Source organism: Heptranchias perlo, chromosome 13 (assembly GCF_035084215.1).
Source record: "Heptranchias perlo isolate sHepPer1 chromosome 13, sHepPer1.hap1, whole genome shotgun sequence".
Lineage (NCBI taxonomy): Eukaryota > Metazoa > Chordata > Chondrichthyes > Hexanchiformes > Hexanchidae > Heptranchias > Heptranchias perlo.
Genome location: NC_090337.1, coordinates 4,129,059 through 4,201,147, shown reverse-complemented (window position 1 = coordinate 4,201,147; position 72,089 = coordinate 4,129,059). Strand labels below are relative to the sequence as shown.

At 43.2% G+C, this 72,089-nt stretch overlaps 1 protein-coding gene and 1 long non-coding RNA gene across 2 annotated transcripts; both read right to left on the bottom strand.

Moving 5' to 3' along the window:
* Window positions 1-30,898: 30,898 nt before the first annotated feature.
* On the bottom strand, window positions 30,899-34,143 carry LOC137331224 (uncharacterized). Its single transcript, XR_010965404.1, has 4 exons — window positions 34,088-34,143; window positions 33,011-33,097; window positions 32,832-32,921; window positions 30,899-31,230 (listed from the first exon to the last, which is right to left on the bottom strand). It is a non-coding gene; the product is annotated as an uncharacterized lncRNA (long non-coding RNA).
* A 3,177-nt stretch (window positions 34,144-37,320) lies between these two features.
* LOC137331727 (scavenger receptor cysteine-rich type 1 protein M130-like) lies at window positions 37,321-41,487 on the bottom strand. The gene is made up of 3 exons (XM_067995714.1): window positions 41,382-41,487; window positions 39,670-39,984; window positions 37,321-37,682 (listed from the first exon to the last, which is right to left on the bottom strand). Exons 1-3 carry the CDS (start codon window positions 41,485-41,487, stop codon window positions 37,321-37,323), a joined length of 783 nt encoding a protein of 260 aa, XP_067851815.1.
* Between the last annotated feature and the right edge of the window lie 30,602 nt (window positions 41,488-72,089).

The following is a 72,089-nucleotide window of genomic DNA, read 5'->3' as shown; positions in this document are numbered from 1 at the left end:
TCAAGTGCTCTTTCTGTTGGGGTCAAAGTGGATTCGAATCGAATTAAATTATGTTTCCAAAGCGGCGGTGGGGGGGGTCTTCACTGACAAGAGACTGAAGCAGGTGAGAACATTGCACATTACACAAGCCCTAACTATAATCTTTGAAAGTTCCATCGGTTCAGGAACCGTTCATTTCGATTGGAAAATTGCATATGTCACTCCACTATTTAAGATAGGTGAAAGGGGGAAACTCGGGAATTAAAAAGCAGTTAGCCTAATCTCCGTTGTTGGGAAATTACTAGAGTCGATAATGGAGTGACTGAACACCTTGAAAATTTTCAGCGGAACAGAACGAGCCAGCATGGATTTGTAAAGTGTAGGTCATGCCTGACGAACCTGACTTAATTTTTTGATGAGGTGACTAAAGTAGTGGACAGGGGAATGTCTATGGATGTTGTAAATATGGACATCCAGAAGTCATTTGCTAAAGTTCCTCTAAGAGGTTGTTCGGTAAAGTTGAAGCTTATGGAATTGAAGAAAAATTATTGACCTGGTTAGGAAATTGGCTGAGCGATAGGAGACAGCGAGTAGGGATAATGGGCAGGCACTCAAATTGGCAGGATGTGACTAGTGGTGTCCCACAGGGATCTGTGTTGGGGCCTCAACTATACATTTTATTTATTAACAACTTCGATGACGGGATAGAAAGCCACATATCCAAGTTTGCGAAAGACACGAATAGAGGTAGCATTTTAGATGGAAGCATAAAATGACAGAGAGATATTAATAGATTAAGTGAATGGGCAAAGCTGTGGCAAATGGATTGCAATGTAAGCAAGTGTGACGTCATCCATTTTGGACCTAGAAAGGATGGATCAGAGTAATTTCTAAATGGTGAACGGTTCAAAACGGTGAAGGTCCAAAGAGACTTGGGTGTCCACATACATAGATCATTAAAATATCATGGACAGATAGAGAAAATAATCAAACGGCTAATGGAATGCTGGCCTTTGTATCGAGAGGACCAGAATACGAGGGGGTAGAAGTTATGCTACAACTATACAAAACCCTGGTTAGACCACACCTGGCGTGCTGTGTTCTGTTTTGGGCACGGCACCTTCGGAAGCATATATTACTCTTGGAGGGAATGCAGCGTAGATTTACTAGAATTGTAACTGGACTCCAAGGGTTAAATTAGGATGAGAGATTACACAATCTAGCGTCGTACTCCCTTGAATTTAGCAGGTTGTGGGGCGATATGATCGAAGTTTTCAAGATATTAAGGGGACCTGATAGGGTCGATGGAGAGAAACTATTTCCATTGGTTGGGGAGTCTCGGACAAGGGGACATAGCCTAAATTTCAGAACCAGGACTTTCAGGAGTGAAGTTAGGAAACACTTCGATACGCAAAGGGTGGGATAAGTTTGGAACTCTCTTCCGTAAGTTGATGCTTGCTCATTTGTTAATGTCAAATTCGAAACGAATAGATTTTTGATAACCAAAGGTATTAAGGAATAAGGGGCTAAGGCAGGTATATGGCGTTCGGTCACACATCAGCCATGATCTCATTGAATGGAGGAACAGGTTCGAGTGGCTAAATGGCCGACTCCTGTTCCTAAGTTCCTATGAAACTTAAAACCTGCTGATCTCTTTCCAAAGAAACCATTTCACTGATATTTATCTCTGTTACCTTCAATAAGTTAAAATATTCAATTTGGAGATCTAATTATGAAATCATAAAACCACACTCACAATGACCATGAATTACATTGGTTTAAAATGTAGTTTTCAATGCAAATACATTCAATATATTATAGAAAATGATCTGGAATCAAGAACCCTAATTTCAAATCAAATGTAAATCTGTTTGGAGGAAATCACTCCTGCAGAACGTTACAAACCGTCAGATAGAAAACGCAGGGAAAAGTGGGAGCGCAATATTCAAACATTGAATTCAAAGAACTAATCAACTGTGTGATGGAATTAAAGGGACGGGATTCGCTAAGCGAAAAAAAGGGAAGAGTATTTTTAAAATTCTCTCATTTCACATCAACTTAATTCAAAAGATTATAACCAAACCACCATAAGTACATCATTAAAAATATAATTATTGAACTGTACATCAGCTCAGAAAGCAGATTATCCCCCCACCCCCCGCAATTTCCCGCTGATATGGTTCTGTGTTTAAATAAAGTACACTCTCCAATTTACATTTAAAGCAGATGTCGTCAAATTCCATTTCAACCGACGGGTATCTGGAAACCTGTCCCTGTTCACTGCACAGCATAAGAAAGGAGCAAAATCACCCCCTGCAGAAACGTTCAGTGGTGAATGGGGACTTCCCTATCCCTGTGTCCCTGGACAGCGGGAAGCTGGGAATTTACAGTCGGGTCGCAGTTAACAACAAAGAGACTCACAAAAGAACGGACAGAATTAACAAAAGGAAAATAATTCAAAAAAATGCCGATGGTGCATCTGCTGTGCCCATGGGTTCTGTGTGGTTGATTGCGATATACAGAAACACTCCGAGATGGACACCTTTTCCACATAGTAGATTTAGGAAATTTGTACACTTCAGGGAAAGCGGATTACAGATATACTTACACGTTGAAACTTGCAGAACCAGCGCGAGTGTCCCCAACCCTTGCATTTCACGGTGAGCGTATTTACAGAGACATGAAGCAGAACCTGATGGATGGAACTGCCGAGAAACTGCAGCTCAGTGGGAAAAGCAACTCGTCCACTTCAGACAGCGGTTCTATTCATTCACCGGAAGCGGGTTCTTCAAGCCTTGACTGCCAATGAGTTCTGACGTATTTGCGGCAAACAGCGAATTGGAATCGATTCACTAAGAACAGATATTATTACCATTTTAGGCAAAAAGTCGGTAATGGGGGTCGGGGCATGGTTTATAGAATCTCGAGATTGTCCGACAGGTATCAGATTTGGTTTAAAACTTGGAAACGTGCTGAGGGTTGGATCCAATAACGGCCAGTTTTATTAACGGCGATTGGAATGTTCTTCTGTAGATACAGTTACATGCAAAACAGAAATAACCAGCAGATGCAAAATCTGACGAAGTATTAAATCATCCGCTGCCAGTCAGAGACAAGTGCTGTTCCACCTTGGGGGAAAGAGTAACTTCAGACCAGAAGGTTCCCAGTCTGCTCTACCGTCCAGTTGTTGATAGATAGCTAGATAGAGTAGAATGGGCCTATATTTCTGGATTTTAGAAGAATGAGAGGTGATCTCATTGAAACGTATAAGATTCTGAAGGGGCTTGAGAGGGTAGATGATGAGAGGCTGTTTCTCCTGGCTGGAGAGTCTAGAACTAGTGGTCATTGCCTCAAGTTAATGGGTCGGCCCTTTAGGATCGAGATGAGGTCAAATTTCTTTGCTCGGAGTGTTGTGAATCTTTGGTATTCTCAACCCCAGATTTTTGGACAGTAAGGGAATCGATTGATATGGGGATTGGGCAGGAAAGTGGAGTTGAGGTGGAACATCAGCCATGACCTCATTGAATGGGGGAGCAGGCTCGAGGGGCCGGATGCTCTACTCCGGCTCCTATTTCTTATGTTCTTATGTCCTTATAGAGATAGATAGATGTGGGTAGATGAATCGCTGGATAGAGAGATAGATAGATACACAGACAGATAGATAGATAGATATAGATAGATACAAAAGGCAGCCATACAAAAAGGATTAGAGACAGACACAGTAGAAAAAATAAATAGAGTTGAGATATATATAGGAACATAGGAATATAGAAACAGGAGTAGGCCATTCAGCCCATCGTGCCTGCTCCGTCATTTGATAAGATCATGGCTGATCTGTGATCTAACTTCTGCCTTTGGCCCATCTCCCTTAATACCTTTGGTTGCCAAAAAGCTATCTATCTCATATTTAACTTTAGCAACTGAGCTAGCATCAATTGCTGTTTGCTGAGGAGAGTTCCAAACTCCTTTCCCCCTTTGTGTGTAGAAATGTTTTCTAATTTCACTCCTGAAAGGTCTGGCTCTAATTTTTTAGACTCTGCCCTCAACTCCTAGAATCCCCAACCAGAGGAAATAGATTCTCTCTATCCAACCTATCTGTTCCCCTTAAAATCTTATAAACTTCGATCAGATCACCCCTTGACCTTTTTAAATTCTGAGAATATAACCCCAATTTGTGTAATCTCTCCTCGTAACTTTTTAACCTTTGAAGTCCGGCTATCATCCGAGTAAACCTACGCTGCACTCCCTCCAAGGCCAATATGTCCTTCCGAAGGTGCGGTGCCCAGAACTGCTCACAGTACTCCAGGTACCATCTAACCAGGGTTTTGTATAGCTGCAGCATAACTTCTGCCCCCTTGTACTCTTGTCCTCTAGATATAAAGTCCAGCATTCCATTAGCCTTATTGGTTATTTTCTGCACCTGTTCATGACACTTCAATGATCTATGTACTTGAACCCCTAAGACCCTTTGGACATCCACAGTTTTTAACTTTTTACCATTTAGAAAGTACCCTGTTCTATCCTTTTTTGATCCAAAGTGGATGACCTCATATTTGCCTACATTGAATTACATTTGCCACAGTTTTGCCAATTCACCTAATCTATCAATATCCCTTTGTAATTATATGTTTTCATCTGCACTGCTCACAATGCCACCAATCTTTGTGTCATCGGCAAACTTTGATGTGAGACTTTGTATGCCTTCATCTAATCGTTAATAAATATTGTGAATAATTGAGGCCCCAAGACAGATCCGTGCGGGACTCCACTAGTCACATCCTGCCAATGTGAATACTTACCCATTATCCCTACACTCTGTCGCCTTTTGCTCAGCCAACTTCCTAACCAAGTCCGTACTTTTCCCTCGATTTCACGGGCTTCTATGTTAGCTAACAGTCTCTTATGTGGGACTTTATCAAATGCCATCTGGAAGTCCATATAAATAACATCCATTGACAGTCCCCTGTCCACTACTTTAGTCACCACTTCAAAAAAATCAATCAAGTTTGTCAAGCACGACCTACCTTTCACAATTGCATGCTGGCTCTCACTGATTAACTGAAAATTCTCGAGGTGTTCAGACACCCTGTCCTTAATGATAGACTCCAGCATTTTCCCCACAACAGATATTAGGCTAACTGGTCTATAATTCCCCGGTTTCCCTCTCTCCTTTCTTAAAAAAGCGGAGTGACATGTGCAATTTTCCAATCTGGAGGGACAGTTCCTGAATCTAGAGAACTTTGAAAGATTATAGTGAGGGCATCTGCAATCTGCTCACCCACTTCCTTTAATACCCTGGGATGGAAACCATCTTGTCCTGGGGATTTGTCACTTTTTAGTGCTATTATTTTCTTCATTACTGTTGTTTTATTTATATTAGTTTTATAGAGTCCCTGTCCCCGATTCAATATTAGTTTTCTTGGGATTTCCGGCATGCTACGCTCTTTTTCTACTCTAAATACTGACGCAAAGTAATTATTCAACATGTCCGCGATTTCCCCATTGTCAATGACAATATCCCCACTTTCAGTTTTTAAGGGGCCAACACTGCTCCTGACCACCCACTTTTTCCTAATCTAACTATATAACAAAAATTCTTTGTAAATGGAAAGGACATACTGCTGTAGAAAACGATCCCGGACACATTCAAGAAATTCGCTACCTTTCTGACAGTTCCTTGTCTGCTTTTCCCAATCTATGACCACTATGCTTTTGTTACTCGCTTGTCTAATCTCTGCATTTATACAATGTAGCACTTCAGAGCTGCTGCCAGGGGTCCTATACACAACTCCCACGATAATCTTCGATCATTTCCTTATTTCCATATAGAGAGAGTGTTCGGAAGAGGGGCAGCATTAGTGAGATAGATACATACAGGAAAAAAAAAGAACGACTCATCGAATGGCTTTCACATCCTCGGAGCTGTCTGTTTCGGATTTTTCTGTCTCTCACCCTGTTTTGTTGTTTGCCTCTCCTTCTGTCCCTGTGTCTGTATTTCTCTTTCTGTCTCGGGCACGGCTTCTTTCCCTCTCCGTACTATCGTGTAGTGCTTATGTTAGTTGACTAGTAATTTAGATATCTGGATTAATAATCCAGAGAACCTGAGTTCAAATACTAGCATAGCACTTTTGGAATTTGAAGTCATTTTGAAAAGCAGGCATCAGTAAAAGTGAACATGAAGCTGTCGGATAGTGGTAAAAACCCAATAGGTTCAGTAATGTCCTTTAGGGAAGGAAACCTGCTGTCCTTACCCGGTCTGGTCTATATGTGACTCCAGTCCCACACCAACGTGTTTGTTTCTTAAGTTCCCTCTAAAGTAGTCTGAGAAGCTACTCAATTCAGAGCAAGGAGGGATGCCATTAAATGCCGATCTTGCCACATCCTGAAAATGAAATAAAAAACATAATTTAGAAATTGTTTTGTCCTAGCCTACCAGTGTAAATTTGGCACATTGATCGATCCCCACACCAAACGGGTAGGCCCGAGGCCCATCGATTTTGGGCCTGGGACCTCATTTACATCATAACTGCAAGTTACAGTTGCGGACCGGGAGTCACCAGGCAGCTTGACGGTGAGGACCATTTCAATTTTGGAGTGCTGTGCGACTGTGGCTCTCAGGTAGAACTTGATAGAGCGGGGTAAGCAATTGAGAGGGTGGGGGTCGAACAGTAGAGGGGCGAGGTTGAAATCAGGAGTGGGAGGAGGTCGACTGGGAAGGGGGTGCAGGCAGCGATCCGGACGTGTTAGTGGTGGCCAGCAGCAGCTCATGCTTTTAATGTGCAGCCCGGAGGAGCACTCCTGCAGCTCCCGGCTCCATATTTAAAACTTTTCTTTATGATTACACTCTGCAGTGGCAATGTATGGGCCGCTGATTGAGACTCGTCCAGACCTGGTTTTGCTGAATGCAGCCAGCCTGGCTTAATTAATTTGGTAAAGGGGGCCTCAAACAGGCATTAGACCCCTTATTTGGATATGCAAGAATCTAACGCCTGTTCCAGGTTCCGGCCTCGGTCACCTCTTTGATGCCTACACCAATTTCCGGGGTGCAGAATGTCCTGCTCAGAATGTGCGCGCAAACCACCCGCCATGTTGGATGGTTTTGCACCTTTTCACGTCTGTAAAACTGATGCAGCATCATCGAATTTCTAGGCCCATGTCTGTCTTTATTTGTGCTTTTTATTCCACATATTCTCTCTCTCTGACCCGGATTCTTTGTCTGTTTCTACCTGCCTCGGCATCTGGCTATAGCTGGACCATTTTCTTTTCGGTGCCGATCTGTTTGTCCCTCTCACTGACAACATTTATTTGGCTTTCTCGACCTGTCCCTCTGTGTATCTCATTCTTTTGGACTTGTTTATTTACCTATCTCTCTCATGGCCCTGCTTCATTATGTGTCTGTTTCATTTTCCGGTTGTTTGTCAAAGTTAATGCTGTGTATAAATGAAGACCCCCCGAGACACTGAACAATTCTCCTTCAGTAATATTTTACAGTTTTTGTTTTACTCTCCTTGACCTTTCTCACAACTGTTTATACGAACCCAGGTGTCAGTCTGGAATTCCCCCCTTGTGTATGAGTGCTGTTGCCGATCTTTACCCAAATATCTGAACTGATTGCGCAGCCGTTGCCACGAGTAACTAGTTATCTGAATATCTTTGGTTGGAGACTGACGCACAATCGATTGCTCAGATCTCTTTGAAGCGAAGTTTGCAGCAGCAGTACAAGTTGCAGTGAGAGGGAGCTGGGTGCAGGGCAATCTGTTGAGTTACAGTGCAGAGTCTTATCTGATTGATACTTGGGCTTTCAATAATAGTGCAATGTAAAAAAACAAGAAATTGAAATATCCTCAGCAAAACCACAATCAATCTCATTTTACAACTGCAAATTTTTTTTAAAGCATAAAAAGCGATTACTTTTTTTATTCGTTCACGGGATGTGGGCGTCGTTGGCAAGGCCAGCATTTATTGCCCATCCCTAATTGCCCTCGAGAAGGTGGTGGTGAGCCGCCTTCTTGAACCGCTGCAGTCCGTGTGGTGACTGTTCTCCCACAGTGCTGTTAGGAAGGGAGTTCCAGGATTTTGACCCAGCGACAATGAAGGAACGGCGATATATTTCCAATTCAGGATGGTGTGTGACTTGGAGGGGAACGTGCAGGTGGTGTCGTTCCCATGTGCCTGCTGCTCTTGTCATTCTAGGTGGTAGAGGTCGCGGGTTTGGGAGGTGCTGTCGAAGAAGCCTTGGCGAGTTGCTGCAGTGCGTCCTGTGGATGGTACACACTGCAGCCACAGTGCGCCGGTGGTGAAGGGAGTGAATATTTAGGGTGGTGGATGGGGTGCCAATCAAGCGGGCTGCTTTATCTTGGATGGTGTCGAGCTTCTTGAGTGTTGTTGGAGCTGCACTCATCCAGGCAAGTGGAGAGTATTCCATCACACTCCTGACTTGTGCCTTGTAGATGGTGGAAAGGCTTTGGGGAGTCAGGAGGTGAGTCACTCGCCGCAGAATACCCAGCCTCTGACCTGCTCTTGTAGCCACGGTATTTATATGGCTGGTCCAGTTAAGTTTCTGGTCAATGGTGACCCCCAGGATGTTGATGGTGGGGGATTCGGCGATGGTAATGCCGTTGAATGTCAAGGGGAGGTGGTTAGACTCTCTCTTGTTGGAGATGGTCATTGCCTGGCACTTATCTGGCGCGAATGTTACTTGCCACTTATGAGCCCAAGCCTGGATGTTGTCCAGGTCTTGCTGCATGCGGGTTCGGACTGCTTCATTATTTGAGGGGTTGCGAATGGAACTGAACACTGTGCAATCATCAGCGAACATCCCCATTCCTGACCTTATGATGGAGGGAAGGTCATTGATGAAGCAGCTGAAGATGGTTGGGCCTCGTAAACTGCCCTGAGGAACTCCTGCAGCAATGTCCTGGGGCTGAGATAATTGGCCTCCAACAACCACTACCATCTTCCTTTGTGCTAGGTATGACTCCAGCCACTGGAGAGTTTTCCCCCTGATTCCCATTGACTTAAATTTTACTAGGGCTCATTGGTGCCACACTCGGTCAAATGCTGCCTTGATGTCAAGGGCAGTCACTCTCACCTCACCTCTGGAATTCAGCTCTTTTGTCCATGTTTGGACCAAGGCTGTAATGAGGTCTGGAGCCGAGTGGTCATGGCGGAACCCAAACTGAGCATCGGTGAGCAGGTTATTGGTGAGTAAGTGCCGCTTGATAGCACTGTTGATGACAGCCTCCATCACTTTGCTGATGATTGAGAGTAGACTGATGGGGCGGTAATTGGCTGGATTGGATTTGTCCTGCTTTTTGTGGACAGGACATACCTGGGCAATTTTCCACATTGTCGGGTAGATGCCAGTGTTGTAGCTGCACTGGAACAGCTTGGCTAGAGGCGCAGCTAGTTCTGGAGCACAAGTCTTCAGCACTACAGCTGGGATGTTGTCGGGGCCCATAGCCTTTGCTGTATCCAGTGCACTCAGCCGTTTCTTGATATCACGTGGAGTGAATCTCTTATCCTGTATCAAACGATGGCTCCATTATTACAGGGATATTGGGACGGAGTGGCAACACGGTGCAGATGGGAGCTCGAAACAGTTCAAGAATTCATCCTGCTGTGTGTTCCCGGCACAGAAAAAGCCGAAACATTTGCCATGCATCCCAAACGCATACCTTGTTAGAGAATCATTGAATCATATAGAAGGAGGTCATTCGGCCCATCGCGCCCATGCCGGCTCTCTGAAAGAGCTACCAATTATTCCCACTCCCCTGCTCTTTCCAAATAGGTCTGCATTTTTTCCTTTTTAAACATATATTCAATTCCCTTTTGAAAATTACCATTTAATCTCCTTCCACCAGCCTTTCAGGCAACGAATTCCAGATCATAACAACTCGTTGAGTAAAAATAATTCTCCTCAATTTCCCAAAGGCTTTTTGCCAATTTTTCAATTCCCTTACAAAACCGCCCCGCCTCTCTACCTGTTTCTTTGACCAAGCTTTTGGTCACCTGTCCTAATATCTCATTAAGCGGCACGGTGTCGATTTTGTTTGATAATCATTCACGTGAAGCGGCTTATGACGTTTTACTAGGTTGAAGGCGCGAAATACATGCACGTTGTTGTTGTTGTTTTAAATCTGGTTTATGGCCCTCCTGCCAAAGGAAACAGTTTCTGTCTATCTACTCTATCAAGACCAAGCGTAATTTTGAACATCTCTATTAAATTATCCCATAAATTATCCCACAGCTCTCTGTTAGAGAGAACAATCCTAACTTCAGCAGTCTCTCCAGATAACAGAACCCCGTATCCCAGGTACCATTCTAATAAATCCACTTTGCATCCTCTTCAAGGCCTTGACATACTTCCTAAAATGTGATGCCCAGATTTGGACACAATACTCTATCTGAGGCCTAACCAGTGATTCATAAAGGTTTAGCAAAACGTCATTGCTTTTGTACTCAATGCCTGTATTTAAAAAGCCAATGACCCCGTATGTTTTGTTAACAACTTTATCAACTTATTCTGCCAACGTCCAAGATTTGTGTGTGCGCACCCCCAGGTCTCTCTTTTCCTGCACTCCCTTTAAATTTGTACCATTAAGTTTATACTGCCCCACGTCATTTTTCCTGCCAAAATGCATCACTTCACAATTCTCTGTATTACATTTCAGTTGCCATATTAACCATTTGATTTATTTTACTTTTCATCTTTTGCATTGCATCTATTATTTCCTTCACTGATATCACTGGATTTAGTACTTCACACATCAGGTCACCGCATTGAGAGTTCATACCTTTCAGCAGCCCTTTCAGCTCTTTCCGCGTTGCCTCGTCATGCTTCCATAATGATTCAATGTCTACTCAGTTCTCATCTGTAGTTCCTACCATGGCCCATACATCTAACCTTTCGACCAAATCTCTCTTATTTCCTTTTGCATTCAAAATTGGAGGCCATAATTCATTGAAATCTCTACCTGCATTCCACTGATAATAATCATGCACAATTTCCGCGATCACCGCGGAATAATCAGTACGACGATTGACCAGGAATGCTTCCTGTTAATTTATAAACCCTACTGCAATCAATTTGGTGTAAAATAAAGTTACATAAAGATCTTAAAAACAAAATTCGCAGGCATGATTTACCCAACCATGTGCATAAGCATTCTACCAAAACGATTTCAGCCCAAATGGATCTAGGCTGCTCATCTTTAATTTAGAATCAATAAGGCAAATTTCCAGACACTGTTAGTGAAGACACAAAGGTTTTCCCATTTTCTCATATTGCCAACTTAGGTGATGGAGTCACAGGTACGCTGTATGCTAATATAAGCAAATGGGTTCGAAAATAGAAGAACTCACCTCCTTAGGAAATATAAATCTGTTCACACAAGCAGAAACTATTCGCTAATTATCTACATTATCACTATTACTACTCTTCATATATCTGTAATTCTGTGTAATTGAATCCTGATAGGGAAGAAGGAATTTTAGATTGATCATCTTATTTAAAATGATTGCTGTTCTTTCCTAACCCTGTCTCATGCACAAAAAAGGCTGTGAGACAAAGCAGGCCCACCTTAAATCTCCCAAGATTTGGGGGTTAACATGTTAAGTTGAAATTAATTCTCCAAAAGCACAATATTATTAAAAACTTGTACTTCATCTCGGCTTTATTAGATATCAACTATATTCACATTGTGCGAGACCTAACATAACAACTCCAGTTACCTTAATGACACTCAACAGTCACGACTGATTTTCTCTGAATTACAGCTTAAATATATTGACTCCCTGTTATGCGTGATGGACTCGGAAGTGCCAGTGGTTTTATGTCTGTCCCATGTCGTGAAACATATTTACGTAATTTACTTAATTAATTATCTAAACACAGAAAACCAGGATTCATGACATTTGATCGGACTCTCGGGTCTGTACATTCAAGTTATTTAGCATCAATTACTCGAATTCAGTTCAAACCCAAGACAAAGGGAGTTAATATCTCAAAATAACATTTATATATATATATATATAGGTAACCATAGTTAGGATCCCCAGTAATTCACGGATTATCTTCTTCTTTCTTGGACATTCCATGCTGATAAGCTATAAATCCACTGACTATAAGCGATTAAAAACAGCTCTGGCATGATCAAATATTGAAATATTTGTAACAATCTAAATGTTAATTAAGCTCAGGTCTACATGAGTTAAACGCTGCAGCCTGAGCAGGGCGGAGCCACCCACAGCGCCAAAGCACTAATTTAAAGAGGCAGTACACTGAAAAGTAACACAATCCTGTAGCCGGTCATACTCGAAAAGCGATATTTTCCCGCTCCTTCTTTTCCCGTCTGAGGTTATCCCTTTTCTCTCGATTGAATTGTTTCTTTCAATCTCTGATTCAGTTTGCTACTTAACCCGATTTGATAATGATTTGAAATCTTATTCAGATGTAAGAATGACTCCTCCCCAGGCTTGTAGCGAGAGAGGAAAAAGAGCAGGGGAATGGGACTAATTGGATAGCTTTTTCAAAAAGCCAGCAAAGGGACGATGGGCCGAATGGCCTCATTCTGTGCCGTACTAACTATGATACTGTAATATTATGACAAGGGAACTGCCCATATTTGTTCAAGGTGACATTTTGAAGCCCACGCTGAAGGAGAAAACCCATTTTTCCAAACGAATATCTACACCGAAGAACGGGCCGACTTCTCGGTGTGCAGCCCAGGCTGATCTCCAGCACTTGCAACTTTTTTAGCCATTCTGTACACATTGACATCTGTGCCTTCGTTTCTGTAAACAAGATCAAAGTAAAAGTGCTGAGACAGAGTCTGGTAACCGGAATTGGCCACTGTGCGGCAGTTCAACATTGTGGAGGCGAGATAAATGATGGTCCTTTCATTGCTGAGGTGTTGAAGTCATAGAGTCATAGAGTCATAGAGTTATACAGCACGGATAGAGGCCCTTCGGCCCATCGTGTCCGCGCCGGCCATCAGCCCTGTCTACTCTAATCCCATATTCCAGCATTTGGTCCGTAGCCTTGTATGCTATGGCATTTCAAGTGCTCATCCAAATGCTTCTTGAATGTTGTGAGGGTTCCTGCCTCCACAACCCTTTCAGGCAGTGAGTTCCAGACTTCAACCACCCTCTGGGTGAAAAAGTTCTTTCTCAAATCCCCTCTAAACCTCCCGCCTTTTACCTTGAATCTATGTCCCCTTGTTATAGTACCCTCAATGAAGGGAAAAAGCTCCTTAGTATCCATCCTATCTGTGCCCCTCATAATTTTGTACACCTCAATCATGTCCCCCCTCAGCCTCCTCTGCTCCAAGGAAAACAAACCCAATCTTCCCAGTCACTCTTCATAGCTGAAGCGCTCCAGCCCTGGTAACATCCTGGTGAATCTCCTCTGCACCCTCTCCAAAGCGAACACATCCTTCCTGTAGTGTGGCGACCAGAACTGCACACAGTACTCCAGCTGTGGCCTAACCAGTGTTTTATACAGCTCCATCATAACCTCCTTGCTCTTATATTCTATGCCTCGGCTAATAAAGGCAAGTATCCCATATGCCTTCTTTACCACCTTATCTACCTGTTCCGCCGCCTTCAGGGATCTGTGAACTTGCACACCAAGATCCCTCTGACCCTCTGTCTTTAGAATTAAAGGAACGCTTGCACGAGAATACATGATATCACCACGCAGGATGAAGTCGTAGTCTGAGGGAAAGAGAGTGTGATCATCACCCCAGGAAAGGGCACAGACTTTGGCCCGAGGACTGCAGGATGAAGGCATGTTGACAAAGACGTTTCGTTCTATCTGCTTTGCTTCTGTAAAGGTCACGTCTCCACCTGAAAGAAGAAACAGAACGACCAGTCTCCGTTATTGGTATCGCCGGGAAAAGCAGCCACATCCGATATTCTGGCCCCAGGGAGCAAAATATATCGCATTCTCGGGAGGAGAAGGGCAATGTACCGGCCGGTAAAATGGCATTTAGAAGGTGACCCGTAAGGGGTGATTCCTGGGTCGTGCACCTCCGGGTGTAGAAACGTGCTAACTGGGAGCGATGGACACAAAATCGTCCATTTAAATTAACCTATGGAAAATCCAGCACGTGAGTGCAAAAGACAATGCTGAAGCATTTGCAACCAATTCGATTCAATCCACGCGATATCAAGAAACGGCTGATTGCACTGGATACAACAAAGGCTAAAAAATTCACGATTAACTTACATTAATAACCTAGTTAACAGCAGTCGGCGTAGATTCAGAAGGGGAAAATTCTGCCTGACCGGCCTGCTCAATACCTTTGATGAAGTGACAACAGCCTAAGTGGACTGTGTTAAACCCAATGATGCAATGTATCACAATTTCCAAAAAGGCTTTTAATAAACTTCAACACCAAAGGCTATTAATTAAATTCAAAGCTGTGGAGATTCAATGTAAACCAAATGACTGAATTAGAAACTGGATAAAGGCTAGGAAAGAACAAGAGGATTTACATCGGAGTCGGATGGAGTACTGAGGGGAGTAGCTGTGCACTCAGTACTGGGACAACTGCTATTTCTAATTTACATAAATGACCTGAATTCAGAAACTCAATGCAAAGTGTCACATTTTCAAATGATACCAAACAAAGAGAGAAAGTAGAATTGGGAGAGGCAGCTCAGAAATTAAAGAATGAGTTGGACGCAATATGCAAGTGGGAGGAACAATGGCAGATGGGATTTAGCAGGGACAGAGGAAAAGTAGATGACATGCATACTCCATGAATGGCGTTGAAATAGCTAAGGATGAAACTGAAAGAGACCCAGGAGTCTTCATGGAATCAACACGAAACATGGCCAACTAATGCGAAATAACAAAGCCAATAGGATGCTGAACAACATACCCAAATCAGAGGACGTAATGGTTAAACTGTATTTTACTCCAATCAGAACTTAAATAATTTTGCACAATCACCCGAGACCAGTGTGCCTAAACTGTGACAAGTTGCTGAGCTGAATGTTTTTAAAAAGAAGAAATGAAGTTTCCAAACGTTCCAAATCACGATTTTCAAAAAATTGTTTTTATATAGCCGGCGACAAGTGAAGATCCAAGTAGGCCGACCAGAGATTTACTGGGATCTACCAGAGATTTACCGGGATCTACCAGAGAGCTACCGAAGATCAAGGGGCATCCAGTTGAATTTGAGAGAGGAAGATGACAACCCTGCTGAGAAAAAGATCTACTCGTATTGTCCAAGGCGTCGATGATTTCACTCACAAATATTTCTACTACATCGGCTTCACACCGTTTTAGAAATCGGTGTGAAGCCGATGTCTAAGCTCGGGTTTGGAACTATGGTCTGGGATGCTGTAAGTTCATGTCCGTTTGCTCTTGTCATATAGAACCATAGAAAAGATACAGCACAGAAGGAGGCCATTTGGCCTATTGTGTCGGCGCCAGCTCGAAGAACAACCAGGTGTCCATTCTAATCCCACCTTCCAGCACCCGGTCCGTAGCCCTGCAGCTTACAGCACTTTAGGCGCAGGTCCAGGTACTTATTTAAAAGAGTTGAGGGTCCCAGCCTCTACCACCAATTCGGGCAGCGAATTCCATACACCCACCAAACTCTGAGTAAAAAAGTTTTTCCTCAGTCTCCTCTAATCCTTCTGCCAATCAGCTTAAATCGAAGTTTTCTAGTTCTTGAACTCTCCACTAGGGGAAACACATACTCCCTGTCCACGCAATCTCGGCCCCTCATAATTTTGTGCACCTCAATCAAGTCTCCCCTCAGCCTCTTCTGCTCCATGGAAAACAACCCCAGCATATCCAATCTCTCATCGGAGCTGCAATTTTCAAGCCCTGGCAACATTCTTATAAATCTTCTCTGCACTCTCTCCAGAGCATGTGAGGGTTCAGCAGGAGTAAGCTGGGTGCATTGATAATGTTACTTCATTTGTGCTGGCAAATTTATACCATCACAGAGTGCTACTTAGGTTTGCTTTGAAACTCAGTCAATCACCAGCATTTGCTGATGGTCTAAAGTGCCTCCACTGGAGGAAGCATGTAATTACAATGCGACAAATTTACACACGGAGATTCCATTATAAATGTGTTCATTATAGGGAATTCATAATGGAAAAATGATGTAATGTTTTAATATAGTATTGATATATAGCTATATATATTCGTCCTCTTGGTAACAGTGTGACGCTCCCACGATATCGTTATAATTGCAACTGGAATGGCAATGGTAATTCCTGCAGTTCTTAGATCCTCCACATGATGACACATTAACCTCCAAAGAGCTGGACGGGAAGAATGCCTGTTGACAAGATCATTAAATATGAGGAAAGCCAATATAGTTGATTCTCAATCCTCTCTGAAATGGCGAAGCAAGCCACTCAGTTGTACAATTTTGCTACAAAAGGTCATAATAAGAATAAAACTGGACGGATGACACAGCATCGGACGTCTCGGCACACGACAAAGGTAAACCAAGCCCAGTCGACTCTGCAAGGTCCTCCTCACTAACATCTGGGGACTTGTGCCTAAATTGGGAGAGCTGCCCCACAGACTCGTCAAGCAACAGCCTGACATAGCCATACTCACAGAATCATACTTTTTAGCCAACGTCCCACACTCTTCCATCACCATCCCTGGGTATATCCTGTCCTACCGGCAGGACTGACCCAGCAGAGGAGGTGGTACAATGATACAGGTGGTCAGGAGGGAGTGGCCCTGGGAGTCCTCAACATGTGACTCCGGACCACATGAAATCTCATGGCATCAGGTCAAACATGGGCAAGGAAACCTTCTGCTGATTACCAAATACCGCCCTCCCTCAGCTGATGAATCAGTCCTCCTCCATGTTCAGTGACACTTGGAGGAAGCACTGAGGGTAGCAAGGGCATAGAATGTACTCTGGGTGGGCGACTTCAATGTCCATCACTAAGAGTGGCTGAGTTGCACCACTACTGACCGAGCTGGCCGAGTCCTGAAGGACATAACTGCCAGACTGGGCCTGAGGCTGGTGGTGAGCGAGCCAGCACGAGGGAAAAAGTTACTTGACCTCGTCCTCACCAATCTACCTGTCGCAGATGAATCGTTCCATGACAGTATTGGTAGGAGTGACCACCGCACAATCCTTGTGGAGACAAAGTCCCGTCTTCACACTGAGGACACCATCCAACGTGTTGTGTGGCACGACCACCGTGCTGAATGGGATAGATTCAGAACAGATCTAGCAGCTCAAATCTGGGCATCCTTGAGGCGCTGTGGGCCATCAGCAGCAGCAGAATTGTATTCCAGCACAATCTGAAACCTCATGGCCTAGCATATTCCTCACTCTACCATTACCAACAAGCCAGGGATCAACCCTGGTTCAATGAGGAGAGTAGAAGAGCATGTCAGGAGCAGCACAGTCGTACCGTAAAATGAAGTGCCAACCTGGTGAAACTTCAACTCAGGACTACATGCATGCTGAACACGGGAAGCAACATGCCCTCGACAGAGCTAAGCGATTCCACAACCAACGGATCAGATCAAAACTCTGCAGCCCTGCCATATCCAGTCGTGAATGGTGGTGGACAATTAAACAACTAACGGGAGGAGGAGGCTTTGTGAACATCCCCATCCTTAATGATGGCAGATTCCAGCACGTGATTGCAGAAGACAAGGCCGAAGTATTTGCAACCATCTTCAGCCAGAAGTGTCGAGTAGATGATCCAATTCGGCCTCCTCCCGATATCCCCACCATCGCAGAAGCCAGTCTTCAGCCAATTCGAGTCACTCCATGTGATATCAAGAAACGGCTGAGTGCACTTAAGACAATAAAGGCTATGGGCCCCGACAACATCCCAGCAGTTCTGCTGAAGGCTTGTGCTCCAGAACTACCTGCGCCTCTAGCCAAACTGTTCGAGTACAGCTACAACACTGGGATTTATCCGACAAAGTGGAAAATTGCCCAAGTTTGTCCTCTCCACAAAAAGCAGGACAAATCCAATCCGGCGTATTACCGCTCCATGAGTCCACTCTCAATCATCAGCAAAGTGATGGAAGGTGTCGTCGATGGTGCTATCAAGTGGCACTTACTCATCAGTAACCTGCTCACTGATGCTCAGTTTGCGTTCCACCAGGACCGCTTGGCTCCAGACCTCATTACAGCCTTGGTCCAAACATGGATAACATTCCAGAGGTGAGGTGAAAGAGACTGGCCTTGACATCAAGGCGGCATTTGAACGAGTGTGGCACCAAGAAGCCCTAGTAAAATTGAAGTCAATGGGAATCAGGGGGAAATTTCTCCAGTTGCTGGTGTCATACCTAGTAAAAGGAAGATGGCAGTGGTCATTGGAGGCCAATCATCTCAGCCCCAGGACATCACTGCAGGAGTTCCTCAGGGCAGTGTCCTAGGCCCAACCATCTTCAGCTGCTTCATCAATGACATTCCCTCCATCATAATGTCATAAATGGGGATGTTCGCTGATGATTGCACAGTGTTCAGTGCCATTCGCAACCCCTCAGTTAATGAAGCATTCCATGCCCGCATGCAGCAAGACTTGTCAACATCCAGGCTTGGGCGGATACGTGGCAAATAACTTTCACGCCAGATAAGTGCCAGGCAATGACCATCTCCAACAAGAGAGAGTTTAACCGCCCCCTCCCCTTGACATTCAACAGCATTACCATTGCCAAATCCCCCACCATCAACATCCTGGGGGTCTCCATTAATCAGAAACTTAACTGGACCAGCCACATAAATACTGTGGCTATAAGAGCAGGTCAAAGGCTGGGTATTCTGCGGCGAGTGACTCACCTCCTGACTCCCCAAAGCCTTTTCACCATCTACAAGGCACAAGTCAGGAGTGTGATGGAATACTCTCCACTTGCCTGGATGAGTGCAGCTCCAACAACACTCAAGATATTCGACAACATCCAGGACAAAGCAGCCCGATTGATTGGCACCCCATCCACCACCCTAAACATTCACTCCCTTCACCATTGGCGCACCGTGGCTACAGGATGCACTGCAGCAGATCGCCAATAATTTTTCGACAGCACCTAGAAGAACAAGGGCACAGGCACATTGGAACAACAGCAGCTGCACGTTCCCCTCCAAGTCACACACAATCCCGACTTGGAAGTATATGGCTGTTCCTTCATCGTCGCTGGGTCAAAATCCTCGAACTCCGTTCCTAACAGCACTGTGGGAGAACCTTCACCACACGGACTGCAGCGATGCAATTAGGCGTGGGCGATAAATGCTGGCCTTGCCAGCGACCCCCACAACCCATGAACGAATAAAAAAGAATTCCTGCATTTCTTATTTCCTCCACATGATAACACTTCAACCTCCAAAAAGCAGGGCGGGAAGAATGCCTATGGACAAGATCATTAAATTTGAGGACGGCCATTCGGCCCATCTTAATTCATCCATCTACAAAGGTCCTAATTTAACCCATTGAGATGTCCAATCGCTTCTGAAATGCTTCCATTTATTTCTTAAACATTTTGCCTCCACTACTATATCTGCAAGTTTATTTCCATTGTTGATCACTTTTTTTGTCAAGAACAATTTCATTATATTCGTCTTAAAATTACATTTCCTGGTGTCAACCTGTGTCTCCTTTTTCTACTCTCACAATTTACATCCAAGCAATATTCTCAGTTAACTTTTTCACCCACTCAACATCCTACAAATCTCTATAAAATCAACTTTAAGACACGTCCATTCCGAACTCAATAGCGCAAGTAAATCCAAACGTTCCGAGTAACTGAAACCATAACAGTGAGGATCAGCCTCTTGGCTCCTCTGTGCACTGTCTCCAACAATGAATGTCTCCGTTGTTTTTTTGTCGACCAGAACAGGATGCAGTAGAGTTTGATCACAACTTCCGCCGATTTATACCCTATTGTTTTGGCGAAGTCGTTCAACAGGGAATTGGCTTTTCTGATTGCTGTTCTGCATTGGTTGGACATTTTACCGCAGTCTACTAAGACTCATACGTTTTCTTCAGATTCATCCCTAGCTATCTCTGCGTCATTCGTGGACTATGCATTCTGCCTATCTTTCTTTCCGTTGTGTACCACTTAATGATTGCCTGCAATAAATTTCACCAGCTGCTGTTCTGCCAACCTGCATACTTTTCCAAGTTATTCTGTGCTTTCTGAGCTGCCTCCTTCAATTCCACTTCTGCTCTTAGCTTGCAAATTTGACCATTTTGCATTGATTTTCTGAATCCACGTCATTTACATAAATTAGGAATAGTAGTTGATCAAGCTCTGAGCCTTGAGTCATTCTATTCAGTACCTACGCCCAATCTCACATAAGTCCTCTAACTAGTAAGCAATATTTCCTTCAGTCAGTTTCTTACGCTTTCCGAGTTCACCCTGAATCTCACAGATTTGAGTTTAGTTAATAATCTTTCATGTTGAACCTTGGAAGTCAAGGTCCATCATGCCACAGAGTGTTCCACAGTCCATTTGCGTTGTCACTTTCTTTAAGAAATTGAGGAGTCTGGTCAGACAGGGTCTCCCCTTCTGAATCCATTTCACTACTGTTAGCTATTATTGCTATTGACTCCACCGGTGCTTGCTGTAAGAAGATGGCTGCCGCCCAGCTGCTTGGAATGTTTGGCTACTCGCTGCTAACTTTTTGGTGCTCTTGCTGGGGCCTGGAACAGCCGCTCTCTGAGGGGGTGAGTGCGGGACACTTGCTGATTCTTTCTGAGGTGCCTGCTCCGCCGATCTTTGAACGCTGGACTCTGGGGCCTCAAAGGCGGGACCAGTATCCAGCGTTTAATCGTGGGTAACAGGTTAGAGGCCATGTTTCCTTATTGAAATCCAATTTGCATATCCTCGTCCACATGTGGATGAGCGCATTTGAGGCCGCTGGTCCTGCCCACTGGGAAATGGGGGGAGATAGCGATGCACTGGAGTGCACCCTCGAGAAATATGTGGGGGCCGATCTAGCCCATAAATTGTACTGATTAACCAGGTGCAACATTGTAGGAGATTCACTCATTCATTGAAACCTGTTCGCAGGTCTGAACCAGCAATTGAGTGGTCATAGGGAAAGTGCCCCCCACAACTGTCTCTGTGTGACTTTATCTGCAGGGAGGTGTCTGAACTATCGGTGCCAATGCTTATCGATGCTCTTCTGGGACTAGTTTAATTGAACCAAACAAGGGTAGCACAGGTCCTAGTTGACGATAAATTGAAGCTAATTGGAGCAACAATGCTCGGTGGCAGTGAATAAAGCAAATAAGAACTTGGGACATGTTACAAGGTCAATATTTGGCCGAAATGTTGAGGTAATCCTGCCACTTTACAAATCATTGCTGCAACCGCACTTGGAATACTGTGTACATTTCTGGTCGCCACTGCACTGAAAGGATGTTGCAGTTATTGAAAGGATACCGAAGAGAGGATCCAGAACAATTGAGGGGATGGAGCGATTGGATTATGAGGAGCGATTATAAAAATTGCGCACGCTCTCACTTGAAGAGAGGTTGAGAGGTGATATGGTTCTGTATTTAGGATTTTAAAGGGACTGGATAGTATAGACCATGACACGCTATTTCACCATGTCCAGAACACTACAATCAGAGGACACAACCTGCGCTTGAAAGGGGCAAATTCAAAACTAATCTACAGAAACAACATTTCAGTGAGCGAGTGGTCAATCTGTGGAATAGGTTCCTCATGAATTATTATTGATTAATTTAAACGTAAATTAGATGCCTTGCTTTCAGAAAATAACATTTTGGGATATTGTATCTGAGCAATATGAGACATGACATGTGTTAAGTGTAAAAGGCTTGGGACGAACAGCTGATTTTGGACCCATGGTTCCCAAAGCTCTCCACCACTGGGGTTTCGCTCAACTATGTCTGGGTCTGTTGTAGACTCATTGATAGAGATTGGTTGCTATGATTGTCAACAACTCCATTATCGTTACACCATGTGACTACCAGGATGGTAGAAGGTGCACAATGTGGACCATGGTCTTTTTTCGTCAATCAATTCCTATTTTCCCAAGACACTGCTCTACAAGTACTTCCACATGAGAAGGTCGCCACTAATAAATCACAAACATTTCAATTAAAATCAAGGATGCTCAAAATAAACTGACCTTAAATCACTGTACTATTTTTGTTGCAGTAAATGCCCTGTAGTGCCCATCGGCCGCGGGAACCCTCAAGCGTCCAGTGGACACCCAGTGATCCCTCTCCAAGGCCACCAGGTACGAACAGGACATTTTCAGAGAGGCCGACAGTCTGACCGACCTTTCACCGCGTATGCCACAAGTCCTGGACCCGTGGATAGCAACTTTGACCAGGCCTAGGAGCAGACCCACGAGAAAGTTCACCGACTGCCCATCTTTCCCACTCCACCACCCCCACCGCAACAAAACATAGCAGGTGGCCAAAGATCAGGCGCCTTAGGCTAAAGTGAAGCTGAGGAAGAGGAGTTGAGGAACAGTTCCTATAACCTGAAACCTCTCAAATTGTAAATATATGTGAAAAACGGGTTCCTCCAGGCTGTCGATATTACACGGGGCCTGGGTACCCGTGAAATGGTTGAAAATGGCGTTTTACGCCATTGCTCTGTGCAGCACTCTCGAACCCAGGGATGCAGGGGAGGGAGGATTGATGCTGTTTCGTTGCTGCATTTCTTGCCAGGACAATCCGTGTGCAGCATTTGTAACATCGGTGTGTTGTTTATTTTCAAGGCTCTTGTTTTGTGTCAATACTTTGATGAACAGAAGATGAATTTCTCGCAGAAAAAAGTGATTGAACTGGGTGCAGACACTGGAATCTTGGGTATTCTAACCGTCCTTCTAGGTGAGTAAAAGGGACCCGGTCTACCAACAGGATCAGCAAGGCATCACTTTCTGATGTGACAGGAACATTGGAACTAATGAACAGCTAATGGGGGTAATTTATGACTTGGGGGATATTGTATAATGGACGATATCGGATCATCCTCCCGTTCGACAACTTTCCCGATTTTTAATGCCAATGAAGTCACTGGGAGAGATGTATAATATGCAGCTGATCCGATATCGCCGTTTTACACTATCGCACTAATTCAACATTATCCACATTTTATCATAAATCAGGCCAGATGGATTTTTCCCGATTAGACTCTATCTCAGTATTTTGACTGATCTGGTTTAGAAAGACGTCAACGTGTACAGAATGACTAAAAAAAACTCCTAGTGGTGGAGATCGCGTCGTGCCGTCGAATGAGAAGTCGGTTTGCCTTTCAATGGGATGGATAACGGGTTATCAATAAGAATATTAGCTTCAAATAGCCGATTTGCCAAATATTTATCATGGCTTATATTTTTAAATTACTTTTACTGTTCTCCTATTCTATCCACAACCATGATAGTAAATGGCAACAAGAATTGGACGATTCAGTAATTAGACTTCACAATCAAACACCATTGGAAGGACGACTAACTGTCGACGATGTCTTTAGCTGTCCAACTTTGGACACCAAAATCAACCATAGCACCCTTAAAAGAGCAATCTTTGCTCACAGGTAACACTCTTGTCTCTGAGTCGGACGGTCCTGTGTTGAAGCCCCAGTCCAGGATTCCTGCACTTAACGAGGCTAAAACTTAAGGGCGGTGCAAAGGGAGTGCTGCATTGTTGGAAGTAAGGATTGTTGTACAAGACGTCAAAAGGGGATCATATAATGTCTGGTCAAATGGAGGAAAAGCTCCCATGGCACCGTTGGAGAAAGATGAGCGTGATTACCCGTTGTCCTGGCCAGCATGTATTCATCAACCAGTTCCACCAAAAATAGATTATCTGATGATTTATATGATTGCTGTTTGTGGGATCTTGCTGTGCAGAAATTTTCCGGCTGATTTGCAAACCCAACAACAGTGACAAGACTTCAAAAGTAGTTAATTGGCTGTAAAGTGCTTTGGGACGTTCTGAGTTCGTGAAAGGCGCTATATGAATGCAAGTCACTACTTGATCTCTTGTAGCACCAACTGCGATTAGTAGACAGGCCGGGGTAAAACCTGCCATCTACCTGTCCCGCAGGGTTCAGCTTTGCACCTTGTGTCAACCGACGAGAGCTTCATTTTACACCTTTTTTGTCATGTTTCAAAAAACATTTTACAGCTATGTTTTTTTGTGAACAGTATCAAAGATATTATCAGTACATCGGACAAAAAGATTGCGCACTATATAACTAGGCCTATTTAACTCATTCTGCGATGTATTCTCATTTTGCAACACGTTTATGTTTCAAGTTCAAATTGTACCGTTTACTTTTTTTATTCAAAACCCTGTAACCAGGTGGGGAAAAGTGTACTCCACAGTCGAATATGAAGCAGTTTATTTAACCATTTGGTATTACTATTCCGGAGATTGATCAAATTTTATCTCATGTTTTAGTTGGAAACTTAACTCCGACCGTACGTTGTCAATCGCCACTGGTAGAGGGGGAGTTCTCACTTATAATTTATTCCTCAAATCAATAAGGTTCTTAAACATTGAATATAAGGTATCACAGATTTATTAAGCTTACAGTAGATGTAATAGTACTTAAACATAAACTTAAAAGGCAATATTTACAACGGAACCTTGCAGGTTTATTTGAGAGACTCAATCGTGTTACAGTTCTGAGCTCAGCATTTTAGGCCTTTTCGAATGCAAATAGTCATTAAAAACGGACAGCTTTACATATTTCTCTCAGTGCCTCCACAATCCAAACAATTTTGCATTACATAGAATCATAATTATATAAAAGTTAAATTACAGCTCCATACAGGAAGAATTTAATGGACTTGTCCCTTATCAGTATATTTAGTTCTCTTTGTAAGCTCTCTTTCCCATAGACTTGTACAAATCCCTTACTTTGTTATCTTTGGGATTTGGGGTTAAGCTGGATAGTTCTTCTCCAGCTGGCACGGACACAATGGGCCGAATGGTCTCCTTCTGTGCCGTAACTTTCTATGATTCTATGATTATCGTTAGTTTTAATCTTGTTGCATGCAGTTGCCATTCCCCCGAGTGAAACTTTAATTACAAGTCTGTCTTTGACTCAGTACCATTCGGTGCCAGTCAACATTCTGCTTCTACAGAAACCCCAATTAACTAGGATGATATCTACCCAGATGTTTTCCTTTTCAGAACTAACTATTTTTACTGCACTGGTTAATAAGTGATCAAAGCTCTCTGAAATATGTGAATCGGTATGCACCAACATGTCTTTAAATTCCGTTTACTGAAGTGACTAAGTGGACCATTGCTTTAAGATCAGTTTTAGTTCAACAATTCAGTGGTCAGCAAACTTGGATACATTACACTCGGTTCCCTCATCTAAGTCATCAATATAGATTATAAATAATGGAGGCCCAAGCTCTGGCCCTTGCAGCGCCCCACTAGTTATAACCTGCCAACCTGAAAATGGCTTTTTTATTCCTACTCCTTATTTTCTGTCCGTTAACCAATCCTCTATCCATGCTAATATATTACCCCAACCCCATGAGCCCCTATCTTGTGTAACAACCTTTTGAGTGGCAGATTATCGAATGCCTTTTGAAAATCCAAATATATTACATCCACAGGTTCCCTTGGTCGATCCTGTTCGTAACATCCTCAAAAAACTCGAATAAATTTGTCAAACACGATTTCCCTTTCATAATACGATGTTGACTCTGCCTAATCATATTATGATTTTCAATGCGCCATCGGCACGTCCTTCATAATAGATTCCATCATTTTGCTGTTTACTGATGTCAGGCGAACTGGTCTGTAGTTCCATGTTTTCTCTCTCCCTCCTTTGTTGAATAGTGGTGTTACATTTACGACCTTGCAATCCACTGGGACTGCTCTAGAATCTAGGGAATTTTGAAAGATCACAACCAATGCATCCACTTTTTCCACAGCCACCTCTTTTAGAAACCTAGAATGTAGGTCATATGTTCATCCCTGCTTAACAATCAAAGGCTATAGGTTAGCATTACTACAACATCAAGATAAATCAATAGTAGTGTAAAATTAACAGACTTCGTGCATAGTTTGATTATCCCTTTCCTTACAACAGCAATCTGAGGAATCAATCTGAAAATAGTTGCCACGTGTCAATGCATCCCAGATGAGTTTATTGATCAAAATTATGAGGTGTTTTGTTAGAGGAAATGAGCAGCAACTGTTTCCATTGGCAGGAGGGTCAGTAATCAGAGAACACAGATTTAGGAAAAGAACCAGAGGGAGATGCAGAGAATTTTTTTTCAGACAGCATGTTGTTATGATCTGGAATGCACTGCCTGAAAGGGCGATGGAAGCAGATTCAATAATAACTTTCAAAAGAGAATTGGATAAATATTTGTAAAGGAAAATTTTGTAGGGCAATAGGGTAAGAGCTGAGGAGTGGAATTAATTGCATAGCTCTTTCAAAGAACCGGCACAGGTATGATGGGCTAAATGGCCTCCTTCTGAGCTGTAAGATTCCATGACTAATGCTTTGTGTCATTGATGGAAAAGTCCTAAATCACAAAACTAAGATTGTTCCGTATCAGCAAACTGAGAAAGGAATATAAGAACATAAGAAATAGGAGCAGGATTAGGCCATCCGGCCCCTCGTGACTCCTCCGCCATTCAACAAGATCATGGCTGATCTTCGGCCTCAACGCCATTTTCCTGCACTATCCCCATATCCCTTGATGCCTTTAATATCTAGAAATCTATTGATCTCTGTTTTGAATGTACTCAATGACTGAGCCTTCACTGCCCTCTGGAGTAGAGAATTCCAAAGATTCACCACCCTATGAGGGAAGAAATTTCTCCTCATCTCAGTTCCAAATGGCCGATCTCTTATTCTGAGACTGTGACCTCTGGTTCTAGACTCACCAGCCAGGGGAAACATCCACCCTGCATCTACCCTGTCGAGCTCTGTAAGAATTTTGTTTCTTTCAATGAAATCACCTCTCATTCTTCTGAACTCCAGAGAATACAGGCTTAGTCTACTCCATCTCTCCTCATACGACAATCCCACCACCCCAGGAATCAGTCTGGTGAAGTTTCGTTGCACTCCCTCCATGGCAATTATATCCTTTCTTAGGTAAGGGGACCAAAATTGTACACAATACACCAGGTGCGGTCTCACCAAGGCCCTATATTATTGCAGTAAGACATCTTTATTCCTTTACTTAAATCCTCTTGTAAAAAAGGCCAGCATTCCATTTGCCTTCCTAATTGCTTGCTGCACCTGCATGTTAGCTTTCAGTGAATCATGTGCAAGGACACCCAGGTCCCTTTGAACATCAACATTTCCCGTCTCTCACCATTTAAAAAAAATACTCTGCATTTCTGTTTTTCCTACTAAAGTGGATAACTTCATAATTTTCCACGTTATTATTCCATCTGTCATGTTCTTGCCCACTAACTTAGCCTAACTATTTCCCCTTGACACCACTTTGCATCCTCCTCACAACTCACATTCCCTTCTACCTTTGTGTCATCAGCAAACTTGGAAATATTACATTTGGTCGCCTCATCCAAATCATTGGTAAATATTGTGAATAGCTGGGGCCCAAGCACCAATTCCTGCTGTACCCACTAGTCACAGTCTGCTAACCTGAAAAAGACTCGTTGATTCCAACTCTCTGTTTTTTGACTGTGAACCAATTCTCAATCCATGCCAGTATATTACCCACAATTCCATGTGCTCTAACTTTGTTCGCCAACCTCCTGTGTGGGACCTTATCGAAAGCCTTCTGAAAATCCAAATACACCACATCCATTGGTTCCCCTTATCTATTCTACTAGATAAGGGGAACCAATGGATGTTACATCCTCAAAGAACTTCAATAGGTTTGTCAAACATGTTTTCCTTTTCATAAATCCATGTTGGCTCCGCTAAATCCTTTTATTATTTTCTAAATATCCTGTTATCACATCCTTTATAATAGATTCTTGCATTTTCCCTACTACTGATGTCAGGCTAAAAGGTTTGAAGTTCATTGTTTTCCCTCTCCCTCCTTTCTTAAATAGTGGGGTTACATTTGCTACCCTCCAATCTGCAGGAGCCATTTCAGAATCTATAGAATTTTGGAAGATGACAACCAGTGCATCCACTATCTCTATAACCACCTCGTTCAAAACTCTGGGATGTAGATCATCAGCTCCATGGGATTTATCGATTTGCAGTCCCATTAATTTCTCTGGTACTATTTTTTTTACTAATACTAATTTCGTTCAGTTCCTCATTCTCGCCAAACCGTGGCTTCTCGAGTATTTCTGGGAGGTTTTTTGTGTCTTCTTCCATGAAGACAGACACAAGGTATTTGTTTAATTTCTCTGCCATTTGCCATCTGCAGATTGAGATGGGCAGGGATTCAAACTTGTCATTTGGCCGCGAGGCTCCATTATAGGCAGTTGTGTGGTCCACTGCTCACATCGATCAGGTCAGGAGGGCGGAGTCATGACAGCACGTTCAGTTGATAGAGACAAGCGATGCATGACAGCAAGTTCCTCTCAGGCTGGTATTCGATTGGGAAAAATTATGAAAATAATAATTCAACTTATCAACAGAGATATTTAAATTAAATCCGAATTAATGATAACTCAATTTAAAGATTCCTTTTCCAAGACTCTCTCGCTAGGACTGTGCGGCGTGATGGCTGCTCCCAACGAGACCTAAGCTTTTGAAACCGCTCCATTCGGCGGCCAATTCCTCATTCACACGTTATTTACTCCCGTTACGGCCCGCGCTCCCGCCACGAGTCCTCACCTCGAAGGATTAATTTTAACCCCCAGCGGCTTTCCAGTGGGCGGAACGCACTCGCTGGTTTAAGATTGAGACTCTGGATACGTTAAGTCCAAGGCTTCACCTACATGCCACTGGTCAGCAGTTCGCCCCAAACATCTGGAAAGCAGCTGATGGGTGGTCGGCGGAAAAGGAAATTCACGCGGCTGGAGGTCCTGCTTTTTGCTTCCTCTCTAGCTCCTGGAACACTCACTGGAGGTCGTCAACCCTATGCTTTCCTATGGAATTGGTTCCCACATGGACCATGACTTCTGGGCGTTCGCCTTCCCCCTCGAAATGTTCTCCACCCCATCAGTGGTTTCCTTTACCCTGTTACCAGGGAGGCAACACATCACACAGGAGTCACTTTGGCAGTTGCAGAAATGCGTGTTCATCCCCCTGACTATCCTTTCACCGATAACAACTGCATTTCTTGGTGCCCCCTGTGCAGTGGAGTCTCCGACATGCCGTGGATTTTCTCCTGACTGCACTCCCCCGATGTGTTAAAACCCCCACCGGTATTCAACGCTGAATACCGATTTGTGAGGTGCCACTTTCCCACGAACTCCTGCACCGCCTGTCTGTTGCTCCTGGTCTATCTGGTGGTCACCCACTCCCTCTTCGACTGACCTCTCTGTAGCTGCGTGGTGATCACCTCCTGAAAGGCGTTGTCCAAGAAGCGCTCAGCTTCCCATATGCACTCTGGTGACGCCAGTCGCCCTCAAGCTTCGCAGCTCTGAGCTCGAGCAGTTGGCGGCACTTCCTGCACATGCGGTTTTCCCGGATACAAAAGTGTTCTGGTGCTCCCACATGACATGGGATGTGCATCTGACGTGCCCCAGCTGTCCTGTGATGATAGTTAACATTTAATTAAACTGTTTGATTAGCTTTAAGGCAATTTACTGTTTATCCAACAAGAAAACACTAACCTCTAAAATGCACTAACCAACCACTAAAAACATGAACTATTAAGAACAATAACCACTAAAAACACTAACCGGAACACTAGTAATGTTTACCTTTAGACTCTGACTGTTATGCAGGGAAGTATAAGTCAGTTTAAAGTATTACTGTGCTATTGGGCCAGGGCTGACTCTGCAGCAAAGGTCAGTTTCAGAATTTCGTAATAAGAGGCTAAATTGAAGACTTGCCATTCCATAATCAATCATTTGGTTAGTGTTGGAAAAACAGTTAGTTTGAAAGAGGAAAACATCTGAGCATCCATTATCCTTTTTAATTGATACAAAGGATACATAAACAAATGCAGACTTAAAATTAAAGGTTTCAATTGGTAGAATAGCGATTGCATGGAACATGCGTGCAACTATCGGTAAGATAACAAAGTAAGGGGCTTGTACCGGTATATGGCAAAAATAGCTAGTTACGTAAGGAAACTAAAGTTATTGATAATGGATAAGTAAATTAAATTTTCGTTATATGGAGTTGTATTTTAGCTTTTATATAATTATGTAATGCGGAATGGTGTGGATTGTCATGAGTATTTGGACTCGTAAAGGCCTAAGGTACAGAGCTCAGAATTGTAACACATTTGAATCGCCAAACCAACCATCAGGTTTGTTGTAAGCACTGCCCTTTAAGAGCATGTTTGAGTATTATTGCATGTACTGTACACATTTGTGACACCTGAATTTCAATGTTTAGAAACTTATTGATTTGAAGAGTAAATCGCAAATAAGAACCCTTCCTTTAATAGTCAGAGTTCATGTTCCATATCTGATTCCCAAGCCAACGATGTAAATGTTGACAAGTCTGTAACTAAAGAGAGGGCGAGATCTCTACAGTGCACAACGGGGATAGTCATGGCCTACTCGGCACTGAGCATCACATCTAATTCATCGGTTCATTGGTAAAGCTATTTCAAATCTGTCTGTACTTATAAAGTCACTGGCTGCCTATCAGACAGTTTGTCCTCTGTCGATGAAACAACATTAGGATCATCACTTTGATGAAAACCAGAACCTAAGGATGAGGAACAATATCTGACCAAGCGTAGTTCCTCAAAGCACGCAGGTGTAAAAACTAATAAGAAAACTTCCAGCCATTTATGAATGCATCTTTAAAAAGCAAATGGTCAGGACAGGAGCTGTGTAAAGTACAAGGTAATTACTAAAAACAAATCAAATCCAAACTAAACTCATTTTAGATTTCAAACCGGGGATTGGGTCCATGCAAATTGTAAACTCCCATTCTGCGCACAACAAATGATGGTCCTGTTTTATTGCAGGCATCTTCCCACTGGAAATTCCCCATCAGTGACGATGGGGATCTGCTGGTTGCTATTTTCGAATTCCAATATCGGGATCTGAATCAAATCAAATTCAAAACGTAATTCACAAATGGCAGGGGTGTCTGTAATTCTCCGAACTGCAGCGTGAGTAACTCAAGCGAAGGTGGTCCTCACAACTCCATTTCAAATTATTGAACATCATCATATTCTCCTCCGAATTCTGCATCAAAGAGAGTAAAGGAACCTAAAAAAGAGACATACATATTGAGCTGATTATAGACAACGTAGTAACCAAAATAATTGGTGGAGCCATCGCATAATCTGTTTGTGAGTCAATCCAACTACCAATTGGTTTGCTATCAGTCCATCTCATCAATCTAGATATCCATTTTGCTGTCGCTCACTCGACACAATGGTTCAAATTCATTTAATTGAGAGAACTGTGTCTTATTTTCTGTTGACGCACTAAAACGCCACTAAAGGTTGATGAAATAAGTCGCTTTGTAACTAAAGTGGGTTAAATTTACAGGAAGGGAAGGTGTGAGGTTAAAATTGTTTTGTATAGCTCGCCGATGCGGAATTGTTTTGTTTACATTTGAGTGCTGAAGCCATGAATGTAAATGGAAGCCGAAAGCCCAGGAATGCGCCCTGCCAAAACGTTAGGAATTCCCTTACAAAGTTCCCAGGTGGACCAAGTGGCTTTCCACAGGACTTGAGTTATACCGCAGTGGATGGCGGGTGAGGCCGCTTTCATTGTCTCTGATTTTATGGGCCAGGAGAGAAACAGCGACAGTTCCGGTACAGCGGTGTGACAGCGTGTGTGAAGGATTCAACGGCCGGAGGGTCTGCGGTACAACTTTCCGAAGCGGGCCGCTTATTACTGCGATAATCTAATTCTGTAGTTATTGTTCCTGTAATTTCTCTGTGGCGTGACTAGAAATTATCGCAGAATGTTTAAGTTCATAAAAATCTAACGGAACGGCCAACAATAGACAGAAATTTGAGCGTAAATGTCCACGGAGACGGATTTATTTTCAGGAAATGTGATTCTCACTCAAGGCCGTGGGTAAGGTTTGCAAATTCGCATCAGTAACAGCACAGAAATGTTATATTCGCGGCTGATATTAGGCCGGAACTGCGATTGGGAACAAACTCCTGGCAATAATCCCTAACTTGGAAAATAAATAGAGGAAAATTTTGGGTTAAAACAGATTGTACCCATTCCACAGGCATCTGTCTGACACTGATGTTCTGCCTTTTTTATAAGGTGCAGTACTAACACCATTAAAGTGAAGGGTGTGCAGATGCAGGGTTTCTGTACGGCCCAGTTACTATGAGGCCCGTGTCCTTTCGAACCGAGTAACACAAGAGTGATGGAGTCTCATTACTAATACCGACAGAGTGTTATATCTCTAGGTTTCATACGACGCAAAAAATCTACACGATGTTTCCAAATCCCTTTAGCTGCAGGAGTTCCAGAGTAACATCTCTTTATTCCAAGAATAACCAATTATCAGGCATCTGTCAGTGAACGTATCGGCCTTCGATCCCAATGCATGCAGATTTCTGGGTAAATTACTGCAAATGACTTCTTCCGCGCCACAGTTAAAGAGAGGACCATCCTTCGGCTGATGTATCCAGTGTGTTTGAGTTGGTGGATACGGGCAGTGTTTAACATACACATTTTAAATAGAGTCCGTGTTAATGAAATAAGTCCGCACTAAAATAGTCTATCGTTAGATGGCTATGTTTCTCAAGTGTCTGAGAGTGACTGTGAGTGGCTGGTTGAGTTATGTCGCTCTGTGTCGAGGGGTCGCCGTGGGACAGACTCTCCAATTGTCCTACCTTCCACATTTGGATCTTCTCCGTCACTTTCATGTAAATCACTGTCTATATAATATTCCAGCTTGTCCACTGAACTGAGAGAGGGTGAATCTGTTAATGAAACACATTGTAATTTTAAAATACAAAGATGATCATTTAACTTGAAACGAAATATTTACATAAATCTTAAAGATAATTACCGAGTCCTGCCCCAGGCTCCTGAATCTCGATCTCCTCATAAACCGGCTCAGCAAATCCAGTCGGAGAATGTTTTTTGTTTCTGCCGCCTGCAATTCCAAGAACGGGAGAATATCGGGTTACCAAGATTCGAGAGTTATTCCTCTCTCTATTTTCCTCTTTCCATTTCTCATTATCGCTTTCCGGCAATTATCGATTATTTTGATTCTGATATATTGGCGAAATTCCCCTTCCTCCCGTCCCTGAAGAGCGCTACGCCCGTCAAGAACTCTCAGCGTCCTATTTTGCTGGTTGGGGTCAATAGAACAACCTCGGCGCATTCCCGGCACAGGACCAACTCCTGGCACGACCTTGCGGCAGGAACTACGGTTGTAACAGGAAACGGCTCAACAAGACTGCCGTTCCGCTCCGGGCTGCGGGACTCGAGGCTCTCTGGTTGCTGCTGGCCTGGCAAACGCATGAATATCCTGCTAAGGTAATGAAAAATACTGGCCTATCATCTGCGATGCTCCGATTGGCCTGCTCCCGGGCACCCCTCGAACCCTCCAGCTCTGAGGAGGGTCCTTGCACTTCCACCACTGCCAACTTCTTGAGACGTCCGGGAGCGCCATGGGCGTATTTCGAGGTGATCGAGACCGAAAGGCCTTACCCGAACAAATGGACACGCGCCTATTGCAGATGCAGATCCAGGTCCCGCCCATTTACAAAATCCCAAGGCATGGGAGAGAGGCCGAAACATAGCGCATCTTTGCCCCTTTTACATTCACAGCAACTGGGAACTTAACATTTCCTCAGGCGCAACGAAGAGGGAAACCAGCCCTTCCGTGTTGAAGGAAATCGGCTCTCGCTCAGGCTGCCCGTATGATTGATTTTCTAAGGGGACATTTGATTCGTTTGGTTGATTTAAGCACAAGGAGAATCAGTGCTGAGCACATTACCCTCAGATGATTTTCTGGATTTATTGGTCTTTCTGTTGATTCTCCGCCCATTCCAATAACATTTAACAATGGCTGGAAAAGATGAGCAGCAGGAGGACACAACATTTATTTGCCAGGAGTTTTCCCGACTCAGTCACCAACCTTTTTGGAAGCTTCTCTGCAGTTCTGAGGCCAAAGCAAGTGAAACGGCAACGAAAAGGGCCCCTAAAATGCCGGGGATGATGAAAATGGAGAGTCTCTGCTGTTTGGGCGGCTCTGTATACTGCTGATGGGCTGTAACAAAAAGTACTGAATGTGAATAAAGGGCAAATCGGTTCCAATTATTTCATTAAGTCACGGATACAGAAACCGGTTCGCACTGAAATATTCATGGGTGATATTGGGGATGAGTCCCATCACATGACAGTAGTTCTGTTGTCGCGTTTACGGTTATCCTTACGCTCCACAAAACTAATTCTAACCCAGTTAAGAAATCTCAGTATCAATCTAAATCTTACATCCTTTGTCTTGTCCACAGCTCTCGATCTGAAGCTGCCGCTAACGATTAATTGCATCGTTTGAAAGAAAGAAAATAAAGATTTGCAGTTATATAGCGCCTTTCACCTGCTTCGGGCGTCCAAAAATTCTTTATAACTAATGAAGTACGTTTGAAATATCGTCACTGTTGTAATGTCGGAAGTGCGGCAGCCAAATTGCACACAGCAAGGCCCCACGAACAACAACGTGATAATGACCAGATTTTTTTAATGATGTTTGTTGAGGGATAAATATTGGCCAGAACACCGGGAAGAAGTCTTCTGCTCTTCTTTGAATAGTGCCATGGGATCATTTACATCCACCTGAGAGGGCAGACGGGGTCCAGACAGGGTTTAACCTCTCATCTCAAAGACAGCGCTCCCTCAGTGCTGCACTGGAGTGTCAGCTTGGATTATGTGCTCAAGTCTCTGGAGTGGGGCTTGAAGCCACAACTGTCTGACTCAGGGCTGCGGGTGCTATCAGTGTAGTAAAGGATCAGTTCAAGACAGACATTGGGCCGCAGGTCAAACGGGTCGATAATTTAATCCTGAGGTGCCGTGCATCCAAGTTTGCTGACGACACCAAGTTAGGTGGCACAGTAAATAGTAAATAGTGAATAGGATATACTTGCCTTGGAGGTGGTGCAACGAAGGATCACTAGATTGATTCCTAGGATGAGAGGTTTGTCCCATTGAGATTTAGTAGAATGGGCCTATAGGCTCTGGAGTTTAAAAGAATGTGAGGTGATCTGATTGAAGCAGAAAAGATTCAAAGGCGACTTGACAGGATAGGTGCTGAGAGGTTGCTTCCGCTGGCTGGAAAGTCTCGGACGAGGGCGTATAGTCTCAGGATAAGAGGTCGGCCATTTAAGAATGATTAATTGAGTGGGCAAAACTGAGGAAAATGGAATTCAACGTGGGGAGGTGAGAGGCAATCCACGTTGGAAGAAAGATCACAATATTTTCTAACTGGTGAGAAGCTAGGCACTATGTAGGAGAAGAGAGATTTTGCGGTCCCAGTACAAAAATCACCAAAATCTAGTGGACAGGTGCAAAAAATAATGAATAGCAGAACAGTCCCAAGGGGAATGGCCTACTCCTGTTCCCATGTTCCTAACACGTGGAACGGTTTTCAGAGTGGACTGTGTGTCAAATGTGCACTTTGTACCTGTGCAGTAACATCTGGCTTTTGTTCGCCATGTGACATTTGGAGCAAGAATAGACGTTTCTGAATGTTACCCCTTTCAGTAAAAACACTCGTAGCAGATTGACGTCGTTACAAAGCAAATAAAATAATTTTATAGAACATCTGGATGAGGACGGGAAATATGTGGCTGTTCAGTTTAACTAGTGGGAGATGCTTCGTTATTCCAGCATAAAACTGAAACGAATCCTATTGTTGTCCCTGGAGAGTATTGTCTACCTCTGGAGTCCAATCACAATAACAAGAACTTCATTCATTTAGCGCCTATTACGTAATAAAATATCCCAAGGCGCTTCACAAGAGAGACAGAATTGGACACCGAGCCACATAAAGAGATATGAGGATGGGTGACTGGAATCTTGGTCAAAGAAATAGGTTTTCAGGAGCGTCTTAAATGAGAGGGAGAGAAGTGGAGAGGCTCTCGGAGAGAATACCAGATCTTCGGGCCAAGGCACAGCCGCCAATGGTGGAGTGATGAAAATCGGGGATACGGAAGAGGCCAGAATTGGCGGAACACAGAGATCTCGGAGGGTTGTAGGGCTGGAGGAGGTTACAGAGATAGGGAGGGGCGAGGCCATGGAGGGATTTGAAAACAAGGATGAGAGTTTTAAAATCGAGACTTTAAAAAAAACACGTACCGGAACATATCACACCGACGTCTTCTTTATGCTCACAGTCATGGCGGCCCGTTGCTGAAAATTGGCAGTCCCACAGGAATAGCTCACTTCCCTTACATTTAATCTCGTCCATCCAAATGGTGCCGTTTCCTTGCCCGAAGAGCGTCTCTTCAGGAGCCCAGACTGGGTCGCCGCAGTTTAATTGTCCACAGACAACAGCTGCATCGTGTCGATCCCACGAATCATCGCACACTGTTCCCCATGTACCACTGAAGGATATTTCAACTCTTCCGGAGCAATTGTTGAATCCTGCAACCAGCCGCAGTTCTGCACCAAAAGGTACACGATAAGTACCTGAGAACTTTAACTTGCACTTGGATACATTCACTTTCCTTTATTTGTCCTGTCCGAGTCCCAACCCACTGTGCCACAGTCTGGCGGGACGCAGATTAACTAGATGGCGAACGTGTACAGCGGAAAATAACTGCTCACAGTCAGGATTGCTGATGTTTAATGAAAGACGTCAGAAAATGTGAGTGGAACGAATTTTATTAAACCCAGTCTGGCCTCAGTTAACTGAGATCCTTACATAGATCGGCGAGCGAGAGTTACGCACAACCCACAATGCCAGAATTTAGAATAGAAACGTTGAATGTTCCCCGCCAAGAGGCAATGGGACAATCCACAGTGTCGAATATAGAGCTGGTGCCGCCTGTGTGACAACTGACCCATCCACTGACCGTGTCTGACTCAAAGAATGTCCCTTTACTTTCCCTTATTTTACAAGAATCAATGAGGTGTTGGACAGACTGAAGCCACCTGGGATTGTAAATAAACAAAAATGCATGGACACACACACATTAAAAATAAACCAATGGGAAAGAAATCCCAGGTCACATATCCCACGATCCTTATTAATATCCATATCAGTAATTACCGGCATCTTCGGGAACTGGTCCCCTTTTCGCTTTCTTCGTATCGGCCTCATCGTCGTTCATCTTCGGATTTATTTCTGTAAAACAATTCCCATCCATTACTTTAGTGAAACGTTCCACAAGAAACGGGTTCCATTTGCAGTTTGTTACCTGAACAAATGACTCCGACATCTTCCAGGTGGCTACAGTCATGTTGACCCCACGGTGACGATGGGCATTGCCATAAGAGAGAATCGTGAGAACGGCATTTCACGTCATCGAGCCAGATCGGCCCAGAACTCTTTCCAAATGTGGCATCGTGGTGCACAGATCGGGCGGAACCGCAACCTTGCTGGTTACATATCACTTCTGCTTCCTCCAGGCCAAAAGAATCAGAACAAACACTGCCCCAAGTCCCGTTATAGAAAACTTCAACTCTGCCCTGGCAGCGACTGGGTCCATTCTCCAGCCTTATCGCCATGTGCTCTGCAGGACAAAGAGCGTGCTTTAATATTCGCTTTCGCTCTAACTCCTTGTTTAAAAAGGGAGATAGAGATGGACAGATTAATTGTAGTCCAGTCAGTCTAACCGTGGTGGTGGGCAAATTATTGAAATCAATTCTGAGGGACAGCATAAATCGTCTTTTAGAAAGGCACGGATTAATCGAGTTAATCTAGAAAAGATTAATTCGCCGATTAATCAGCATGGATTTGTTAAGGGAAGGTCGTGCCTGACTAACTTGTTTGAATTTTTTGAGCAGATAACTAGGAGCATCGATGAGGGTAACGCGTTTGATGTGGTGTACATGGATTTTAGCAAGGCTTTTGATAAGGTCCCACATGGCAGACTGATCAAAAAAGTAAAAGCCTATGGGATCCAAGGGTATGTGGCAAGTTGGATCAAAATTGGGTCGGTGGCAGGAAGCAAAGTATAATGGATGACAGGTGTTTTTGCAATTGGAAGGCTGTTTCCAGTGGGGTCCCGCAAGGCTCAGTACAAGGTCCCTTGCTTTTTGTGGTATATATTAATGAATTTGACTTGAATGTAGGGGCCTTCATCAAGAAGTTTGCAAATGATACAAAAATTGGCCGTGTGGTTGATCGTGAGGACGAAAGCTGTGGACTGCAGGAAGATATTAATAGACTGGTCAGGTGGGCAGAAAAGTGGCAAATGGAATTCATCCCAGAGAAGTGTGAGGTAATGCATTTGGGGAGGGCAAACAAGGTAACGGAATATACAATAAAGGGGAGGATCCTGAGAGGTGCAGAGGAACAAAGAGACCTTGGAGTGCATGTCCACGCATCCCTGAAGGTAGCAGGACAGGTAGATCAGGTGGTTAAAAAAGCATACGTGATACTTTCGTTTATTAACTTAGGCACAGAATATAAGAGCAGGGAGGTTATGCTAGAACTGTATAAAACAATGGTTAGGCCACAGCTTGAGTATTGTGTACAGTACTGGTCACCATATTACAGGAAAGATGTGATTGCACTTGAGTGGGTACAGAGGAGATTTACGAGGATGTTCCCAGTACTGGATAATTTTAGCTATGAGAAAAGATTGGATAGGCTGGTTTGTTTTCTTTCGAACAATGGAGGCAGATGGGAGATTAAATTGCAGTACATAAAATTATGACGGGACCAGATAGAGTGGATATGGAGGATCTCTATCCCTTAGCAGAGGGGTTCGTGACCAGGGGGCATAGATTCAAAGTATATGGTCGAAGGATTAGAGGGGAGCTGAGGAGAAATGTTTTTACCCAGAGGGTGGTGGGGGTCTGGAACCCACTGCCTGAAAGGGTGGTAGAGGCAGAAAGCTTCAAATGTACCTGGATGTGCACTTGAAGTGCCGTAACCTACAGGGCTACAGACCAAGTGCTGGAAAGTGAGATTCAGCTGGATAACTCTTTTTCAGCTGCCACGGACACGATGGGCCGAATAGCCACTTCTATGACATAACTTTGTCTGATTCCATGAACTCGCCTCAGTAAATGTAGAAACAAAAGATCAGCCTCTTTCTGTGCAATAACTACGTCACTGTTAACAGGTTGCTTATCTCAGAAGTGGCAAAATGACAATTATTTAACAGATAAATACACGAATGGGATTAAATTTGCAGGGCTATGTGGAAAAGAGTTGAGATGTGCGACTAATTGAATAGCTCTTTCAAAGAGCCGGCGTAGGCACCATGGGCCGAACGGGCTCCTTCTGTGCTGTATCATTCTCTGATTCTATTATTTCAGCTGAGGTATTTTGGAACATATTGGGCTGTCTCTTACAGACATATTCTACATTTGTGAATTGGTTTCAGTAGATCGGCGAGCATTCCTATTGGTTATGTAAATCACGAGGCCGTAAAGTTTAAAATTCCGTGATTACTATGGTTACAAATCAGTTGTTCTCAGGTCATATTTGTTAAGGAATCGGACTTTAACTCGAGTGCAAAGTTGCGCATATTTTAAAATACATCTTACCCGAGCAGATCACTCCAGCATCTTCTTTATGAATGCAGTCGCTGTCGCCCCACGGCCCCCTCCGACATTCCCACAGAGCCGAATCATTCGCTGAACAGTTCAAATTGTCCAACCAGATAATCCCCGATCCTGGGCCAAACCAACCGGAAACTGTTGCATTTACAGCCTGTCCACACTTCAGCTGTTTACAGGCAACTTGGGCGACTGTTAAATCCCAGGAATCATCACACACAGTTCCCCAGGTTTCGTTGTAGTAAACCTCTACCCTTCCAGCACAGCGACTTTCACCATCCACCAACCTTATCGGAATATGATCTACAACACATGAAAATCATATTGAACTGTATCCGGAACAGGAAGCAGTTTCTGCACGGCTCCCAGTCGATCCATTGCAAACTGATGCATTGTTATACTGTTTCTAATTACTTTTGTAACAACGATTAGTCTGTCAAAATTTTCTGCCAAATGTTTGCCATTATAAATTCCTATGCCCACATTTATAATGGAAACTATCTACGCAAACTTGTTAATTGCTGCCTCCCCCAATGTAGGTGCTGCAGTGCTACCAGTGAAGGGAGGGAATAAAATAAGAACATAAAAATAAGGTCCGAATCTATGATTTTAAAATTGGATCTGAATTCCTTATGAAGATGCTTCTCCTGAATTCAATACATTTTTTTTGGTCGTCAATGGCAAGACTGGAATTTATTGCCTATTCCTAGTTGCCCTTGAGCAGGAGGTGATACAAATTAGGGGCTTGCTATGTTACTTCACAGAGCAGTTAAGAGTCAACCATGTTTGTGCAGGACTCGAGTCACATATAGACCAGATCGGGTAAGGACAGCAAGTTCTTTTCCCTAAAGGACATTAATGAACCAGTTCGGTTATGACAATCCGACAGCTTCACGGTCACTTTTACTGATATCATCCTTTAATTTCCCGATTTTTATTTTGAACTGTTTTCAAATTTTAAGGATGCCATGGTAAGAATTGAACTCACATTGTCTGGATTATGAGCCCAGGCTTCTCGATTACTAGTCCAGTAACATTAACACTGTACCCATGACGTGTGTGCAATGCCACAGAGATCAACTAGTATTTTATTAATATTCTGCCCATATTCTGCGCATTAACTGTCTAAATTCCGATTTGCGCTGGACACTCTTCTCTAAACTTGTCAAACTATAATTGGATCCTCCCACCAGTGGTGATGCTGTATCTCCTCAGTTGTATTTTTCCCATTGCTCAATCGATGTTGCGGAGAAACTCCTCTGGTCCAATCAACTCTCATTCTTTGCTTCCCAAATTGAACTAAGATTCCCTATTTAACTGTAAATAAAAATATATATTCAAAGTATTCTTAAAGTAATAAGAACAGAATGTACTGCTTTAACATGGGACCGAATGACGCCGGTTTCCCGGATTCATCTTTCCTCAACATGTTACACTGCGTCAAGTGAAAACTGAACTTGAGCTGCAGACCCCGTGTGAACCCTCAGGGGACATCGACTAGTACTGTGTCAAAAGCCTTGTGTACAGTTTGCGTTTCCTGTAAGTGTCATGCTTAACTTCCTCTTAACGCTTTCCCTCCATACTTTCCCCATCACACTCGCCCCACTTGCCGTGAGCAAGGCCACGGGAAATTCACGATTATTCATATTATAACACGATATTCTGGATGTACATTTTTAGCTATGTAAATACGTTCTTACCAGAGCAAACCACACCCACGTCATCAGCGGTAGAAAACGGGTTCGCTTGTGTAAAACTACAGTTCCACAGATTGGGTTCACTTCCATTGCATCTGACATTGATCATCCACACCGGCCCGGTGCCTGGTCCAAATTTCCATTGGTTGTAAACACTTACAGTAGAGCCACAGTTCAGCTGTCTGCACACTACATCTGCATCATTGAAACTCCACAGACTGTCAATCACTCTCCCCCAAACACCGCCATAATAAACCTCCACTCGGCCGTCACAACCGCTCTCTCCATTGGCCAGCCTCAGCTGCCAACCTTCAGCTGTAAGATTACAATTCAGACGTCAATGTTCGTTTGAAATAAGTGTTCACAAGATCATACTGTGGACATGAAATATACAAGTTTATATTTTTGTGTGGTTTCACTTTGACGAAGTTTAATAAAAAGAGAAAATGTTGCAAATGCACAACAATGTCGTCAGTATCTACAAGAGAGAGACAGGTCAATGTTTCAAGGGAAGGCTCGGTCAGAAATGCTGTGTTCAGGAGGACAAGTCCTTTACAGACTGGCCAGAAGAAAGAAGGGAGGGATACCATCAAGTGAAGGTCAAGGGTATAGTTACTGTAACGACCTTCACAAATGTGTTAATAACCTACTCAAAGCGATACCGAATGTGCTTAGTAACCTGTAAGTGGGGATTGAACTTGACGTAAATAAGCTGATATTTGGCTCAATATCTTGGACTGCAGCGGTTCAAGGAGTAGGGCCACATTCACCTTCTCAGGACATCTATGATGTGGAAATGCCGGTGATGGACTGCACACTGATTGCCTTGGCAACGGGCAGTTGAAAAAACTGTCTGTAATCACCAAGCATTGTTCTGTGAATTATAAATGCTATTTCATTTCGAGGATTTCATTTTCACATCGTTCACCTGACGAAGGAGGAAGCCTCCGAAAGCTTGTGAATTTAAAATAAAATTGCTGGACTATAACTTGGTGTTGTAAAATTCAGGACATCTAGGGAGAGGCAGTAAATTGCGGCCTTGTGAGTATCGCCCAACCCGACAACAAATTAAGAAATGGATTGTTGCTCAATGAAAATGCAGAGGGTTGGAGAGTGACTGGACATTCATTGTGTATAGAAGAAAACTTGCAATTAACTAAGAGGAGGGAAACAGCAGAGAATTCATACAGGTAGTTAGGTAAAAACTGGTTATAAGAGCCGTCTCTTTACAATTATATTGTATTCCTGGTCTGCAGTGCTTTTAATTCTCGGTCAGCCCTTATTAAATATTTGCACTTATTAATGATTGTTGCGTATCATTAACGATCAATGCTGATTATTAATCATTCTTGTTAATGTTTGTTTTTAATGCTTCGTATGTATTAATAATGATTGCTGCTTGTTTTCAATTATTGATTCTTCTTATCAATAATTGGTGCATAATTTTTTGGTGAATCTTATGAATCATTAGTGTTCATCACTAATTATTTATGTTTATTATTAATGATCGGTCCTTATCAATAATCGGTACTTATCAATAATCGGTGCTTGGTATAAAATACCATGCACACTCTTATTGATTGCTGTTCAGTATTAGTGATCGATTATTGTTGTTAATGAAAGTATTGTCACAAACTCAGCTCTGGTATTTGAATACTGAATATAAAGTCTAAATGGTGCAGAAGAATAAATTGCACAATGCTTATTCGGGCTCCTCGTTAATTCAATTCAATACTGAGATCTGAAGGAGATTTTTTTTACATTTATCGAAAATCTCTAATAATTTCTGATTACAGCATTGGGAACAATTTTTTGAAAATGGTTAAACTGGTTGTTTGATTTATATCTCTAATTATTTGCTACGATAATATATTTTAGTCTGTACGATCTTCCAACTTTTAACCTTTATTCGTAAGTCCCAATTCCCAACACACGTCAATTCTACAAGAGCACTGGTTGTCGAAACATATATTTATTTACCAACGGGAACCAATCGCAACTCTCTGCAGCGTTCTGTCATCAACTTGCCAATACCGGAACCTTCCACGACCGATATTTGGTCAACACGGGTCAATATATCAGAAGATAACAGGAGAAATCAGAGAAAATACGGATTTTCTACTGAGGATTTGCTAATCCGGGGCAAATTTTGTGACCGGTCTGGTAATAAGTTGCGGGATCTCAATAAATCAACAGAAATATATTTAATCAGGAAATAATGGACACGTACACACAGCGGTTTGGGACTGAGGTACACCCACCCGCTTGGGAGTGAGGGACACGCAGCCGCTTCGTACTGAGGAACACCCATCCACTTAGGACTGAGGTACAAACAGCAGGTCGGGATTTGAACTTTGATTCAAAGCTGTATCTGGCGCACCTGGAGGGACAGTGCACATTTGGAGGTAGGCTCCTCAAAGAAAGTATTAAATTAGATTCACTTTAATTTCCTGCTGCGCAATGAGGACAAATTGAAGAGGAGTAAATCACCCTGGCATCCTGGTCACTGGACCCCAGAACGCCTCCCACACAGCTGCGTGTCTCCCTACTTACCCCAATGTAAACCGGACTTGACATCGCACGTAGTCCAGAATTAATACTTACAAATAAATAAAAATAATTATGAGAATAATTAATGTTTGTCAATAAATGAAGCACCTACCGGAACAGATGACGCCAACATCATTTCTGTGTGTGCACTGATGATGCCCCCATGATGCAACGGGGCAGTCCCTCAAACGCATTTCATTGCCGTTACATTCGTTGATATCCTTCCAAATCGGACCCTTTCCCTCTCCAAAGAACGCTCCTCCTGGCGTTGATATCGCAGCCCCACAACCGAGCTGATTGCAAACCACGGACGCATCCTGTAAATCCCAGTGTGCGTCACAGACCGTGCCCCAGGTGTCACCCAGTAGTATCTCCACTCTCCCTGAACAGGTGTCCTCACCACCAACTAAGCGCGGCCCTTTTTGTCCTTTGTGTATCAAAAATAAACATAATTGAGCTGATTTATATTCCATTGGAGAGTCCTTGGCTAATGTAACCTAACAAACGTACATACAGAGAAGAGTTCAAAGCTCTAAAGTTGGGCTAGGATTGACTGATAAACCTTGCAATGGGTGACAGTCACTGTAACCCACACAGACAGGTTCTCAAGGTATCCAGGACATCACTGTAACAGTTAACACTGCACTGCAGCGTCACACTAAAAGGGAAGGACAGTCTGGGTAATGCTGCTTCCAAGACTCTTGTTGAGAAGCAAGGTGAAGAATGAGGCCCCACAGTGGGAGGATGACACCAAAGATTCTGAACAAAGGAAGAAGTAAACTGGAATGAAATGATCAGCTTATGCGAAGCTTGGGGCTTTTATTAGCCTGAATACTGCAGAACAAAAGGATAGAATGGGGATAGGAGGAACTCGATAGTTTTAAAGTTCTGGAAAAGTCGGAGGTAAAGTAGGAAAAGGTGCGACGAGTCTTCCTTTGAAACGCGGAGCAGAAGTGGCGGCAGGGAAGGAAGCTGTACGCACTGTGAATGGGGGAGGGGATGGGGTGCGGCGGCTGTAGGACATTTATTTTTCTGATCCAGTTTTTGGTGGATAAGAACAAATCGATCAGCAGCCGGGAGTTTTTAATGTACACTTTGTCAGGCACCAGGTTTTTCTGGAATTTGAGCCTTAGTACACCTTATGATATTAATATATTGACACTCGGTACATTGGGGTCACATTCCTCTGTTTATTTAGAGCAGCAAATGTCTCCGTTAAAGCGGCAAAAAAAGGCATTTGCTCCGAACAGGTTTTGTGATATCACAGCGTCATTTCCAGCCTCCGATGTTAAAATGGCAGCTGCGGTTTGTGGCTCATACTGAGCTTCAACGGTGTTTATCCTATAAATGATGGATGATTAGAGATTTTTTTTTAAAAAGCGGTCGAGTCTATTGGAGAAATTGCACAAACTTTAACCTATCTGTCAGTTTGTCTCCATCTCTATCTGAAATCAGGCATACGAATTTTGCGCAGGTGCATGCACTCATATTTACAGATTCAGATACAGGCAGATACATGTGCGGATATACACATATGCACACACACGCACACACACATTCAGTTAATGTTAAGACTCACCAGAACAAATTACACTGACATCATTTCTGTGCGTGCAGTTGAGCTGATTTCTTGGTGTAGTGGAGCAGTCCCAGAGAATGGTCTCGTTACCCCGACATTCATAGCTATCCTGCCATATAGGACCACTTCCCTCTCCAAACTGAGCCCCTCCGGGTACTGATATCACTTCCCCACATTTCAGTGTTGCGCAGACCACACGGGCGTCCTGGGAATCCCAGTACGAATCACACACAGTTCCCCAGGTCTCTCCATACTGTATCTCCAATCTTCCAGAGCATCCGTCAGCTCCGCCAATCAGTCTTGGCTGCCTATGTCCTATTTATATTTAAACAAATGGTAAAAAAAAAATGATCAACAGGATTTGCTTCGTTAAACGGCTTAAAACAAGAATAAAAATGCTTTTACTGGAAGAATCTGCCTTTTGTTTAAACCCACAGTTCACGACTGAATATAATCCACATTTCATTATCTTTTACATAATTCTTATAAATAATTTACTGTTTTTGTTATACAATTTTACATAAACCGCAGTGTTTAGTTGAACACATTTACTTCCTGGAATCCGAGAGCAGCGATATCATTTGATCCCTCCCTCTGTTATTTCAGGTTATTTCTGAAATCTCAGTGACAAGAATAAAGTAAAAAAAGTAGGCCCGATATCACCGTGATACATCATCTCACACCGGAGATTACACCAACAAAATGTTATTATCACCATTTGAAGCTTAAAACTATCTGTTGGGTTAAAATGGTTGTAATCATTAAAGTGTTACTCTAATCTCTTACAATATAATTATTTTAATCCCTACTCAGTTACTGCAATCTGTTACAATAAAATGTTATAAACTAAACTAACGCATCGGCCATAAGGTGTGTGAATAACTTAATAAAATAATGAACTGCTGAAAAATAATATGCGAAAGAAACATGAGGTTAAAAATAAGATAAGGACGTCAACTCGTAGTAAACAAGTTGGTAGAGATACAGGTAGCACAGCTCTTGTCTGTTCGAACAGATGTAACTTGAAGCAAATGCATTGTGTATTATCTGTTCTCTGTATTCAGTACCTACACACTATCTGTATCTTGGCAGTGCTGTTTAGAAAGTCACTCAACTAAATTGTTACTATGACCATGATTATTTGTTGTCTAAAACCATTAGACTCCATCCTTAATGGCAACATTGGGCTGACCTCTCACAGCCAACAAAACGTGTGCCGGCTCTTCTCTATAATATTGCGACCCAGAACCTTCACAATCAGCTCCTTGTAAAGGGCTACATCTCGCTTTTAGATCCTCTTTACAAACAACCTCGTAGTGGACTCTCAGACTTTTCAAAGTGTCCACAGTCAAGCTTGTGCTTCAGAGCGTAAAATATGTATAGTTGCAGCAGTGTCCTGATTGGAACCACACAAATAAAATCCAATTTCTCACAATCGGCTGTTAGAAAAATTGCGTGTTCCGCTAAATTTAGGCATCGTTCTGAAAAGTTGTTATTAAATATGCCTTTTCTGCTTTGCATTTGACTGCATGCAGTGACACTATTATTCACGGCCAGAATGGAGATGATTGGGTAATTCCCCTGTCAATCACGCCTGGGAGCCGCACTGCTGAAAGTAACTGGGATTGACTTTACGCACATAATTTGTATAATATAACTATCCTCCACTCACTGCAATTTGATGGAGAAACAATCCATTTTTATTATGTACCTATCCTCCACTCAATGCAATTTGCTGGAGACATAATCCTGCTGTACTCGGGAGACTCTGTTTGCTGTAGTTTATGAGTAAATTAAAACCACAAGTCCCGTCCTGCCTCCAACGAATTGGCTGACACGGCAGTGTCAATATTCATTCCTGCTTTATTCCAACCACAGAAAGGCTGGCCCCCTATTGTTTATATTCCTGATCAAACAACAGCATGTTGGAGAAGGAACTACTTATTTTGTTTACACGAATAAAGAAATGCTTAATTTATAAATCTATAAATGTTAACCTTCCTTGCCTTCTGTTTCTGAAGCTGTCAGCCTCCAAATTGAGTGCATAACTTTCAATATTTTAAAACGGTACATTCTTGCCCAATTTGCGTGGCTTTTTGCTGTGGGCGAAATGCCTTTACGTTCTGCCATTTTCTAAAATATTACAGACAAGGAAATTACCTGAACAAACGACACCAGCTGCTTCCTCTTCCTCAGAGCAGTTGTTGTGAGCCAACGGTCTGAGGTCACACTTCCAGGGGTCGTCCTCGGTGCCTTTGCAACGAACTTCAACCTGCAGTACGGGCAAGTCTCCAACTCCAAACCGAGAATCCCCTGATGCAGACACAGCGTCGCCACAGCCCAGATATTTACACAAAACGCGAGCCTCGTTCATATCCCACATTCGACCACAAATAATGCGATTAGCCCGAAGGAAGTTACCGGCCTCAACTCTCCCAGCACAAGGACTACCTCCACCTACCAGCATCACCGTTTGTTTAACTGTTGTGAAAGAAAATGCAGTTTTATATCAGTCACCTTAAATATATTACACAGATTTCAACAGGAGACACCTCGAGTTGAAAGTGATCTGCACAACAGATCTCATGGCAATTTGCACTAAATGTAAAAACTATCACATATACTGCTCAAGCAGTTAAATCTACAAATATAGCACATAGACCACAGGCAGTGATCAACAGCACATACTGAGGAGACAATTAACACGATAAATACAGCAAACAGAGCGGAACCAATTCGCACAAGGAATTAGCATTTAAATACAACACAAATACAGCACAGGCAGAGAGAAATACATTTTGGAAGTGCGAATAGGGAAATGAAGTACACCTTCAATGATGATAATTTAAATGCAGTGGAGGAGCACCGGGACAACACACGTGGACAAAGTCCTTGGCTTTGTATCTAGAGCATGGAGTATAAAACCAAGAGGGCCTTGGTTAAGCCCCCGTTGAAGTTTTACGTACGGGCACCCATCGTAGGCCTTTCAAAAATTCACATTCGACATTCTGTCAGACCGACACGCATGGATTTTCGATCTTGCAATACATTATCGCTGATGATCAGGAGAGCGCGGTTGGACTGGATGGCTAATATGCACCGTGGCTGGTTTGGCCCACCGAATGGACTGCACCTGTGCTGTAACATTCTATGACTGTAGACTAGAAGCCTCACCTCAGCTGGCACGACAGGGAATCCCATCATTGTCATCCAAGGTTTTTACTGAAGTCGTATTGGAATTTTGCAGTGTCCAGAAATCTGTTACGTACCTTATATCTTGAAGGGACAATTCTTTGGGGTTTTTTATAACGTTATGTGCCCACTGTATCTGAAGCATCATCTGCCTATGAATCACGTGAAATATTTTCTATCCACCAACCTCACTTCCTGTTGTTATATTTTTGCCAACTTTTCCCATTTGCGATTCATATATCCACATCTCTAATCGATTTCCCGATATCTCGTATCATCTGTCATAATGTTGTCAATGCTTCTTCGGCAGCAATTCATAAACCCACGACCGCCACCACTTAGAAGGACAAGGGCAACAGGTGCATGGGAACAACATCGCCTTCGGGATTCCCTCCGAGCAATTCACCAGTCGGAATTGGAGATATTTCGCCGTTCCTTCCAATCGCTGGGTCAAAATCCTGGAACTCCCTACTTAACAACACAGTGGACCGCTGCGGTTCAAGCAGAAAGCCCGCCACCACTTTCGCAAGGGCAACAAGGGATGCGTAATCAAAGGTGGCCTTGCCAGCGACGCGCATATCACGAGTATGAATTAAAAAATCATAGTCTCTGGCCTGTTGGTGGAGCTCTATTATGTTTTCGCCACACAACACTGAAAATGTTTTCTAAAGCAAAAAACATTGTGTTCCATTCATTGTCTATTTAATTGAGAGTTGTAATGTTCAAGTAAGGTCTTTATAAAAAGTACATACTTCAGAATAAGCACGATTAAATTTACCCTGTGAATTGTTTATTGTTTCTTTTAATTCCTACAATAAATGTTTTGTTTCAAGGACTCAAACTTTCCCAACAGCCTGGGCTTGGAGTGGCTTGGAGAGGCGCTGTGGGCCATCAGCAGCAGCAGAATTGTATTCCAGCACAATCTGTAAACTCATGGCCCGGCATATTCCTCACTCTACCATTACCATCAAGCCAGGGGATCAACCCTGGTTCAATGAGGAGTGTAGAAGAGCATGCCAGGAGCAGCACCAGGCGTACCTAAAAATGAGGTGCCAACCTGGTGAAGCTACAACACAGGACTACATGCATGCTAAACAGCGGAAGCAACATGCTATAGACAGAGCTAAGCGATTCCACAACCAACGGATCAGATCAAAGCTCTGCAGTCCTGCCACATCCAGTCGTGAATGGTGGTGGACAATTAAACAACTAACGGGAGGAGGAGGCTCTGCAAACATCCCCATTCTCAATGATGGCGGAGTCCAGCACGTGAGTGCAAAAGACAAGGCTGAAGCGTTTGCAACCATCTTCAGCCAGAAGTGCCGAGTGGATGATCCATCTCAGCCTCCTCCCGAAATCCCCACCATCGCGGAAGCCAGTCTTCGGCCAATTCGATTCACTCCACGTGATATCAAGAAACGGCTGAGTGCACTGGATACAGCAAAGGTTATGGGCCCCGACAACATCCCAGCTGTAGTGCTGAAGACTTGTGCTCCAGAACTAGCTGCGCATCTAGCCAAGCTGTTCCAGTACAGCTACAATACTGGCATCTACCCAACAATGTGGAAAATTGCCCAGGTATGTCCTGTCCACAAAAAGCAGGACAAATCCAATCCGGCCAATTACCGCCCCATCAGTCTACTCTCAATCATCAGCAAAGTGATGGAAGGTGTCGTCGACAGTGCTATCAAGCGGCACTTGCTCACCAATAACCTGCTCACCGATGCTCAGTTTGGGTTCGGCCAGGACCACTCGGCTCCAGACCTCATTACAGCCTTGGTCCAAACATGGACAAAAGAGCTGAATTCCAGAGGTGAGGTGAGAGTGACTGCCCTTGACATCAAGGCAGCATTTGACCGAGTGTGGCATCAAGGAGCCCTAGTAAAATTGAAGTCAATGGGAATCAGGGGGAAAACTCTCCAGTGGCTGGAGTCATACCTGGCACAAAAGAAGATGTTAGTGGTTGTTGGAGGCCAATCATCTCAGCCCCAGGGCATTGCTGCATGAGTTCCTCAGGGCAGTGTCCTTGGCCCAACCATCTTCAGCTGCTTCATCAATGACCTTCCCTCCATCATAAGGTCAGAAATGGGGATGTTCGCTGATGACTGCACAGTGTTCAGTTCCATTCGCAACCCCTCACATAATGAAGCAGTCCGAGCCCGCATGCAGCAAGACCTGGACAACATCCAGGCTTGGGCTCATAAGTGGCAAGTAACACTCGCGCCAGATAAGTGCCAGGCAATGACCATCTCCAACAAGAGAGAGTCTAACCACCTCCCCTTGACATTCAACGGCATTACCATCGCCGAATCCCCCACCATCAACATCCTGGGGGTCACCATTGACCAGAAACTTAACTGGACCAGCCATATAAATACTGTGGCTACGCGAGCAGGTCAGAGGCTGGGTATCCTGCGGCGAGTGACTCACCTCCTGACTCCCCAAAGCCTTTCCACCATCTACAAGGCACAAGTCAGGAGGGTGATGGAATACTCTCCACTTGCCTGGATGAGTGCAGCTCCAACAACACTCAAGAAGCTCGACACCATCCAAGATAAAGCAGCCCGCTTGATTGGCACCCCATCCACCACCCTAAACATTCACTCCCTTCACCACCGGCGCACTGTGGCTGCAGTGTGCACCATCCACAGGATGCACTGCAGCAACTCGCCAAGGCTTCTTCGACAGCACCTCCCAAACCCGCGACCTCTACCACCTAGAAGGACAAGGGCAGCAGGCGCATGGGAACAACACCACCTGCACGTTCCCCTCCAAGTCACACACCATCCCGACTTGGAAATATATCGCCGTTCCTTCATTGTCGCTGGGTCAAAATCCTGGAACTCCCTTCCTAACAGCACTGTGGGAGAACCGTCACCACATGGACTGCAGCGGTTCAAGAAGGCGGCTCACCACCACCTTCTCGAGGGCAATTAGGGATGGGCAATAAATGCCGGCCTTGCCAGCGACGCCGACATCCCGTGAACGAATAAAAAAAAATTGTGACGTTCAGTCAGATTGTCCAGACTGAGCATGTGCTGTGTTCCCAGTTCTCCAGAATGCACCGGTGCCATTTATTCAACTAAGTAGCTGGAATATACACGTTTTTATCTTCTAAATGTTTCTGCTTATTTTTTTTTAAAAATTGGAATAACAGCTGGAAGACAAATATCATATGCTTTTTTCTGTAACGTTTATATAATTTTTAAACAAATTGGGTTCCTGCGAGTGAGAGTGGGGGCGATAAAATCAGAACATGATGGACAGTACTGACTACATACCTGTTTTGTGTTTCATAAATTTCAGAAAGTGTGTTAAACTCGGAAAACCGAATGCTAGACTTCTGTCTTTACTGCCTTGATGTAAGTCATTGCCTCACAGCTTTTGCTGTCGGAAGTTAGGTCGGCCCAAACATGTCCTTAACAGAGAACACGCGATTGTGCATCCATTTATGTTAATGGAATGAAAATCCGGCAGGCTCTTTTATTGGTCTGCAATCCTCCTTACCCAATTGGACTCTGTAGAAAAGCCACATTGTATTTAATGCCCAGGGTAAAGACAAAAATCTACCCCAGAGTGTCTTTCCTCACCTCGATTTAAGCTCATTTTTTAAACAAAGAATAATTTTGCAGCAAAATAAAGTGTTGATTTATCACTTATGTTATGTTCAAAGTTTGAAAATGTAGAGATTCCAATCACTAATACGCCTGTCTGTGTGAGTTTGTTTGCAAGAGAGTACAACTTTCAATTTCTCTTGGGGCGTAAAAAGGCGGTAGTGGTTTAGCCAACCATTATACACACTGCCCAATTTCCCCTACCTTTAACTTCAATGAGTTCAATTTTAAAAACAAAGAGGAAAACTCTAATTAACTTTAATGGAAAGGAAAGTCAGGCAGCGAGTATAAAGGTCACCTAATCCACTACCAGATATTTTCGTCCTTGCCGAAATTAAAAGTACCACCCAGAGAGAAAGTGGGAGAAAGAAAGGCAGTTGTCCTTTTTCATCTCCATTTCAGTTTTCATGAGTTTATTTCTGAAAGCAGACCTGACGCATCTAATTATAACTTTGTTACCAGTGGTGCGTTGCTAATAGTTAGAAAATGTAACTTGTCGAATTCCTAATAGTTGTCAATCACATGGAGGAGAACAGAGGGAGTGGGGAGAGACAAAGGGACGGGTAAACAAAGGCAAAGATACTCATTTTCAACTTAAAAACAAATGAGTTGAATTTTGAAAGTAAACAGAAAAACTCTAATTATCAGTTGCGTTTTGTGTTTTGTGCAGAATATTTTTGTTTTTTTAACCTGTGGGTTCAGAAAGATTCAGCAGACAGAGACAGACACAGAAACTAAAATCACAGAAAACAAAAGCCAACATTAACATCAATCCCACCAAAAGTCACAAACAAGTGCTGCCAGACATGGAGTCCTCAAACCAGCGCCGTCAGATGTAAAAATGGGGGCCATTCGATTTCACGCATTTTCCGCCCAGTGATAAACAGTTCAAACGAACTCTCATCCTGTCTCCCTGCTGTAAGAAGTGTAAGAAGTTATGCTAAATCTTAATAAATTACTGTTAAGAGCTCTGCTGGAGTATAGTGTCCAATCTTGGGCACAACACTTTCGAAAGGACGTCAAGGGCTTGGAGAGGCTGCAGAGGAGATTTACCAGAATTGTACCAGGGATGAGGAATTCAGCAATGTGGAGAAACTAGAGAAACTGGGATAGTTCTTCTTAGTGCAGAGAAGGATAAGAGGGGATTTAATAGGGGTGTTAAAAATTATGATGGGTAATCATAGAGTAAACAAGGAGAAACTGTTTCCAGTGTCAGGGTGGGTGGTAACCAGACGTCCAGATTTAAGATAATTGGCAAAAGAACCAGGGGAGATGAGAATTGAGTTTACTCAGCCAGTTATTATGACTATGAATGGAATGCATTGTCTGAACATGTGGTGGAAGCTGATTCAATGGTAATATTGGATATATACTTTTCAAGGCTGTAGGGAAAAAGCAGGAATGGAACTAATGTATAGTTCTTTCACAAAGCCGGCACAGGCAAGATGGGACTGATGCGCTGTCACGGGATGACATTCGCTGGATGTCATCCCGTGACTGCACGACTGAGATTGGGAACTCAGTGTGTGACAAAGGTGGTGAATGGAACGCATCTTGTGGATAATTCTCTTTCAAATGATTAAAACAAGTGAAACAAAATATCCAACAGTAATTCGGAACAACATAAATACCTTTACAAAAGATGCCTACAATCGCCCCAGTTTCGCAGTTCTGCTGGTCCGATGCAGTATGGGGACACTCCCACAGTGAAGGCTCAGTCCCGTTGCACTGAACCTTATCCATTAAAACAGGTCCCGATCCTGGTGAAATGGGATTGATCACTGATTGGTGAAAAGATTCGCAGCCAATCTGCCTGCAGACGACTTCTCCATTGGTTGAATCCCACAGACTGCTACAGACGGAGCCCCACAGGCCTCCGTAATAAACCTTCAGTTCTCCCGCACATGGCGCTTCTGGGCCCACCAATCTCAGGTCTCTGAACTCTGTTAAAAATTAAAGTAGCGAATCAATAATTAAGCAATTTTCCCCAAACTGAACTGAAATAATCATGTGATATTCATTACAAACCAATTTAAAACATTAAAACACGCTAAAATGACTTTGATTAAACAGCAATATTAAACTTATTTTGTGTGCTAAATTAACACTTTGTTCCATGTGTTGCAGTTTTATGATTTTGACATAACGTTTCTCCATCTCCAACAGATGCCTATGGCAATGCTATAAATTCTACTGATACATTTGCACTTTGTATCACAACAGGAATTACTTACAGATAAACATTTTATCTGTGCTAATTACCCAATTTATTTTGACTTGTAAGTTTGATTTTTAAACATTTATTACATTTAGAACCTATCATGGCCAACTGAGATCGGAGGAGTTGGGCAAAACACGTATCATTGCCAATGTCGCCCACATGCCGAAATATTTTTTTAAGTTCTGAATCCATCCACATTGAATTGGGCGAATTTCCCTCTACTATGCGCTTCAACTGTAAGGGTGTTGGGGGCAGAGCACTGCGGAAACTGAGCTCCGATCTTTAAGGCCAGGTCTATAACGCCGGTCTGGAAAGCCAAAACTGCATACATGCATTGCAACCCACCCACCTCCCCGCCCACCCCCAATCCCCTCTAGCGCTTTGTGGGATTCACTTTGGAGCGCCTGACACAGCCAATTGTGCAGAGTGCATAACAAAAGACATTACACCTTGGGACCACGTTTCCTCTGCTTTTCCTGGTCAAGGTCAAGTATAGGCTGCCCCCATGAAAAGTGGGAACTGAGGGTGGTAAAGGTTCCGTCCAACTGGCAGTCATTTTGAAAAGAACAGAAGGAGAAAGTGTGATGCTTTCTTTTTGAGAGTTTGGGGTCGTTACTGAATTTAAACTGCTGGAGGATCATGACTAATTCGTGATTTATTGTATTGCATTGACATAGGGGGTAGTGTTTGGAGTAACTCTCAGCAGAATCGGGGGCCCTTTTGAGACACCATTGACTTATTAGGAACAAGAGGGAGCAGGTTTGCACAGGGTTCATTTCAAGATGTCAGAGAGGTCACCAGTGCCTTCGCAGGCCTTAATCTCCCAGCAAGGTTGTGCGAGCGCTTTGGGGCCTGTTATTGATACGTTGCTCAGACGAGCGAACAATTACACCAAGCTCCCGCTGGAACCCAGAGAGCAAGAGTGTCGAAATCACGGGTTCTTCTGAAAGGTAGGAATACTAGAGTTCAGGGGGTGATAGGTGTTGTGCACATTGCTCTACTTGCACCAACCAAAGGGTGGTAGAAGTGTGGAAATTACTCCTACAAGAAGCAGTAGATGCTCGCTCAATTAATAACTTTAAATCTGAGATCGATAGATTTTTGCTAGCCAAGGTTACTGAGTCGGGTAAATGAAGTTAAAATGCAGAACATCCACGATCGCATCGAGGTGTTGAATGACATTCTCCTGTTCTTATGCTCCTATGATCCAAAGTGAGTTCCCCTCACATAACCCATTATGGCTTCTATGCCAAGGTTGTGCAGCTTTTGTGTAGCCATCTGTATATATCTTGCAGGTCACTTGTCAAAGTTCCACTCTGCACACACGATGCCTTCAACTTTCTCCGGTCTTCCATCCTAGTCGACTTTGATGTTCCACAGACAATGACTCGCTCTGGGCAATAACGGATATCCGGTGCTGCATTGGCTCATGTTCCTCTGCATCATTGTCATCCAGAAGCTGAACTTCCATATAGTGAGACCGAGGTCTTCACCAGTGCCAAGAAATGATTGATGTCATGACGCACCATTTCCAGTCCTTGGACAAGTATTATGCTGCAGTACAAACCTGCCAATGTATCCGGGAACATAGTGGAATCGATAGATCGCCATAAGAAGAGTCAACCACCTGGAGAAAATGCACCAGGAGCCCACTGAAAATGAGAGGGAGGAGTGGGCTCAGGAGGCTCAAGAAACTCAGGAGGCCCCACCCCCACCCCATCCCACCCGCAAGGCTGCGAATTGCCAGGGAGATTCTTCAGAACTACTTCAGGGCGAGGGAAGAGAAATACAGCCAGATCAGGTTTGAAATTTAGAGATATATTTTAACATTTTCAGTAATACACAATTGAAACCAGACTCTTATATATTAAAAACAAATAAAAACAGAAAAAGCTGGATATACTAAGCAATTCAGGCAGCATTTGTGGAGAAAGAAACAGAGTTAAAGTTTCAGGTCGATGACCTTTCTTCATAACTGGAAGAAGTTGAAGATTAAAAAGTTTTAAGCAAGTATAGAGCCAGGAAAGGGTTTGTGTGTGTGTGATTAGCGGGGGCTGGGGGGGGGGGGGCTTGGAAGGGGAGGGGAGGACAGAACAAAAGGGAAGGTCTCTTATAGGATGAAGGGCAGGAGTGATTGGATGACAAAAGGGATGACGGTGCAAGGCAAGGGAAATGGTAATGGGACAAGTACAGAAGCAAAAGATGGGTCCAGAGGAGCTGTAAATGGCAACATCAGAACCATTACCAGCACCTGCTATCTGATAAAATGGGAGCAGTAGTTTTGATCTGGTGTTGTTGAAATCATTGTTAAGTGAGGAAGTTCTCAAGTGCCTAATCGAAAGATGAGGTGCTGTACCTCGAGCTTCCGTTGAGCTTCATTGGAACAGTGTAAAAGGCCGAGAACAGAGAGGTCAGATTGGAAGTGGGACTGAGAATTAAAATAGCGAACGGCAGGTCAGGGTCACACTTCCGGACTTAGCGAAGGTGTTCAGCAAAGCGATCATCCAATTTGCGTTTGGACTCCCCAGTCTAGAGGAGAACACTTTGTGGGCAAGGATTACATTACACTAAATTGAAAGAAGTACAATTATACATTTATACATTTCTTGCGCCATATACCACGGTACCAAGTCTCCGTGTTCTGAAATTGGAGTTGCCATGAAAGGCCCAGAATTCTAAAAGTAATTAGTTGGTAATAGCACCTGAATGACAGCTTCCTGCCTTTGTTACTTTTCATAGAATCATCGATATACAGCAAAGAAGGAGGCCATTCGGCCTATCAAGCCTGTGCCGGCTCTTTGAAAGAGCTATCCAATTAGTCTTACACCCCTGCTCTTTCCCCATAGTCGTGCTATGTTTTTCTTTTCGATCCTTTATGCAATTCCCTTTTGAAAGTTACTATTGAATCTGCTTCCACCGCGCATTTCAGATCGTAACAACTTTTTTTAGTGTTTTGCCAGGTACCCACGGTTGGAACTATTATGAAAGAACAATTTACATATTCAAAGCAAAAGATTAAGGACAGTTTAAGAGCATGTTTTCAGCATAAGTTAATCGCCAGAGCGGGTAACTGGGACCAGACAACTGCTGTTGGATCTTCTGTCCCTGGGTCAGGGAGCAGAGTCTCAGAAAATCAATATCGAAAGTGTCTGTTCACAAAATGTATGACGTATTTCTTCTGTGCAAGTTTTGTTAAATAAATATAATGGATTAGTATTTTTTTATTCATTCATGGGATGTGGGCGTCGCTGGCGAGGCCCGCATTTATTGCCCATCCCTAATTGCCCTTGAGAAGTATGTTACCTTATTTAATATTTTTAGATATATTTATCTCTAAATATAGAAACCGTTTACCTCTTTCATTCTCTGTTTGAACTGTCGGAGTTTGACTGGGAGGTTGCACAGATGATCGAATTGCTGAGTCTGAAATATAAAATGCGGCAGTTACAGATTCCGAAAATCTACAACCAACAGACACTGGTTAATGTTATTAAATAATTGAAACCGAACACACCAATATTTAACCGGGTGCCGCAATGTGACGTCCTCATTAAATTTCCATATTATTCACTCAATACCGGCATCCATATCATCTCTGTATTTTGGCCTGGAAATTCAGCTGCGGTTTTCCTAATCTCCCGCCATAATGCCGTCATAATCCACTAGAAACAGGGTAAATCACTGAAAATGACCGTTAATGTCTTTTCCTTGGGGGCTTCGCCAGTCTCCCAGCACAAGTGCACAATGTGAGGATTGGTCGATCACAGAATTTCCGGACCATAGTAAATAATGGCAAACCCATCACATTCCCCGGCAGAATACCACTCTGCGCATCAGACCAAGTTAGAGAGACTTCAGAAACAATTCGCCCAGTCAGCCTGAATGATCTTCCCTGGAAATGTATTTCAGAGATTCCGTTGCGTGAATACATTCCAACTGATTTTCCTTCTTACTAATTCTGAAACTTCTGTCGCTGGTTTCCCGACTTCACCCTGATGAATAATTTGCAGAAGGTCACTTTGTTTTTAAAATTCCAATTAAATCACCTCACAGTCCAAGGAAGGTTTCCGATGAAAACAATGCATAATTCCTCGGCTGGACCTTGACTTTGTGGGATAATGTAAAACGGCTGATAGCGAGTCGGCAGCCCGTTTAATATTTCTCCCAATTTTTATATCTATTCACCCTCAAAATTACCCCTAAACCATTCCTCATAAATTAGGTTGCTGACATTCAGCTTTTCTCTTGCCCCCTCTGTGCCGTCTTAATTGTCAATAATATCCTCCCCGTGATTCGGTCACAATACTCCAGCTGGCGGATGTCCACAGCCTTACAAAGTAAAAATAATACCGCTTTGGATTTACACTCCATGGGGTGACATTCAACTTTACCTCCCGATTTTCACTTTTATTCAAAGTAATTTGGGCTAATTTAAACTTTTATGTTCGCGCGAAAAACGGGTGATCGCGAATCGGCAGCATGTTTTACATCTCTCCCGATTCTCTTTTCCATTCAAGTCAAAGTTAAAGAAAATCAGGCCAATTGCTAAACGGTCTGACTGGTCGCGATCAGCCCTATTTCTCCCGCGACAAACGTCATAATTACCCCAATAGCCGATCCACTAACGCTCGTTTTGTGCCCCGCGGTGTAGTTTATCTCCCCCTTTCTCACGCTCAAAGTGTTTAGTTTATTTCTCCCTCTTTAACACATATTGTGTAGTTTATCTCTCTCACACACGCCACTTTACCTAGTTTATCTCCCTCTCACTCCCTCTCACTGTTTCGATGTCAATTGTTTCTTTCCCACAAGTTCTGCTCTTCACACAGCCCTTCATTCTCACACGGTCCTCACCTCTCTGTTTCAGTGGGGTCATTTTCATTTCCCCACCCACTCCGGACGAGCTCGGTACAGTGGGACTATATGTACTGGAGGGCAATTATCCTGTTTGACATAGAGGTCGATGAATCCATCAAGGAACTGTTTGTAACATATAAACGGTGGGCGATGTGTATCGGGTGATTTGGGGATTGCTGTACTTTACGAACTGAAGTTAAGTTCAATAGTGTCACACTGGAATCCGCCTGATTATAGGAATCTCCAGACCGATCTGACAGTTTTGTGTTTGTTTTGGGCTCTGTATTTACAGAAACAATGCAACTTTGTAATTTTTGGCCCCGTTATTGGTTGTGTTGGGATTTGGGGATGAATTTCAAAAATTCTCTTTCCTCAGATTCACGTCTCCATGATCACACAGACAGAAAACTCTCAGTCTCTCCTTACGGGGGAATTTAGAATCTCGGGCATTTTAGTTTCTTGCAATAAATCCAAGTTTAACATTTTAACAGTTAATAAAAGGAGAATTAATAAGGAACGGCCTGAAATGTGGCATTTTTCATTTCCTTCCAGAAAAATCAAACTGAAATTGTGCATCCAATCGGCCCAAGTTTTGAAAATCCTTCTGTTTAGTTCAGAACATGAATAATCTGGAACAGTTAAATGTTTAGAGAACTCTCAAACTACAACTTTTCCTCTGGTCAGTGATTAATTATGAACAATTTGTTTCATTTTACTTTTTTGAGGAGATTTATACTGTTCAGATCATGTAGTATGCGGCCCTAATTCTAATAATCACCGCTTGTTTTAATTGTGCGCCGTTCTTCTTGGATCTGTGAGGGAACCGTAACAAGGAGCTGATTGAGAAACAGCCATTAACCGAATCCTTAATACTGAACCAACTGCGAACCAGACTTGAACACAATCCTTATTTATTTCTGATGCTAGCGGTTTGGTATCTTTTTTCAATTTTGTGTAAAGTCGTCTCCCAAATCAATCCATGAACACACGGAATAAAACGTTTACTGTCCCAGCGGATCCAAGCTGCAGCCGGGAATCTTTGACCCCGCTGCTATCGATGCGAATGAGCGGCCCATTGTTTGAGCTGCCCGGTGTGAGAGGCGGGTGAAGGGGCAGATGTCTCTCTGAGGGGTAAGTTACAGTCACGCTCAGCTGCCAGGTGTGAGGGGCGGGTGAAGACGCTGCTGTCTCATTCGGGCGGAAATTAAAATCGGGCAGTTCTATAACCGCCGGCCCAAAGGCAACGCTAGTTTTCATCCCCAGGCAAGTTGAAAAGCTTTCTGACTGGAGGGTGACATTTACTTGGCGGCGGGTTGGGGGGGGGGGGGGGGGGTGGGACAGACGGTAGCGGATTGAGCGCCCGTTTGCACCCCGCTTGATTTATCGTTCCATTTGACTGGATCGGCTACCGCTCTTTTTCAGAGCCATCGAACTTGAAATTTTACCTCAACTGAGTTTGAATTATTTACGCTGTGCGAACAATGCTACCTGAAAAATTTAAGCAAATTAAGCTGATAGTGTTGAGAAAGAATGACATTGGTCTAAGGCCAAAACGCAAACCGAGCCATAGCGAATGTGCAGCACGTTTTACACCCTGCCGGATATTATTTCCAGTGAAGCCAATTGAACGGAAAATTGGTAGAGGTGTAGAATTGGTCCGTTATCATCCGTTTTACACTATTTAAAAGTCAAAAATACTCGCGTTTCGCTGCCCAGATGTAAAGCTGGCGGTGCGGATGACCCGCCCTGTGTAGAATGAAACCGAATTTCATCCCCATCAATTTCAGCAACGCCCGGGCGACAAATTGAACATGAGGCCAAAAATGTTACAACTGTACAAAATGTAACAGATGTGGCAGGTCAGAATAGATCGTCAGTAATACATCTGTAAACAGGACCGTGTGATGGGAGAATCCTGCTAGCTCTCGTCCTTCTGCTGCATTTAACATCACAGGAACTGAATTGAAACCCCACAAGCAAACGTTACGGACACGTTTACCGGAACGGACACCAGAATTGGTCATCATGAAAATGCGGCACAAACTTTGAGTGGAGTCATTATGGATGGCACTGTACACTTAACTTGAAGTTAGTTGCTGATGTTACAGGGTCTTGTTTTTGGATGATGTTAAACATTGCAGAAATGGTGCGAGCAGGGAGCTGCTGCACTTGGCGGGAGATATTGCACTCACGCGTTGAAATTGTTTCAAGGACATTAGGGACAGAGTTGAGATCCTGTGATATTAATCTTTGACAACTGTCCAGTTCTGTAGTCCTTTCAGTGAACATTAAAGCCCTGGCCCTGGAATGATACAGCCAGTGGGTGGCATCTGACAAAAAGGAGCCACAGCTGAAACTAAAAATTATTCCCAAAGAAAACGGTCAAGTTATTGATTCAAGTTGCTGAAATCATCTCACCGTTTACAGCTTTGTCCAATTAATCCTCCGAGTGAGAAAAAAAGGATCAAGAAATAAATCTCTATTCCTGAATCCTTAACATTAATAGTTCTGATCTTAGGTTAGAGAATCTTAAAATTGTGGAGCGCAGAAGGAGGCCATTCGATCCATCATGCCTATACCGGCTCCTTGAAAGGTATCGAATGTATCCCACTCCCCTGCCCTCTCCCTATAGCCCTGCACATTTTAACCCTTCAAGTATTTATCCAATTGCCATTGCAACTTATTATTGAATGATCTAATTTACAAAAGGTTCAAGTGCTCTTTCTGTTGGGGTCAAAGTGGATTCGAATCGAATTAAATTATGTTTCCAAAGGGGGGCGGGGGTCTTCACTGACAAGAGACTGAAGCAGGTGAGAACATTGCACATTACACAAGCCCTAACTATAATCTTTGAAAGTTCTCTCGGTTCAGGAACCGTTCCTTCAGGTTGGAAAATTGCATACGTCACTCCACTATTTAAGATAGGTGAAAGGGGGAAACCAGGGAAATATAAAGCAGTTAGCCTAACCTCCGTTGTTGGGAAATTAATAGAGTCTATAATAGAGTGACTGAACACCTTGAAAATTTTCAGCTGTTCAGAGAGAGCCAACATGGATTTTTAAAGTGTAGGTCATGCCTGACGAACCTGACTTAATTTTTTGATGAGGAGACTAAAGTAGTGGACAACGGAATGTCTATGGATGTTGTAAAAATGGACATCCAGAAGTCATTTGCTAAAGTTCCCCTAAGAGGCTGTTCGGTAAAGTTGAAGCTTATGGGATTGAGGGAAAATTATTGTCCTGGTTAGGAAATTGGCTGAGCGATAGGAGACAGCGAGTAGGGATAATGGGCAGGGACTCAAATTGGCAGGATGTGACTAGTGGTGTTCCACAGGGTTCAGTGTTGGGGCCTCAACTATTCATTTTATTTATTAAAAACTTAGATGACGGGATAGAAAGCCACATATCCAAGTTTGCCGATGACACGAAGAGAGGTAGCATTTTAGATGGAAGCATAAAATTATAGAGCGATATTAATAGATTAAGTGAATGGGCAAAGCTGTGGCAAATGGATTGCAATGTAAGCAAGTATGACGTCATCCATTTTGGACCTAGAAAGGAAGGATCAGAGTAATTTCTAAATGGTGAAAGGTTCAAAACGGTGGAGGTCCAAAGAGACTTGGGTGTCCACATACATAGATCATTAAAATATCATGGACAGATAGAGAAAATAATCAAAAAGGCTAATGGAATGCTGGCCTTTGTATCTAGAGGACCAGAATACAAGGGAGTAGAAGTTATGCTACAACTATACAAAACCCTGGTTAGACCACACCTGGCGTGCTGTGTTCTGTTTTGGGCACGGCACCTTCGGAAGCATATATTACTCTTGGAGGGAATGCAGCGTAGATTTACTAGAATTGTAACTGGACTCCAAGGATTAAATTAGGATGAAAGATTACACAATCTAGCGTAATATTCCCTTGACTTTAGCAGGTTGTGGGGCGATATGATCGAAGTTTTCAAGATATTAAGGGGACCTGATAGGGTCGATGGAGAGAAACTATTACCATTGGTTGGGGAGTCCAGGACAAGGGGACATAGCCTAAATTTCAGAACCAGGACTTTCAGGAGTGAAGTTAGGAAACACTTCTACACGCAAAGGGTGGTAGAAGTTTGGAACTCTCTTTCGCAAGTTGATGCTAGCTCAATTGTTAATGTCAAATCCGAAACGAATAGTTTTTTGTTAACCAACGGTATTAAGGAATAAGGGGCTAAGGCAGGTATATGGCGTTAGGTCACACATCAGCCATGATCTTATTGAATGGCGGAACAGGTTCGAGTGGCTAAATGGCCGACTGCTGTTCCTAAGTTCCTATGAAACTTAAAACCTGCTGATCTCTTTCCAAAGAAACCATTTCACTGATACTAATCTCTGTTACCTTCAATAAGTTCAAATATTCAATTTAGAGATCTAATTATAAAATCATAAAACCACGCTCACAATGACCATTGAATAATTGTAGTTTTCAATGCAAATGTATTCTATACATTACAGATAATTACCTGGAATCAAGAGCACTCATTTCAAATCAAATGTAAATCTGTTTGGAGGAAATCACTCCTGTAGAACGTTACAAACCGTCAGATAGAAAATGCAGGGAAAAGTGGGAGCCCCAAACTCAAACAGTGAATTCAAAGAACTAATCAACTGTGTGATGGAATTAAAGGGACGGGTTTCGCTAAGCGAATAAAGGGAAGAGTATTTTTAAAATTCTATAATTTCACATCAACTTAATTCAAAAGATTATAACCAAACCACCATAATATATCATTATAAATGTAATTATTTAAATGTACATCAGCTGAGAGAGCAGAATATCCCCCCACCCCCCGCAATTTCCCTCTGATATGGTTCTGTGTTTAAATAAAGTACACTCTCTAATTTACATTTAAAGCAGATGTCGTCAAATTCCATTTCAACCGACGGGTATCTGGAAACCTGTCCCTGTTCACTGCACAGCATAAGAAAGGAGCAAAATCACCCCCTGCAGAAACGTTCAGTGGTGAATGGGGACTTCCCTATCCCTGTGTCCCTGGACAGCGGGAAGCTGGGAATTTACAGTAGGGTCACAGTTAACAACCAGGAGACTCACAAGATAACGGACAGAATTAACAAAAGGAAAATAATTTTTAAAATGCCGATAGTGCGTCTGCTGCGCCCATGGGTTCTGCGTGATTGATTGCGATATACAGAAACGCTCCGAGATGGACACCTTTTCCACATAGTAGATTTAGGAAATTTGTACACTTCAGGGAAAGCGGATTACAGATATACTTACACGTTGAAACTTGCAGAACCAGCACGAGTGTCCCCAACCCCTGCATTTCACGGTGAGCGTATTTACAGAGACATGAAGCAGAACCCGATGAATGGAACTGCCGAGAAACTGCAGCTCAGTGGGAAAAGCAACTCGTCCACTTCAGACAGCGGTTCTATTCATTCACCGGAAGCGGGTTCTTCAACCCTGAACTGCCATTGAATTCTGACGTTTTTGCGGCAAACAGCGAACTGGAATCGATTCACTAAGAACAGATATTATTACCATTTTAGGCAAAAAGTCGGTAATGGGGGTCAGGGGCATGGTTTATAGAATCTCGAGATTGTCCGACAGGTATCAGATTTGGTTTAAAACTTGGAAACGTGCTGAGGATTGGATCCAATAACGGCCAGTTTTATTAACGGCGATTGGAATGTTCTTCTGCATGTACAGTTACGTACAAAACAGAAAAAAACAGCAGATGCAGAATCTGACGAAGTATTAAATCCTTCGCTGCCAGTCAGAGACAAGTGCTGTTCCAGCTTGGGGGAAAGAGTAACTTCAGACCAGACGGTTCCCAGTCTGCTCTCCCATCCAGTTGTTTATTGCTCGATAGATAGAGTAGAATGGGCCTATATTTCTGGATTTTAGAAGAATGAGAGGTGATCTCATTGAAACGTATAAGATTCTGAAGGGACTTGAGAGGGTAGATGATAAGAGGCTGTTTCTCCTGGGTGGAGAGTCCAGAACTAGGTGTCAGAGCCTCAAGATAATGGGTCGGCTATTTAGGATCGAGATGAGGAAAACTTTCTTTGCTCGGAGTGTTGTGAATCTTTGGTATTCTCAACCCCAGATTTTTGGACAGTAAGGGAATCGATTGATATGGGGATTGGGCAGGAAAGTGGAGTTGAGGTGGAAATTCAACCATGACCTCATTGAATGGCGGAGCAGGCTTGAGGGGCCGTATGCTCTACTCCGGCTCCTATTTCTTATGTTCTTATGTCCTTATAGATAGATAGATAGATAGATGTAGGTAGATGAATCGCTGGATAGAGAGATAGATAGATACATAGAGAGATAGATAGATAGATACAAATTGATACTAAAGGCAGCCATGCTTCAAGGGTTAGGGACAGACACAGTAGAAAAATAAATAGAGTTGAGATATATATAGAAACATAGGAATATAGAAACAGGAATAGGCCATTGAGCCCCGAGAGCCTGCTCCGCCATTTGCTAAGATTGTGGTTGATCTGTGATCTAACTCCGTATACCTGCCTTTAGCTCTTCTGCCTTATTACCTTTGGTTGCCAAAAAGCTATGTATCTCAGATTTAAATTTAGCAATTGAGCTGGCATCAATTGCCGTTTGTGGAAGAGATTTCCAAACTCCTACCACCCTTTGTGTGTGGAAATGTTTTCTAATCACACTCCTGAAAGGTCTAGCTCTAATTTTTAGATTGTGCCCCCGACTTCTAGAATCCCCAACCAGTGGAAATAGTTTCTCTCTATCCACCCTATCCGTTCCCCTTAATATCTTATAAACTTCGATCAGATCACCCCTTAACCTTTGAAACTCCAGAGAATACAACCCCAATTTGTGTAATCTCTCCTCGTAACTTAACCCTTGAAGACCGGGTATCAATCTAGTAAACCGATGCTGCACTCCCTCCAAGGCCAATATGTGCCTCCGAAGGTGCGGTGCCCAGAACTGCTCACAGTGCTCCAGGTGCAGTCTAATCATGGTTTTGTATAGCTGCAGCATAACTTCTGCCCCCTTATATTCCAGTCCTCTAGAAAAAAAGGCCAGCATTCCATTAGCCTTTTTGATTATTTTCTGCACCTGTTCATGACATTTCAATGATCTATGTACCTGAACCCCTAAGTCCCTTTGGACATCCACTGTTTTTAACTTTTTACCATTTAGAAGGTACCCTGTTCTACCCTTTATTGATCCAAAGTGGACGATCTCACATTTGTCTGCATTGAATTCCATTTGCCACAGTTTTGCCCATTCACCAATCTATCAATATCCCTTTGTAATTTTATGTTTTCATCTACACTGCTTACAATGCCACCAATCTTTGTGTCATCGGCAAACTTAGATATGAGACTTTCTATGCCTTCACCTGAGCCGTTAATAAATATTGTGAATAATTGAGGCCCCAAGACAGATCCCTGTGGGACTCCATTAGTCACATCCTGCCAATGTGGGTACCTAACCATTATCCCTACTCTCTGTCGCCTTTCGCTCAGCCAACTTCCGAACCAAGTCCGTACTTTTCCCTCGATTCCATGGGCTTCTATCTTACCTAACAGTCTCATATGTGGGACTTTAGCAAATGCCTTCTGGAAGTCCATAAAAATAGCATCCATTGACATTCCCCTGTCCTCTACTTTAGTCACCTCTTCAAAAAATTCAATCAGGTTTGTCAGGCACGACCTACCTTTCACAAATCTATGCTGGCTCTCTCTGATTAACTGAAAATTCTCGAGGTGTTCAGTCACCCTATCCTTAATGATAGACTCCAGCATTTTCCACACAACAGATGTTAGGCTAACTGGGCTCTAATTCCCTGCTTTCCCTCTCTCTTTTCTTAAAAAGCGGAGTGACATGTGCAATTTTCCATTCTAGAGGGACAGTTCCTGAATCTAGAGAACTTTGAAAGATTATAGTTAGGGCATCTGGAATATGCTCACCCACTTCCTTTAAAATCATGCGATAGAAACCATCAGGTCCTGGGGATTTGTCACTCTTCAGTGCTAATATGTTCTTCATTTCTGTTGTTTTACTTATGTTAATTTTATTGAGACCCTGTCCCTGATTCACTATTACTTTTCTTCGGATTTCCGGCATGCCATCCTCTTTCTCTTCTGTAAATACTGACGCAAAGTAATTATTCAACATGTCCGCCATTTCCCCATTGCCAATGACAATATCCCCACTTTCAGTTTTTAATGGACCGACACTGCTCCTGACCACCCTCTTTTTCCTAATCTAACTAAATAAGTTTTTCGTATATGGAAAGGACATCCTGCTGTAGAAAACGATCCTGGACACACTCAAGAAATTCACTGCCTTTCTGACAGTTGATAGTCTATTTTTCCCAATCTACGTAAAGGTTAAAGTCCCCCATTAAGATCACATGCCTTTGTTACACGCTTGTCTACTCTCTACATTTATACAATCTAGCATTTCAGAGCTGCTGCCTGGGGTCCTATACACAACTCCCAGTATAATCTTCGATCCTTTCCTATTTCCATATGGAGAGAGTGTTAGGAAAAGGGACAGCATTATTGAGATATATACATGCAGGTAGAAAAAAAGAACGAATTATGGAATGGCTTTCACATCCTCGGACCTGTCTGTTTCGGTATCTCTGTCTCTCACCCTCTTTTGTTGTTTGCCTCTCTTTCTGTCCCTGTGTCTGTATTTCTCTTTCTGTCTCTGGCACGGCTTCTTTCCCTCTCCGTACTATCGTGTAGTGCTTATGTTATTTGACTAGTAATTTAGATACCTGGAATAATAATCCAGAGAACCTGAGTTCAAATACCAGCATGGAACTTTTGGAATTTGAATTCATTTTAAAAAAGCAGGTATCAGTAAAAGTGAACATGAAGCTGTCGGATTGTGGTAAAAACCCAACAGGTTCAGTAATGTCCTTTAGGGAAGGAAACCTGCCGTCCTTACCCGGTCTGGTCTATATGTGACTCCAGTCCCACACCAACGTGTTTGTTTCTTAATTTCCCTCTGAAGCGGTGTGAGAAGCCACTCAATTCAGAGCAAGGAGGGGTGTCAATAAATGCCGATCTTGCCACATCCTGAAAATGAGATAAAAAATAGAATCTCGAAATTGTTTTGTCCTGGCCTACCAGCGCAAATTTGGCACATGGAACGATCCCCACACCAAAACAGGCTATCGATTTTGATCCTGGGACCTCATTTACATCAGAAATGCGAGTAACAGTTGCGGACCGGGAGTCACCAGGCAGCTTGACGGTGAGGACCATTTTAAATTTGGGGTGCTGCATCGCGACAGTGGCCCTCAGGTAGAACTTGATAGAGCGGGGTAAGCAATTGGGAGGGTGGGGGTCGAACAGTAGAGGGGCGAGGTTGAAATCAGGAGTGGGAGGAGGTCGACCGGGAAGGGGGTGAATGCAGCGATCGGGACGTGTGAGTGGTGGCCAGCAGCAGCCCATGCTTTTAATGTGGAGCCCGGATGAGCACTCCTGCAGCTTCCGGCTCCACATTTTGAAACTTTTCTTTTTGATTACACTCTGCAGTGGCAACGTGTGGGCCGCTGATTGAGACTCGTCCAGACCTGGTTTTGCTGAATGCAGCCAGCCTGGCTTAACTAATTTGGAAAAGTGGGTCTCAAACAGGCATTGGGCCCCTTATTTGGATATGCAAAAATCTAACGCCTGTACCAGGTTCCGGCCTCGGTCGCCTCTTTGATGCCTACATCAATTTATGTTGGATGGTTTTGAACCTTTACACGTCTGTAAAATTGGTGCAGCATCATCGAATTTCTAGGCCCATGTCTGTCTTTATTTGTGCTTTTATTCCACATATTCTCTCTCTCTGACCCGGATTATTTGTCTGTTTCTACCTGCCTCGGCATCTGGCTACAGCTGGACTATTTTCTTTTCGGTGCCTATCTGTTTGTCCATCTCACTGACGCCATTTATTTGGCTTTCTCTACCTGTCCCTCTGTGTACCTCATTCTTTTGGCTTTGTTTATTTACCTATCTCTCTCTCTCATGGCCCTGGTTCATTATGTGTCTGTTTCATTTTCCGGTTGTTTGTCAAAGTTAATATTATGTTTTAATGAAAACCTCCCGAAACACTGAACAATTCTCCTTCAGTAATATTTTACGTTTTTTGTTTTACTCTCCTTGACCTTTCTCACAACTGTTTATACGAACCCAGGTGTCAGTCTGGAATTCCCCCCTTGTGTATGAGTGCTGTTGCCGATCTTTACCCAAATATCTGAACTGATTGCGCAGCCGTTGCCACGAGTAACTAGTTATCTGAATATCTTTGGTTGGAGACTGACGCACAATCGATTGCTCAGATCTCTTTGAAGCGAAGTTTGCAGCAACAGTACAAGTTGCAGTGAGCTGGAGCTGGGTGCAGGGCAATCTGTTGAGTTACAGTGCAGAGTCTTATCTGATTGATACTTGGGCTTTCATTAATAATGCAATGTGAAACAACAAGAAATTAAAATAGCCTCAGCAAAAGCATAAGCAATCTCATTTTACAACTGCAAAATTGTTTAAAAGCATAAAATGAGATTACTCGAATCTCTTACCCTGTATCAAACGATGGCCCCATTATGACAGGGCTTTTGGGACGGAGTAGCAACACAGTGCAGATGGGAGCTCGAAACAGTTCAGGAATGAACCCTGCTGTGTGTTCCCGGCACAGAAAAAGCCGAAACATTTGCCATGCAGCCCAAACGCATACCTTGTTAGAGAATCATTGAATCATACAGAAGGAGGCCATTCGGCCCATGGCGTCCATGCCGGCTCTCTGAAAGAGCTACCAATTACTCCAACTCCCCTGCTCTTTCCTTTTTAAGCATTTATTCAATTTCCTTTTGAAAATTATCATTGATTCTCCATCCACCAGCCTTGCAGGCAATGAATTCCACATCATAACAACTCGCTGAGTAAAAATAATTCTCCTCATCTTCCTGAAGGCTTTTTGCCAATTTGCCAATTCCCTTCCTAAACCGCCCCGCCTCTCCACCTGTTTCTTTGACCAACATTTTGATCACCTGTCCTAATATCTCCTTATGTGGCACGGTGTCTAATTTTGTTTGATAATCACTCCTGTGAAGCGCCTTATGACGTTTTACGAGGTTATAGGCGCTATATACATGCAAGTTGTTGTTGTTGTTTTAAATCTGGTTTAAGGCCATCCTGCCAATGGAAACAGTTTCTGCCTTTCTAGTCTATCAAAACCCCGCGTAATTTTGAACATCTCTATTAAATCATCCCATAAACCATTCTGCTCTAAGGAGAACAATCCTAACTTCTCCAGTCTCTCCAGATAACCGAACCCCGTACCCCAGGTACCATTCTGATAGATCCACTTTGCATCCTCTCCAAGGCCTTGACATACTTCCTAAAATGTGGTGCACAGAATTGGACACAATACTCTATCTGAGGTCTAACCATTGATTGATAAAGGTTTATCAAATCCTCCTTGCTTTTGCACTCATTGCCTCTATTTATAAAGCCAATGATCCCGTTTGTTTTGTTAATAACTTTATCAACTTATTCTGCCAACGTCCAAGATTTGTGTATGTGCATCCCCCAGGACTCTCTGTTCCTGCGCTCCCTTTAAATTTGTACCATTTAGTTTATACTGCCCTACGTTAAATTTTCCTACCAAAATGCATCACTTCACACTTCTCTGTATTACATTTCAGTTGCCATATTAACCATTGGCAAAAATGCTGAACAAATATTTTGTTACAGTCTTTACGGTAGAGGACACTAAGAATATCCCAACACCGGACAAACAGGGGGCTCTAGGGGGGGGGGGGAGGAGGTAAATACGATTAAAGTCACTAACGAATTGGTACTCAGTAAATTAATGGGACTCAAGGCGGATACATCCCCTGGACCTGATGGCTTACATCCGAGGGTCTTGAGGGAAGTGGCAGTGGGGATTGTGGATGCTTTGGTAATAATTTTCCAAAATTCTCTGGACTCGGCAAAGGTCCCGGCAGATTGGAAAACTGCTAATGTAACACCCTTATTTAAAAAGGGTAGTAGGCAGAAGGCTGGAAATTATAGACCAGTTAGTCTAACATCTGTGGTGGGTAAAAGTTTGGAGTCTATTATCAAGGAGACAGTAGCAGAACATTTGGATAAACATAATTTAATAGGACAAAGGCAGCATGGCTTTATGAAGGGGATGTCATGTCTGACAAATTTTCTTGAGTTCTTTGAGGACATAACGTACAGGGTGGATAAAGGGGAACCAGTGGACGTAGTGTATTTAGACATCCAGAAGGCATTCGACAAGGTGCCACATAAAAGATTATTGCTCAAGATAAAGAATCACTGGATTGGGGGTAATATTCTGGCATGGGTGGAGGATTGGTTATCTAACAGGAAGCAGAGAGTTGGGATAAATGGTTCATTCTCGGACTGGCAACCAGAAGCCAGTGGTGTTCCTCAGGGGTCGGTGCTGGGTCCCCAACTCTTTACAATCTATATTAATGATTTGGAGGAGGGGACCGAGTGTAACATATCAAAGTTTGCAGATGATACAAAGATTGGAGGGAAAGTAGAGAGTGAGGAGGACATAAAAAACCTACAAGGGGATATAGACAGGCTGGGTGAGTGGGCGGAGATTTGGCAGATGCAATACAATATTGGAAAATGTGAAGTTGTGCACTTTGGCAGGAAAATCAGAGAGCAAGTTA

Coding starts and splice junctions, on each gene's coding strand:
- LOC137331727 (XM_067995714.1), bottom strand. CDS start 41,487: ATGATCAATGTCAGATGCAATGGAAGTGAACCCAATCTGTGGAACTGT. Junction 39,985..41,381: donor CGTGGGTGTGGTTTGCTCTG/GTAAGAACGTAT, acceptor CATGTGTTGTAG/ATCATATTCCGATAAGGTTG. Junction 37,683..39,669: donor TGCTGGAGTGATCTGCTCGG/GTAAGATGTATT, acceptor TTTGTCCTGCAG/AGCACATGGCGATAAGGCTG.